At 46.3% G+C, this 72,089-nt stretch overlaps 1 protein-coding gene across 1 annotated transcript; it reads left to right on the top strand.

The window, feature by feature from the left end:
* Window positions 1–45,312: 45,312 nt before the first annotated feature.
* arhgef49 (Rho guanine nucleotide exchange factor 49) lies at window positions 45,313–70,538 on the top strand. The gene is made up of 6 exons (XM_080199282.1): window positions 45,313–47,033; window positions 55,187–55,355; window positions 60,692–60,899; window positions 65,266–65,897; window positions 68,291–68,436; window positions 69,722–70,538. The coding sequence occupies exons 1-6, from the start codon at window positions 45,313–45,315 to the stop codon at window positions 70,536–70,538; spliced, it is 3,693 nt and encodes a 1,230-aa protein (XP_080055408.1).
* Window positions 70,539–72,089: the final 1,551 nt, after the last annotated feature.

Raw genomic sequence — 72,089 nt, 5'->3', positions numbered from 1 at the left:
TGGAGTGAAAAGTATTGTTTCTGCATGCTGTACAGGCAAAGCACACCGTTCATAGAGAAAGAAAGGAGAGAGTGCAGAACGTAGTGTTACAGTCATGGCCAGGGTGTAGAGAAAGATCAACTTAATGCGAGGTAGGTCCATTCAAAAGTCCAATGGCAGCAGGGAAGAAGATGTTCTTGAGTCGGTTGGTACGTGACCTTAGACTTTTGTATTTTTTTCCTGATGGAAGAGAGAATGTCCGGGGTGCATGGGTTCCTTAATTATGCTGGTTGCTTTGCCGAGGCAGTGGGAAGTGTAGACAGAGTCAATGGATGGGAGGCTGGTTTGCGTGATGGATTGGGCTACATTCACGACCCTTTGTAGTTTCTTTGTAGTTTCAGGATTTTGACCCAGTGGCAGTGAAGGAATGACAATTTTTCCCAACTCAGGGTGGTATACTTGACTTGGAGGGGACTTTCAAGTTGTGGTGTTCCCATAGGCCTGCTGTCCTTATGGTCTGAGGTGGTAGAAGTCTTGGGTTTGGAAGATGCTGTTTAAGGAGCCTTGGTGAGTTGCCGCAGTGCATCTTGTAGACGGTGCACACTGCTGGAACATAAGGTGGTCATTACAACCCACCCATCTGAGGTTCCCTTAAGTTGTTGATCCGGGCGACTCTCCTCTATTTGTTACTGTCCAGGTGGAATGCTCCCAAGTTGTTACAACCCGGTTAAGATGGGCTGAACTGTCTCCCTGTATTTATTCAAGCCCCCCTGTTGGTCACAAAAAGACTTAATCTAAACATAAAGCCTTTTGGTCGATACCTTTTCCCCAGATCCAATAGTTATGTTTTCAAAGAAACCAACCAAGCCAGGCTTTATTGAGTTAAAGATAGAGTGAGTTTATTAATTGATAAATGCAAGAAAATAGTAAAACACGTGTATATACATGCAGACAGATTAAGAGGGTGAATTGAGGTAATGATAAGTATTAAAAAATGGTATTTGGAACAGTCCTTGACTGATGGAACATTGTGTCCAAATCAATTTGCGATTCCAGCAGAGTTGACTTCAGCAGGCGAATAGTCGGTTTTACAATTCCAGTGTTCTGTAGTCTCATGGAGACACTTCCTAAGTGCCTTTATAACTGCAATCTCTTACTGATTTCCAGTAACTGGAAACTCTCTGACTTCCACCAGTCACAAAGAGAGAGCAGGATATATCTGCAAAAAATGGCTGCTCACATGGTCCTGCGAGTGTGCTTGCTAGTTTTTACCTTTTGTGTAAATCTCCCAGCACTTTCCTTCCCTCACAGAGCACACATAGGCAGGGTAGCTGACTGGCAACCCATTGTTTGTCTATTCACAAAATCCACAAAGATCCACACGCACATTACACCAGAAATGTCTTGCTGAGAGATGGCAATTAGCCTCTGGATAATTTTTAGTTGTCTGGTAAGCTGGTTGGAGTTTCTATTTTCTCTCAGACAATCACCCAGCAGCAATCCAGCCGGTAACCTGTGCATCCATTAAAACAAAACTCAGGTTTTATTTAAAGTTCAATATTTCCTGATGTGATTCAGTGCTTTTTCCTTCAGTCTTGTGACATGATGGAGATATTACATGTTGAAGGTAGTGGATGGGGTGTTGATCAAGCGAGCTTGCCTTGCATGGGAAAGCGCAAAGTACTCTTTAGCATTTTAGCCTCCATTGCAGAACCCCTTTCTTGCCCCAAATTGACCCTAACTCTCTCCTCTTACTACCCCATTACTACTTACATTCCCTCTGTAAACTTTGAATTCTCTTTTAAGTTAGCTGCCAGGTTCTCCTCCTACTGTCTCTTTGACTCTTTTATTTCTTTTTCATTTCCCTTCTGAACTTTCTATATTCAGCCTCTCTTGTATGATCTACCTGGCAATCTGTCTTACACACACTATTTTGGCTTTATCTTATATTCTTTTCTTCATCGTAGAGAGCTCTGACTTTTTACCTTTCCCTTTCCTGAGAGTGCACCTCAACTCTTTAAAGGCATAAAAATGTTTCATTACAGCTTTGCTTGCCAATCTTTGACTCCAATTTGATTTGATTTGATTTGATATATAATTGTCACATGTATTAACATACAGTGAAAAGCATTCCTTATTGCATGCTATACAGACAGAGCATACTGTTCATGGAGAAGGAAAGGAGAGAGTGCAGAATGTAGTGTTACAGTCATAGCTAGGGTGTAGAGAAAGATCAACTTAATGCAGGGTAAGTCCATTCAAAAGTCTGACAGCAGCAGGGAAGAAGCTGTTCTTGAGTTAGTTGGTACATAACCTCAGACTTTTATCTCTTTTTCCCAACGAAAGAAGAGAGAATATTTGGGGTGCGTGGGGTCCTTAATTATGCTGGCTATTTTGCTGAGGCAGCGGGAAGTGTAGACCGAGTCAATGGATGGGAGGCTGGTTTGTGTGATGGATTGGGCTTCATTCATGACCTTTTGTAGTTTCTTGTGGTCTTGGGCAGAGCAAGAGCCATACCAAGCTGTGATACAACCAGAAAAAATGCTTTCAATGGTGCATTTATAAAAGTAAATTTGCCCAGACCTGATCCATTCTCATCTCATTGAAAAAATATTGCCATTGAATTTCTTTCCTGGGTTTCAATTTTCTGGGGTCACTTGGGTGAAGATCTGTCTTTAATCTCTGAACAGTCCAGGAAAGCCCTAGAGGGTTGGCAGTGCAAAGGAACATCAGTTATTGAATGATAACGAAAAAAGATGTCCCTCAACTTTAAGAATAGTAAAATGTCACTTGGTAGAACAGAACTTGAATACTGTTGAAAAGTAAGACATGTTGTTAAAACTTTTCATCTTGCACTCATCAGGACAAATGCAAAAATGCCAAATTTCAAAGGGAACAACAATTCATACTGCATGAGACAAAAAAAGGTGCTGTTTCAAAGGCAAGTAGATTGCTCGAGGCATTACATGGAGACTGCACTGGGGAACATTTATCCCCCCAAGCTTTCATTTAAATCTGAAAAAGGCAAATTGACTCTGTTTGGTTAAGGCTGGAGGAGGCACCAGGGAAGACTTGTCTCCCTAGCTTTTGTTTAATTGCTTGCTCATGTTTTTCCTGTTTGCAAGTAGGAAAAAAAAGAGAGAAATGTTGCCAAAAGCTATTCTTCCTGTGCTCAGGACAAATGCAAGAAATCCAAATTGATTTGATTTGATTTATTATTGTCACATGTATTAGTAGACACTGAAAGGTATTGTTTCTTTAGTATGATACAAACAAAGCATACCGTTCATAGAAAAGGAAAGGTGAGGGTGCAGAATGTGGTATTACCGTCATAGCTAAGGTATAGAGAAAGATCAACTTAACAGGGCAGATTTTCTTATTGCCCCTGCCACAGCGGGGGCGAGGGATGAACCATGGAAAGGCCTGTTGATCTTGGTCGGTTTTTTCCTGTTTTGGGGTGAACACAGCTGGAAAATCCCACTCAGTATTAGATAGGTCCTTTCAAAAATCAGCAGCAAGGAAGAAGCAGTTCTTGAGTTGGTTGGTACGTGACCTCAGACTTTTGTATCACAATGATTTATCTTGCACGACTACCAATCAGAATCCTTTTCACCTGCAGTATAAGTTGTTTTGATCATTTGAAATTATCACACTTATCTATCCTACAGGTTGAAAAGGATGCCGATTTGTATAATTGTCATCATTTGAAATTTGGTATTCTTGCATTTGTCCCAATGAGGGTAAGATGAAAATCTTTAGCAACATGTCTCTCTTTTTAGTAATATTGACCTGAAAATGGAGTGAACAGGGTGATGAAGAAGGCATGCTTGGTCTCATTTCTCAGAATGTTGAATACAGGAGCTGGGATGTCTTGAAGTTGTACAAGGCATTGGTAAGGTCATACTCAGAATACTATGTACAGTTCTGGTCACCCTCTTATAGGAAGGATATTATTAAATTAGAAAAAGTACAGAAAAGAATGCTACTGGGACTTGATGGTTAGAGTTACAAGGAAAGGCTAGATAGATTGCGACTTTTTCTCTGGAGCGTAGAAGGCTGAGAGGTGATCTTATAGAGGTCTATGAAACAATGAGGGGCACAGATCTGCGAGATAGCCAATAAATTATCCCAAAGGTAGGGGAATCTAAAACTAGAGGGCATAGGTTTAAGGTGAGAGGGGAGAGATACAAAAGGGTCCAGGGGGGCAATTTATTTTCACACAGAAGGTGGTGAGTGTCTGGAACAAGCTGTCAGAGGTAGTAGTAAAGATGGGTACAATTTTAACTTTTAAAAAGCAATTAGACAGTTACACGGATAAGATGGTTGTAGAGAGATGTGGGCCAGACGTGGGCAATTGAGACGAGCTTAGTGGTTAAAAAACAGGGCAGCATGGAAAAGTTGGGCCGAAGGGCCTGTTTCCATGTTGTAAACCTCTATGACTTGATGATATTCAAAATCATAAATCTTGCACTGAACTAAAACAAAATCTGAAATGAGGAGTCCTCATTAAGGACGCTGATTAAAGGTAGCCATGATCTTATTTCCTGTCAACAGCCTCAAAGGAAATAATTGATTGAAATGTTAATAGTTCCGCAACTCTCCGATATTGGAAGCCAGGTGTTGTGTTTGAAGGACTATTAGTCATTCCGTGCAGTACAATGGGGACAGAGAGAACCATGGAGAATGGGTCAGTCAATACTTTACTGAGCTTGCCTTCCTCTTGCTTAGCAATGTGCAGGTGACAGATTAATATGTAAAATAACTGAGACTGTACAGAGGAGATCAAAAAGGGGGAAAGGTGATGGGACGAAGAGAGAGAATGAGAATAGATTAGCCGTTAACATGAAAGGAAAACGAAACGTCTGTTATAAAAACATAAAAGGTAAAATCAAAGCAAGGGTCTTCGTGGAGGCAGTAGGTGGGGTTGGGGCATGTATATCATAGAAGAATCATAAAATCCTACAGCGCAAAAAGAGGCCATTCGGCCCATTGAGTCTGCACCGTCAACAATCCCACTGAAGTCCTGTAACCCAACATATTTACCCTGCTAGTCCCCCTGACACTAAGGAGCATTTGAACATGGCCAATCAACCTAACCCACACATCTTTGGAGTGTGGGACGAAATTGGAGCACCCAGAGGAAACCCACGCAGACATGGGGAGAATGTGCAGACTCTGCACAGACAGTGACCCAAGCCGGGAATCAAACCTGGGTCCCTGGTGCTAACCGCTGTGCACTGTGCAAATTCCACACAGACAGTTACCCAAGGCTGGAATCGAACCCGGGTTCCTGGCGCTGTGGGGCAGCAGTGGATGTGCTCTGTGTGCACCAGGAAAGAGCATGTTGCCAGTAACAGGAAAGGATAAAAATATATAAATAAAGAGGAGGTTGTTTAAAGGTCGGCAACCCTTAAGTAGAATGAACCCAGTTTCCATGGGATGCAGCCTAATTTACTGTGAGGGTGGAAATTGCTGAAACTTCACAATCCTCCAACCCTCATCAGAGGCAGGACTGGTGCCAGAGGACAGGGGCTTTGCAAATGTTACATTACGATTTAAAGAAAGTTTTTTTTTAAAATATTATTTATTAATGTCACAAGTAAGGCTGGAACTAACACTGCAATGAAGTTACTGTGAAAATCCCCTAGTCGCCACACTCCACCACCCAATCGGGTACACTGAGAGAGAATTCAGCATGGCCAACACACCCTAACCAACACGTCTTTCAGACTGTGGGAGGAAACCAGAGCATCCGGAGGAAACCCACGCAGACATGGGGAGAATATGCAATCTCCACACTGACAGTGACCCAAAGCCAGAATTGAAGAAGTTCAACATCATCCAGGACAAAGCACCCCATCCACCGGTTTAAATAACCACTCGGTCCACCACAGCCACACCATTACCTGCCGTGTGTGCTATTTATGGGATGTACTGCAGCATCTCATGAAGGCCTCCCAAACTCACAACCAAATATCTGGAACGCGCTGCCCTGGGAGGTGGTGGGGAGCAGGTACCATAGCGGCATTTAAGAAGCATCTAGACGAGTACATGACTAGGATGGGAATGGAAGGATACGGACTCCGTAAGTGCATAGGGTTTTAGTTTAGGCAGGCAACATGATCGACACAGTCTTGGCAGGTCGAAGGGTCTGTCCCTGTGCTGTACTGTGTTTTGTTCTTTGTTGTTTTTTTTTGCATAGAATGTAAGAGCAGGGTGGTTATGATGGAGCTGTATGAAACAGTGGCGAAGAGTAGGAGATTCACCAGGATGTCGCCTGGGCTGGAGTGTTTTAGCGATGAAGAGAGGTTAGGCTGGGGTTGGTTTCCTTCGAGCGGAGAAGGCTGAGGGGGTCCTGATTGAGGTGTACAAAATTATAAGGGACATAGATAGGGGGAGTAGAGAGAAACTTTTTCCCTGAGTAGAGGGGTCGCTAACCAGGGGGCAGAGATTTAAGGAAAGGGGCTAGAGATTTAGGGGTGATTTGAGGAGTAACGTTTTTACCCAGAGGATGGTGGGAATCTAGAACTCGCTGCCTGAAAGGGTGGTGGAGGCAGGAACCCTCACAATGGTTAAGAAATGATGAGCACTTGAAATGCCATAGCACACAAGGCTGCGGATCACGTGCTGGAAAATGGGATTACACTGGATAGATGCTTGATGGCCAGCACAGGCACGACGGGCTGAAGGGCCTCATTCTATGCTGCAAAACTCTATGACAGTGTGTGAGAGTGAAACACCATTAGCACATTTACCAAAGGAGATCTTTCCACTTGCAATTGAAGTCAATTTGTGATCTCCCAAGTCCTTGTGATTCTCATTCTCACTGTAAAATTTGTCAGCTTGGAAAATCCATCGTGCTGGCAGGTTCCAGAGCTTCTCCAGTTGGCTTTTAGCTCATTACAATGTTTATTAGCTTTAAGTAGCTGGAACGGAGTAAAGCTGGTGATCATCTCCATTTATAAGCAAATGCTAAACTTAATTAACATTGAGAAATTAAACAATGGATCACAATCTACACTAAGCCACTAATTGTTAACATAATAAAAATGTGTCTCCACTGTTTTCCTCTTCAGAGAGTGGTGTAAGGATTCCTGAGTGATGTAAGGGTTCCTGAGCTGATTATCTGCTCATTGAACTGTGGTATGAATGCGCCTTCCATGGCCAACAAACCCTGGCATTGACTTGAACCCAGAGATTCATGGTCTAGTGGTAGGGATGCTATCCCCGTGCCACCAGACTTCCTATTCTATATAGTCATAGAATCATAGAATTCTACAGTGCAGAAGGAGGCCATTTGGCCCGTCAACTCTGTACCGACTACAATCCCACCCAGACCCTACTATACCCTTAAACCTCATTTATCCTGCTAATCGTCCTGACACTAGGGTCAATTCAGCCTGGCCAATGCACCTAACCGACTCATCTTGTGGGAGGAAACTGGAGTATCTGGAGGAAACCCACTCAGACACAGGGAGAACATGCAAACTCCACACAGACAGTGACCTCAGGCCAGAATCGAACCTGGGTCCCTGTCGCTGTGAGGCAGCAGTGCTAACCGTTGTGCCACTGTGCCGCCCTATCTTCTCACTTGTAGCTCATTCCCTAAATGGAAGTACTGACTCATGAATGAGATGTGTCAACTCATTAACCCTTTGAGCTGCGTCCACTCATTAACCCTTTAGGCGAGCTCCAAACTGATGGGTAAACTTACATTTAGGTGGGGCCTCTCACCACTTCAGGACATCCTCAAGCACTTTGCATCAGATTAACTCAATTACAAACTATGTTCGGACCAGAGATGCAAATAGAAGACTGATGTCAGGAAGGTCTTTACATCAGGGATAATCCGTTCAGTGATAGGACTTCTAGTGGAAGCTAAACCAACCCAGAGGGTAGAAACTCATCCTGTGGGGTGGTGCAAAGTGAGCAGCATTAGATGAGCCACCTATTATACACAACACCTGAGGTACAATTCCATTGCTGTCAATGGGATCAAATAATAGGCACATCCCAGTACCATGGGGGTTTTGTGGGGTACTGCATTATCTTTAAACCAAAAGCTCCAGACTCATGTCCCTCTCCAGGACTCGATGGCCAAGGAGGGCTTGTTCATAACGTGCCCAAACAGACTGAAGGATCAACAAATCCTTCCAACATGTGCTAATGTCGGGCAATAAGAGGAGAGATTCCTAGTCAGCCGTGCAAAGGAAATTGGAGCCTCTACGATTACTATCCACACTACAACTTAAAGTAAAAGTGCATGTTGCCACAGACACTCAGACTCCTCAAATGAACTATAACATCACATTTTAAGGTTTAAAGCCATTTTAAAGTTTAAAGTTTGTTTACTTATTAGTGTCACAAGCAGGCTTACATTAACACTGCAGTGAAGTTTCTGTGAAAATGCCCTAGTTGCCACACTCCGGCACTTGTTTGGGTACAGTGAGGGAGAATTTAGCTTGCCCAATGCACCCAACCAGCTCGTCTTTCGGACTGTGGGAGGAAACCGGAGCACCCGGAGGAAACCCACACAGACACAGAGGGAGAATGCGCAGACTCCGCACAGATAGTAACCCAAGCCACGAATCGAACCCCGACCATCTTGCAACAGCGATTAAGAGGAATTTCTCACCGCTGGAGTCATTCTAGAATTACCTGGCTACGTTGTTGAGTGAGGAGCTGCGATGGAATCAGCTGACCCAAAGAACCATAAAAATATGCAACACACAAGAAGGCCATTCGGCCCATTGGGTCCTCATTGATCCACAGGCAGCCATCAAACCTAATTCCAGTTTTCAGCCCATAGCCTTGTAGGTTAAGACGCTGTGAGCGCATATCCAAGTATTTCATAAATGGAATGAGGGTTCCTGCTTCCACCACCCTTTCAGCCAATCCAGACTCCCTACTGGCCTCTGTGTGAAAGCATTTCCCCTTGAATCCTCTCTAAATCTCTGACCCCTCACCCTAAATCTATGGCCCGGTTATGAACCCTGCAACCGTGGGGAATAGAATCTTCTTATCCATTCTAACTTGACCCCTTAACTTGGATTTTGTCATCAAGATGACCAATTTCACAATCTGCCCAAACTCCAGGAAAATTCAAAAGTGGTCAAAATTTGTTGGGAGTAATTTAACGGGTATTATTTTGCATTTTGTTTCGAATTGTTTGGTGGCAGACGGCGTCAACCATTATCTTTTTAGCTGATGGAAGGGATTGAAGATTATCTTATGTTGTATGAGTTTTGAGACGGTAATACTTATTAGCCCATTCCTCTGGCAATCCTCGAAGGACAATATTGGTGGGTTTTCTTCCAAATCCGACTGTTGGCCATTGGAGAAGTAATGAGCAATGTGAATGATTGATGGGAGGGGAATATCCTACCAGCGAAGGGACTAATTAATTCATTAATAATTAATATCTTAACGAGAAGCTCTGCAACTGTCAGGGGGACTGAAAGGCTCCCGCAAGTAAAGACATTCTTGAGATTGCCCCATTTGCCAGTTAATTGTACAGCCCTTGTCAGTGCTCTCATTTCCATTTTTCACTCTATCATCTTATTCTCGCGGTGGAAAATATCCCAATTTACCGGAATGAGGCCTGGTACAAGCAAAGTTTACACAAATTAGGGCTTTATTCTCTGGAATTTAGATCATTCTAAATGATATGATTTATATTTTCAGGTTATTAAGGGGAAAACAATAGGCCAGATAGAAGCTATTTCCACTGGCTGGGGAATCCAGGGCATAGTTTAAGTATTGTTCATTTTACATTTCAGATTGGTTGAATATATAAGTAAAATGTTAAGAGGTGTGGACCAAAGGCGGGTATAGGGAGGTAGGCCACAAGGCTCAAGGGACTGAATTAAATTTTCCCTTCCGAACAGCACTGTTGGTGTTGCTACATGAACTGCAGTGATTCAGGAAGGTGGCTGCCCACCGGGTCTCAGGGGCAATTAAGGCTGAGTAATAAATGCTGGCCTAGTCAGTGACACCCATCCCACATATGTGCGGCCAAATTCCCTTCCGATTCGAATTTCAGGTTTGCTGATGACACCTCCGTAGTGGGTCGGATCTCAAACAATGACGAGACAGAGTACAGGAATGAAATAGAGAATCTGGTGAACTGGTGCGGCAACAATAATCTCTCCCTCAATGTCCACAAAACGAAGCCTTCGACTTCAGGAAGCGTAAAGGTGAACATGCCCCTGTCTACATCAATGGGGATGAAGTAGAAAGGGTCAAGAGCTTCTAGTTTTTAGGTGTCCAGATCACCAACAACCTGTCCTGGTTCCACCTTCCCCTCACCCCATGCTGACACTATTGTTAAGCCCACCTATTTTCTCAGAAGACGAAGGAAATTTGGCATGTCAGCTATGACTCTCACCAACTTTTACAGATGAAACATAGAAAGCATTCTTTCTGGTAGTATCACAGCTTGGTATGGGCTCCTGCTCTGCCCAAGACCGCAAGGAACTACAAAAGGTCATGAATGTAGTCCAGTCCATCACTCAAACCGGCTTCCCATCCATTGACTCTGTCTATACTTCCCACTGCCTTGGCAAAGCAGCCAGCATAATTAAGAAACCCTACGCACACTGGACATTCTCTCTTCCACCTTCTTCCGCCAGGAAAAAGGTACAAAAGTCTGAGGTCATGTACCAACCGACTCAAGAACAGCTTCTTTCCTGCTGCTGTCAGACTTTTGAATGGATTTAACTTGCATTAAGTTGATCTTTCTCTACACCCTGGCTATGACTGTAACAGTATATTCTGCACCCTCTCATTTCTTTCTTTATGAATGGTATGCTTTGTCTGTATAGCGTGCAAGAAACAATACTTTTCACAGTACTCTAATACATGTGACAGTAATAAATCAAATCAGATCAAATCAAATCAAATCAAATCACAACATATAAACAGACAATGGCCTCTGTCTCTTCCATTGCAATTGTCATGTCTCCGGTTGGTGTTGAGTTAGTTTATATCTGGAGATCTTCCTGTAATAAGAACCCATCCTGATTGCTATCCCATTAACCCCTATTGGTAAGAGTATGAGCAGAATTCTCCCAGCTGCAGAGGCCAGCAGGAAAACACAGTGAAAATCTTCCAGTGCTGACCTCATTTACCAGGAGGTTTTGCACCAATTCCCAGGGCAGAGCAGATCAGGAGAGGGGTCCAGCATCACTGACCCACTGCTGAGTAAAGCAGGTGGACCTTCTGCAAGTGAAGGTAGATCTCCAGAGGCACTCAGACTAAAAGATGGACTTCCTCAGGTTGAAGATGGATCTTCAGGAACATTCTGAGGCTGGAGGAAGGACCCTCCTCTTGGACACCGAATCTGGAAGTGATGCCATGATGTTCTAGAGTCTAGGGTTGTGGGAGGCTCCATCCGGAACTCTGGAGGCAGCGCACGGGTAACGTTCGAGTGAGTCCTGACATTGGTACCCATGAAATTCCAAACATGTTTTGCACCAGTGTGTTTTCCCACTGAATATGTGGGGAATCGGGTGTTGTGGACTTGGTGGGGGTGGCGAGGAGGGGGTGAGGGGACAGGAGATTGGGTCTTCATCAGCATCCCATTGGCAGGATGCGAATGAGCTTCATTCGGGCCTCTCCAATGGGTTTCCTGATCCGCCAAGGCGGACACAGCAGAAGATCCCATGGGAAATTCCCACTGACGTAAACCATTCCTTTCACCCACTGAATCCACTCCAACGCCCCCCACCGCCCAACCTCCTTTTGTCATCAAACCTGCCAGTGAGGGTTTGGGAAACTCCCCCACCAAGTAGATACAGCAAGCCAAAACTTTGTTATGAAGCACCCCACTGCCAAATAGCCCAGGACCACTGACCTGGGTTCGATCATGAAAAGTGCGATCAGGTAAAAGGGGCCTCTGTCCCGTCACAACAAGGTCACATTGTTCAGCTTTGGGAGGAGAAACAACAGGAAACAAATGGAATTCTTTAAACTGGATCAGACTCTGAGTGAGTTTAGTTGCTGTGCTCAGGAGGAAGTTGAACGAGCCGAGAATTCCTGTTTGCCTGGTTTATCAGCCTATCGAACCTCTGAGGAGGACGGATCAATAAAGCAAATAAAATGTTAAATGACGTAATTAAAACCAGTTACACGTTCACAGGATAAGGGTATTGCTAGCCGTTTACTCACCCATCCCTAATCGCACCCACAGAGGTGGTGGTGAACTGCTGCAGGCCACGGGGAGTAGGTACACCCACTGCACTGTTAGGGAATGAGTCTTGCGATATGACACTGAAGGAATATATTTCCGAGTCATAATGTGAGTAACTTGGAGGGGGACATGCAGGCGGTGGGGTTCCCACATGCCTGAATTGAATTGATTTATTATTGTCATGTGTATTGGGATACAGTGAAAGGTATTGTTTCTTGTGTGCTGTACAGACAAAGCATACGGTTCATAGAGTACATAGGGGAGAAGGAAAGGAGAAGGTGCAGAGTTATAGCTAGGGTGTACAGAAAGATCAGCTTAATATAAGGTTGGTCCCAGCTGCCGTCACACTTTTGAATGGATCTACCTCACAATAAGTTGATCCTTCTTTACACCCTAGCTATGACTGCAATACTACATCCTGCACTCTCTCCTTTCCTTCTGTGTCTGTCTAGCGCGCAAGAAACAATACTTTTCATTGTACACCAATACCTGTGACAATAATAAATCAAATCAAATCAAAATTCAAAAGTCTAAGGCAGTGGGGGAGAAGCTGTCCTTCAATCAGTTGGTATGTGACCTGACTTTTGTTTCTTTTTCCCGACAGAAAAAGATAGAAGAGAGAATGTCAAGGGTTGCGTGGGGTCCTTAATTATGCTGGTTGCTTTTCCAAGGCAGCGGGAAGTGTTGCCTTTGTCCTTCAGGAGTTTAGGAGGTTCAGCAGTGATATGATTGACACTTCCAAGATTTTCTGGGGAAGGAGTAGCTTGAGAGAGGGAAGGGGCTGTTGAAGGAGTCTTTGCGAGCCGTGGCAAAGAATCTTGTCGATGGTACTCAGTGCTGCTGCCCTGTGTCAGCGGTGGGGGGAGTGAATGTGTAAGATGGTGGATGGAGCACCAATCAAGCAGGTTGTCTTGTCCTTGTTGGTATCCAATAGAGTACAAAGTGAGGGAGAGCCGAGCTCAAACTGTGCTGTGCTCTGGGCAGACCGAACCACAAGCATTGCGTCTCGTCTGGTCACTGAGAAACAGGTCTATTGCCGGGAGGCATTGCAGAGAAGAGGCACCAGCCCAGTTCCAGTATCAGAAACAGCAATGCTGACCACTTCCTCCGTAATATGACGCCACAAAGAATGCTTTGTACATCTCTGGACAACATTACAGGAGCAAAGCTGTGCGCTAACAAATGTTGCCCATACACAGAGCTGTGTCTGCCTTCTTGCACAGCATTGTCTTTCAAGGCACCACTGCTGCTATCTCCTATTACTTCCTTGAACCCCCGCCTCCCGATCCTTCTCCCAGTTTCCCTTATCCAACAATATCTGTGTTAAAAGCAAAACAATACGGTTGCTGGAATCTGAGACAGAAGCAGAAAAATCTCAGCATCTGTGGAGAGAGAACAGAGCCAATGTTTCGAGTCTGGATGACCCTTCCATGTTAACATTTTCTAAAATCCTTTTTCTTGACTCTGTACCAGCCAGGGATCAGTTTTTGTCCTTTATTCTTTCAGGGGATGTGGGCGTCACTGACAAGGCCAACATTTGTGGCCTGTCCTAATTGCTCTTGAATTGAGTGGCTTGCTAAGTCACTGCAGGGGGCAGTTAAGAGTCAGCCACATTGCAGGCTTGCTTCTTAACCTGATAGACATAAATCCACAGTTCACTTTAGGCATTTGAGTGCATAATCCAGTCTGAAGATCACAGTGTGACACTGAGGGAGTGCTGCACTGTCAACAGGGCTAAATTTCAGACAAGAACTGAAGACCTGCTCACCCTCTCAGTGAGTGTTATCTCAAAGAAAAGTTGTGGCGTTCTCCCCAAGCACTGGGCCAATATTTATCCCTTAACCAACATCATGTCAAAAATCGACTGTCTGACCATTGCCTCGTTGACGTGTTTGCCGACTGGTGCTGCATTCCTTACATTACAACAGTGACTACAATTCAGAAGTATTTAATCGACTAAAGGTGAAGGATTCCTGTCAGGGACCAACGAATGTTCAAAGCCGCTGTAAACGCAGCAACCACAGGCCAGTCCATGGTGGGAAAGCTTTCAGAGTCGATAAACCCAAAGAGAAATGAGAATCATTTAGAGAAATGTGCTTTCGTTGTGAAAGCCAGCACTGATTTCTTCAGGGCGAGTCGTGTTTAATTAGTTTTACTGAGTATTAATTTGATGGGGGGCGGGGAGATGGGCAGCACAGTGACACAGTGATTAGCACTGCTGCCTCACAGTGCCAGGAACCTGGGTTTGATTTCCGGCTTGGGTCACTGTCTGTGCGGAGTTTGTACATTCTCCCCGTGTCTGCATGGGTTTCCTCCGGGTGCTCCAGCTTCCACCTACAGTCCAAAGATATTCAGGTTAGGTAGGTTGGCCGTGCTAAATTGCCCCTTAGTCTCAGGTGAACAAGCAGGGTAAATATTTGGGGCCTCAGGTATAGGGCCTGGGTGGGATTGTTGTCAGTGCAGACTCAATAGGCCAAATGGCCTCCTTCTGCACTGTAGGGATTCTATGATTCTATGGTGGTCAGAAGGTCACACCGTGGGAAACAGTCGCTCAAAAAGCAGCCTTGTGCTTGGTGGGTTTGGTGGGAGGAGGGCAGAAAGGAGGGTGGGGACTGAACCATCTCCCCACCTCCACCCTGATTAAGTCTGTGACAGGAAGATCCATGGGCGACCTTCATGCTGTGTCATCAACTGAGGCAGTAAAGTAGGCAACAAATAGCCACTTAAGGACCTCATTGTGTCATTTGTCTTTCTACCTCATTGTCTTTATTAGACCCTTGTCAGACCCCATTTGGAGTACTGTGTGCAGTTCTGGTCGCCTCACTACAGGAAGGATGTGGAAGCTATTGAGAGGGTGCAGAGGGGATTTACAAGGATGTGGCCTGGATTGGGAGGCATGCCTTATGAGGATAGCTTGAGGGAGCTAGGTCTCTTCTCCCTGGAGAGACGAAAATTGAGAGGTGACCTGATAGAGGTTTATAAGATGTTGAGAGGTATAGTTAGGGTGGATTCTCGGAGGCTATTTCCCAGGGCTGAAATGGTCGCTGCGAGAGGACACAGGTTTAAGGTGCTGGGGAGCAGGTACAGAGGAGATGTCAGGGGTAAGTTTTTCACTCAGAGGGTGGTGAGTGAGTGGAATCAGCTGCTGTTGGTGGTGGTAGAGGCAAACTCGCTGGGGTCTTCTAAAAGACTTCTGGGTGAGTACATGGGATTTAATGGGATTGAGAGTTATAGATAGTTCTATGGTCTGGTAGGTATGGATATGATTGGCACAACTTGTGGGCCGAAGGGCCTGTTTGTGCTGTAGTGTTCTATGTTCTATGTTCTGTTGTTCCCATGATTTTGCTGGGTGTGTTTGCTTCTGGGCTCCTGATTGAGGGACCTGACATTGGGAAGGAGGGTCCACTGTGAACCAACTACCCGCCCCACTGCCCTTACTGCCAACACCATCCCCCCCTCCCCTGCAACACCCCAATCCTGCCACGCGCTTCCCACCATCACTTGCCTGTACCTGTGTCCCCCCTCGATCCAAGGTCTCAGGTGGTTGTTGGACTGGAAGCCGCGATGACCTCCCTGGAGGTGATGCTGAGTGAAGAAGGGTTGACGGCTCTGAATGGTGACCTCCGCCCCCCCCAGGGTCCTTGATCCTAAGGGAAGGTCCACTGCTGGTTTACTGGTTCCTGACAGGCAGAAGATGTGGGATTCTAACTGGCAGTCAGCCAAGGTCCCTGGCACCTCCCCCCTCAGTGTGATTTTTTTACCCCAAGCTTCGCAATTATTGGCCAGAGGGCAGGCCCTTGTCCAATGAAGGAGGAAACCCGCAGGGTCCATAGGAATCCTTTCAACTTGAAAGTAACTGCAAGTAAGTAAGGAAAAGGGTGCTTCAAACTGAAGGCAGTTCTTCTCCAGCTTCTAAAAATTTATCATAAAAGGTGGCTTTTGCATTGAGCCAACCATGGAGTGAGGGAGTGGGGAGTGGGGGGGAACGGGGTGGGGGGAGTGTGAGTAGGAGTCTGGAGCCACTGCGCAAGCCAGCCTCTCACTGACATTGCAGCCAGACAGATAGATAGGATCTCCAGGTCCCAACAGAGCAATGGCCCCACTGCCATTTGGTCGCCGCACTTACGCAAGGATATTTTGGCCTTGGAGGGAGTGCAGAGGAGGTTTACTAGGCTGATTCTGGAGTTGAGGGGGTTGAACTATGAGGAGAGGCTGAATAAACTAGGCTTGTACTCGTTAGAGTTTAGAAGAATGAGGGGAGATCTCATTGAGACGTATAAGATGATGAATGGGATGGATAGGATAGAGGTGGAGAGGCTCTTCCTGCTCAGAAAGGACAGTAGGACTAGGGGGCACAGCCTCAAGATAAAGGGGGGGGCAGTTTAGAACGGAGTTGAGGAGGAACTTCTTCACTCAAAGGGTGGTGAATCTCTAGAATTCTCTGCCCGTTGAAGTGGTGGAGGCTGCCTCGCTAAATATATTTAAGACATGGGTTGATGGGTTTTTGATAGGCAAGGGGATTAAGGGTTATGGGGAGAGGGCGGGAATGTGGAACTGAGCCACGACAGATCAGCCATGATCTTATTGAATGGCGGGGCAGGCTCGAGTGGCTAGATGGCCTACTCCTGCTCCTATTTCTTATGTTCTTATGTTCTGCCGCTGCTGAGGCTCTTGTCAAGAAACAGATTCAGCGAGACCTGGAGGTCAACTGGAATATCCCAACCAGCCTCTGTTAACAGGCCTTAATAGGTAATTCATGTGTGGATAGGCCACCCACCTCGGGGGGGGCCCACAGCGCTGCTGCTGCACCCTAACCTGAACGGAGGATGGAGTCAGAGATGCATGCCAGAGGGGCAATTTTTTGATTTGATTTGATTTATTATTGTCACAAGTGTTAACATACAGTGAAAAGTATTGTTTCTTGTGCGCTATATGGAGCATATCGTTCATAGAGAAGGAAAGGAGAGAGTGCAGAATGTGGTGTTACAGTCATAGCTAGGGTGTAGAGAAAGATCAACTTAATGCGAAGTAAGTCCATTCAGAAGTCTGACAGCAGCAGGGAAGAAGCTGTTCTTGAGTCGGTTGGTCCGTGTCCTCAGACTTCTGTATCTTTTTCCCGACAGGAGGTATAAGAGACAGTGCCCAGAGTGCGTGGGGTCCTTAATTATGCTGGCTACTTTTCTGAGGCAGTGGGAAGTGTAGACAGAGTCAATGGATGAGAGGCTGGTTTGAGTGATGGACTGGGCTTCATTCATGACCCTGTATAGTTTCTTGCGGCCTTGGACAGAGCAGGAGCCCATACCAAGCTGTGATACAACCAGAAAGAATGCTTTCTATGGTGCATCTGTAAAAGTTGGTGAGAGTCGTAGTAGACATGCCAAATTTCCTTAGTCTTGTGAGAAAATAGGGGTGTTGGTGGGTTTTCTTAACTATAGTGTTGGCATGGGGGGGACCAGGACAGCCTGTTGGCGATCTGGACACCTAAAAATTTTTAGTGCCCAACCTAACCCACCACTAATCTCGGTCCTGGTGAATGCTGAAAATCAGATCCTCTGTTTCTCTTTCTTGCCTGACTCCCTTCATTGCTATTTCTCCCTTCACGTGCTCATCTGTGTGTTTTGATCTACCTCTCCATATATCTTAGTCTTCCTGTCCCTCATTGCCTCCTTCATCTCTCTCTATCTCTTTCTGCGTCAATAATCTCACACAATATTAAGGACTGCGAGCCTAGGGGGAGAGAGAGAGAAAGAAGAAACAGCTGCTTGTACGTTGGGTTTAATTGCCTATTCACCAAGTATGAAGGAGTGAATAATTTATGGTGCGCATCAACTTCTATTGCCTCCTGTCCTCTGTGACCATTTGTAATAACAAGTGGTGCCTTTCTGCATTAATCTGAGGCACATTCTGCGCTGTTGAACAACACATCTGCCAGGTACCAGCCCATGACTTTGAGTTGCACGCAAGCCTCCACACTCCCATTGAATGGAGGAGGCATTTTGTCATCAATTAACAAGATCCTAATATTAAATCTTCACCAAAATCATTGGCGCAAACATTGTGGGCAGGGTTTTGCGGCCCATCCCGCCGGGATTGGGGGGGGTGGAATTTGGGGGGGGGCAGCAGTGGTGGGGGGGTCCTCAGGTTCCACCCAAGGCAGGTTCCCCAACAGCGGGATGGGCGAGTGGTTAGCACTGCTGCCTCACAGTGCCAGGAACTCAGGTTGGAATTCCGGCCTCGGGTCACTGCCTGCGTAGAGTTTGTACGTTCTCCCAGTGCCTGCGTGGGGCGGCACGGTAGCACAGTGGTTAGCACTGCTGCTTCACAGCTCCAGTCACCTGGGTTTGATTCCTGGCTTGGGTCACTGTCTGTGTGGAGTTTGCACATTCTCCCCGTGTCATAAGAACATAAGAAATAGGAGCAGGAGTAGGCCATCTAGCCCCTCGAGCCTTCCCCGCCATTCAATAAGATCATGGCTGATCTGTCGTGTCTCAGTTGCACATTCCCGCCCTCTCCCCATAACCCTTAATCCCCTCTCTTATCAAAAACCCATCAACCCATGTCTTAAAAATATTTAGCGAGGCAGCCTCCACCACTTCAACGGGCAGAGGATTCCAAAGATTCACCACCCTTTGAGTGAAGAAGTTCCTCCTCAACTCCGTTCTAAACTGCCCCCCCCTTTATCTTGAGGCTGTGCCCTCTAGTCCTACTGTCCTTTCTGAGCGGGAAGAGCCTCTCCACCTCTATCCTATCCATCCCATTCATCATCTTATATGTCTCAATGAGATCTCCCCTCATTCTTCTAAACTCTAACGAGTACAAGCCTAATTTATTCAGCCTCTCCTCATAGTTCAACCCCCTCAACTCCGGAATCAGCCTAGTAAACCTCTTGCGTGGGTTTCCTCCGGGTGCTCCGGTTTCCTCCCACAGTCCAAAGATGTGCGGGTTAGGTTGATTGGCCATGCTAGAAATTGCCCCTTAGTGTCGTGAAATCTGTAGGTTAGAGGGATTAGTGGGTAAAATATCTAGGGATATGGGGGTAGGGTCTGGGTGGGATTATGGTTGGTGCAGACTTGATGGGCCGAATGGCCTCTCTCTGCACTGTAGGATTTCTATGATTTTCCCCTGGGTGCTCTGGTTTCCTCCCACACTCCAAAGACGTGTGGGTTAGGTTGATTGGCTGTGTTAAATTGACCCTAGTGTCAGTGGAATTAGCCGGATAAATGTGTGGGATTACAGGGACAGGAGCTGGTTGAGATTGTGGTGGGTGCAGGCTCACTGGGCCAAATGCCCTCCTTCTGCACTGTGGGGATTCTATGATTCTGTGTGGCACAGCGCGATCTCTCAAACAACACTGTGATAAAGGCCAGGTGATGTACTTTCTCTGTGATGTTAACTGAGGGATAAATATTGGCCAGGGATACCCTGCTGCTCTTCACAATTTTGCTATGGGATCTTTTACATCCACCTGAGTGAGCCTCGGGCCTTGTCACTATCTTACCCAAAAGATGCCTCCTCCCAGAGTTCAGCTCTCTCTCGGTACTGCACTTAAAGTGTCCGCATAGATTTTTGTGCTCGGGTCTGGGGCTGGGAGTTGAATCCAGAGCCTTGTGATTTGGAAGCAAGAGTGCTACTAACTGAGCCACTGGGTGGGATTTTCCAGCTGCGCTTTGCCCCGAAACTGGAAAATCCCTCCCCCCCGACCCGCCACCCAGCTGTCAATGGACCTTTGCATGGTCCACCCCCCCCCCGCCTGCTCCGATGCTCATAGCAGCTAAAACAGGAAAATTCGCCCCACGTGGTTTAAAAGCATGTCAAGGTCATAGGAGAACAGAAGCTAGGAGCAAGAGTTAGGCCATTCGGCCCTTCAAAGGAGCGGAGGTGGAGGGATCCTGTCAAAGAATGAACCGGAGTGGGTTAACATAATGAAGTGGGTTATTTTTAACTATACGACACAGTACAGACTGGTCTAATGACAAATTATACCCTTAAACTAATGAAATGTCCCAACAAGCTTCCTGGGAGCACTACAGAGCAAGATTTGACATTCAGTCACATTAGACAATATTGGGAGAAGGTGGTCAGAAGTATGGTCAAAGAAGTAGGTTTTAAACATGGAGAGGGAGGTCGAGAAATTGAGGGAATTCCAGAGCTTAGGCTCCAGCTAGCTCCAGCCACTGGCACCAATGGCAGTGTGATTCTGGCTCAAGAGGCTAGAATTGGAGGAATGCAGATATCTCAGAGGGTTACAGAGCAGGAGAAGGCGACAGAGGCAGAGAGAGGGGGCGAGGCCAAGGAAGGATTTGAAAACAGGGGTGAGAATTTTAAAATCTAGTTTTGGTTTAACCTGCAGACAATGTAGGTTAATGAGCACAGACAGGGATGATAGATGAACAGGATTAGCTGCGAGTTAGGGTCAGTGGGATTTTTAAAATAAATGTGGTGCCCAGACCTTGCAGAGGGTTCAAAGGGCTTATAATAACTCTGTGTACATCTTATCCTCGGAGCATGTTAGAATAACCAAGTCCAGAGCAAACAAAGGTAACAGCACAAATTAGGTGTTACACCTTAGTGAGTAGGTAAAAGAGTGGGGTGTGGGTTCGCTCAGTTAGTTAGCTGGCTGGCATGTGGAGCAAGGTGACATTGACAGCGTGGGTTCAATTCCCATAGTGGCCAGAGGTCTGTCTCCTTGCGTTGCCCCATGTGGAGTGGTGACCTCAAGCTACACACCCACTTCCCTCTATAACACCGAGAGATGCTGATTCTCCCTTGTGGAGTGTGCCGTTAGTGAAGAATAGCTTGGTGTAGAATGATATTCATAGTTTCTGATGTCTAGACACTGTTAACTCTCTAGGAGCTGAACCCTACATGGTTGCAACCTCTGGGACATATTTTACCTCAGGCAGGTTGGGGGTTCTGTGTTTCTAATGCGCCCTGTTTCTGGAGCTCCACCTTTGGGCGACAGCGAGTAATGACTACGTGCGGGAGCAGTAATGGTGATCGATCAACTCTGGGAAGTTTGGTACTGAGGGAAAGCGGTGCTTATAGGAAAGACTAATGTTACACGGCTCAGAGGCAGCTGACGGTGATAGATTTACTCTAGAAAGCAAAGTAAAAACAGCTTCGTTCAGCAAAATAAAAATCTGGAAAGCACAGTAGTGGGAAACCAAAATAAAAATGTCAAGGGCCACTGTTAAAACAAGAGCCAAGACAAGAGGAAAGTGAAGTGTAGAAAGAGCTGTTCATTGATTGAAAAACAAAAGCAATAGTTTGTTGCTCTTTATGTCGTTCAGCTTATCTATTTATACAAGAGGAGGCCATTCAGCCCCCCCCTCTCAAGACTGTTCTGCCAATCAGTTAGATCCTGGTTGATCTGTATTGCAACTTCATTAACCTACCTCCATATTCCTCAATATCGTAACACAAATCTAACATTGCTGTTACGTAAGCTCCACCTGTCCCATCAGCATCCACACCCTGGTAGGGGAAGTGGTGGCATAGTGGTAATGTCACTGGGCTAGTAATCCCACAGACCTGGAATAATACTCTGAGGACCTGGGTTCAAATCCCATCATGGCAAATGTTGGGATTGAAACTCAGTTTCTCAAATGGTGACCATGAAGCCATTGTCAATTGTTAGAAAAACCCATCTAGTTCATTAATGAGCTTTTGGGAAGGAAATCTACCATCCTTACCTGGTCTGGCTGACATATGACTCCAGAGCCACGGCGATGTGATTGTATCTTAATTAGCCTAGTGAGTCACTCAGTTCAAGGATAATTAGGGCAGGACAATAAATGCTGACCTAGCCAGTGACACCCACATCCCAAGAAAGAACTGTTTAAAATTCCAGATTTTCATATTAGGGGCAGGATTAGGACACTCATCCCCTCTTGAGCCTGTCCTGCTATTCAATAAGATTATGGCTGATCTGATTGTGGCCTCACACTTCTCTGTCTGCCCTCATTTGTCAATCAAAAATCTGTCTGACTAGCTCGTAATAGGACCATAAGATTTAGGAGCAGAAATAGGCCCTTCGGCCCATCGAGTCAGCTCCATCATTCAATCTTAGCTGATATGACTCTCATCCCCATTCTCCTGCCTTCCCCCTGAAACCCTTGATCCCCTTATTAATCAAGAACCTATCTATCTCCGTCTTAAAAACACTCAATGACCTGGCCTCCACAGCCCTCAGTGGCAATCCACAGATTCACCACTCCCTGGCTGAAGAAATGCCTCCTCATCTCAGTTTTAAAGGAGCGTCCCTTCACTCTGAGTTTGTGCCCTCGAGTTTTTAAAGTTTATTTATTAGTCTCAAGTAGACTTACATTAACACTGCAATGAAGGTACTGTGAAATTCCCCTAGTTACCACACTCCAGCACCTGTTCAAGTCAATGCACCTAACCAGCACGTCTTTCAGACTGTGGGAGGAAACTGGAGCACCCAGAGAAAATCCATGCAGACACAGGGGGAACGTGCAGACAGTGACCCAAACAGGGAATTGAACCCAGCTCCCTGGTGGTGTGAGGCAGCAGTGCTAACCACTGTACCACCGTGCCACCTAGTTCTAGTCTCTTCCATGAGTGAAAATGTCCTCTCACATCCATTCTACCAAGGCCTTTCAGTATTTTGTAAGTTTCAATAAGATTCCCCCCCTCATCCTTCTAAACTTCATCGAGTATTGACCCAGGGTCCTCAACCACTCCTCATATGACAAGCTCTTAATTCCTGGGATCATTCTTGTGAACCTCCTCTCGACCCTTCCAAGACCAGCACATCCTTCCTTAGGTATGGGGTCCAAAACTGCTCAGAATATTCCAAATGGCGTCTGACCATAGCCTTATGCAGCCTCAGCCTCAGCATCCCTGCTCTTGTATTCTAGCCCTCTACAAATGAATGTTAACATTGAATTTGCCTTCCTGACTAAATATATTCAAGGACTCAGACTCCACCGTTTCCTGGGGAAGAGAATTCCAAAGCTAAGAAATACTTCCTTATCAGCATTTTAAATGGTGGGCCTCTTATTGCCATACTTGTGAGAAATTGATTCAGCCCCTGAATAGCCTAGCTCTAAATTAATCTAATGTAAGATTATGACCCTTCCTTCCTGAGTCCCTGACCAAAAGCAAGAGTCACAGTGCAATGTTCTAAGGAGCATTTTCGAGAAAAGAGAAGAGAAACGGAACAGGTTTAGGGATGGAATTCCAGACCTTACAGCCTAGGAAGCTGAAGACACAGCCATTGATGGTGCAGTGATTAAAATTGAGACTAGAATTAGACGCACACAGAGATCGGAGAGATATATACCCTTTGAATGTTCTGCAAGGCCTGGATGCCAATCCAACAGATGTCGAAAATAGAGAAGAGATTTTGATGTGACTTGATTTATTATTGTCACATCTATTAGTATACACTGAAGAGTATTGTTTCTTGCGTGCTATACAGACAAAGCATACCATTCATAGAGAAGGAAAGGAGAGAGTGCAGAATGTCGTGTTAAAGTTATAGCTAGGGTGCGGAGAAAGATCAGTTTAGTGTGAGGTAGGTCCATTCAAAAGTCAGCAGGGAAGAAGCTGTCCTTGAGTCAGTTGATACATGTCCTCAGATTTTTGTATCTTTTTCCCAATGGAAACAGATGGAAGAGAGAATGTCCGGGGTGTGTGGGGTCCTCAGTTATGCTGGCTGCTTTTCCTAGGCAGAGGGAAATATAGACAGAATCAATGGATGGGAGGCTGGTTTGCGTGTTGGGTTGGGCTTTGGTCACAACCCTTTGTAATTTCTTGGGTCTTGGTCAGAGCAGGAGCTATACCAAGCTGTGATACAATCGGAAAGAATACTTTCTATGGTGCATCTGTGAAGGTTGGTGAGAGTCGTATGGATATGCTGAATTTTCTTAGCCTCCTGAGAAAATAGAGGTGTTGGTGGGCTTTCTTAAGTACAGCGTCGAAGTGGAGGGACCAGGACAGGTGATCTGGACACTAGAAACTTGAAGCTCTCGACCCTTTCCACTTCTTCCCCATTGATGTAGACAGGGGCATGTTCTCCACTACGCTTTCTGAAGTTGATGCCTATCAACTTGGGCCCTGGAGGGAGTGCAGAGGAGGTTTACTAGGCTGATACTGGAGTTGAGGGGATTGAGCTATGAGGAGAGGCTGAATAAACTAGGCTTGTACTCGTTAGAGTTTAGAAGAATGAGGGGAGATCTCATTGAGACGTATAAGATGATGAATGGGATGGATAGGATAGAGGTGGAGAGACTCTTCCCGCTCAAAAAAGACAGTAAGACTAGGGGGCACAGCCTCAAGATAAAGGGGAGGCGGTTTAGAACGGAGTTGAGGAGGAACTTCTTCACTCAAAGGGTGGTGAATCTCTGGAATTCTCTGCCCGTTGAAGTGGTGGAGGCTGCCTCGCTAAATATTTTTAAGAAGCGGGTTGATGGGTTCTTGATAAGAGAGGGGATTAAGGGTTATGGGGAGAGGGCGGGAAAGTGGAACTGAGCCACGACAGATCAGCCATGATCTGGTTGAATGGCGGGGCAGGCTCGAGGGGCTAGATGGCCTACTCCTGCTCCTGTTTCTTATGTCCTGTTTGTTTCTTATCTCCCTCGTTTTACTGACATTGAGGGAGAGATTATTGTCACTGCACCAGTTCACCAGATTCTCCATCTCCTGTACAATGAGTTCCACCTCTTTCAGCTCAAAAACACAATGTCTTTCTGCTTTTCCAAGCATTGCCCACTGTCTGTCCTGGCGCACTGGCACCTGGCACTGTGTATACCTTCACTTGGCATCAAAACGTACTTAAACAAACACAGTGCACACTGAGACCCAAAGCTAGCTGGTGTTGGCTTGGAATAACTAATGAGTCTGTTCTGAAGGGACTGGGGAAGCAGAAATCACTTTATGAAGGACAGAAAGTTCTGGACTGGCAGGTTAGTCTTTCTCTGACACCTCTGCAGTAAACTTTATTCAGGATCCTCCACACAGATCATTCAACCCGCTCAGAAAGGATAGTAGGACTAGGGGGCATAGCCTCAAGATGAAGGGGGGGCAGTTTAGAACGGAGTTGAGGAGGAACTTCTTCACTCAAAGGGTGGTGAATCTCTGGAATTCTCTGCCCGTTGAAGTGGTGGAGGCTACCTCGCTAAATATTTTTAAGAAGCGGGTTGATGGGTTTTTGATAAGAGAGGGGATTAAGGGTTATGGGGAGAGGGTGGGAATGTGGAACTGAGCCACGACAGATCAGCCATGATCTTATTGAATGGCGGGGCAGGCTCGAAGGGCTAGATGGCCTACTCCTGCTCCTATTTCTTATGTTCTTATGTTCTTAAATATAGTGGTTGTGCCACAAAAATAAATTCAAAAGGATGATCAAATGCTAGAACAAACAAAGAACAGTACATCACAGGAAACAGGCCCTTCAGCCCTCCAAGCCTGCACCACTCATGCTTCCAGCTAGACTATTCGTTTGTATCCCTCCATTCCCAGTCTGTTCATGTGGCTATCCAGGTAAGTCTTAAACGATGACAGCGTGTCCACCTCTACCTCTATTGCTTGGCAGTGCATTCCAGGCCCCCACCACCCTCTGTGTAAAATACATCCCTCTGGCATCTGTGTTAAACCTTGCCCCCCTCACCTTGAACCTGTGACCCCTTGCGTTCGTCCAAGCCTTGCTAGCCTTGATATCCGGAGGGCAGAGAGGAAGTTTCCTAATCAGTCGCTGAAAGTAAGTGCCCAGGGAGTAAAGAAGGCAAATGGTATGTTGGCCTTTATAGCAAAAGGATTTGAGTATAGCAGTAGGGATGTTTTACTGCAATAGTATAGGGTGTTACTGTGGAGTATTGTGTGCAGTTTTAGTGTCTGTATCTGAGGAAGGATGTCCTTGAAATAATGTCCTACATTACAATACTGAAGGCGCTTCAGAAGTACTTCACCGGCAGTGCAGCACTTTGAGATGTTGAGTGGTTACGTGCAGTGATGTATCAGTACAATTTCTCCTTTCTCCTTAACTCTGCCGCGGTAACCTTGCCTACCCATCAGGCCCAGCCATACAAACAGCAGACAAAACCTTGTCTCCATTTGATCCTTTTCCTCTGGAGCAGAATGGAGCTCAGATTACTCTGTGAGTCAAAGCCAGGAAACGGAAAGGCGATGGCTTTTGGTCATTGCTCATTTTTAATGAGGCTACCTGGGACTCGATCTGAACCGTCAGGAGCCGCTGGCGTCAGTGACAATGTGAAGTAAAACGCCCCATCATTTCTTGGATTTCAAGACAGCGAGGTGAGCTGCAAATATTAACGGTGGACTTGCGAGAGACCTCACCGTGTCACTGCCTGCACTATTCAGCAATGACAGGTGAGTGGCTGCTGCAGTTTAAGGTCTTTGAGAATTGGGCCTACAGGCCTCATCCTCTCCCAATCCCGCTGAAAGTCCACCTCTCTTTGGGCAAGCTTTCAGTCGCTCCCTCTTAATGGACAGAATGTTCCGGCTGTCCATGCCTCTCCGCCGCTCGACCAAATCTCCACTCACTGCAGTGGGACCAGGAAATCCAGCCGGCATGGACAATTGGAAAATTCTATCCGATATCTCTGTTTCTGGGATCATGAACCAACTGGGACCTTTTGGCCCTGTTACGAACAATTTATAACCCTGAGTTGCTACTGGCGTTCCGGTGAGGAATTCAGAATGAGGACACCCGATCAAAGAACATTTTCCCCCCAGGCTCCTTTCATCATCTGCCCCCTTGTAAATTATTAAAGATACATTGTCAGCCTTACACTTCCCCCCGAAGTGAACCTCCCATCCGACCAACATAGGAGAACATGGTGATGTAATCCAGAAGGCTCTGGGAACCTGCGTTCAAATCCCACCGAGGTAGCTGGTGGAATTTAAATTTAATTAATAAAATCAGGAATATAAAGCTAGTCTCGGTGATGGTGGCTATGAAATTGTTGTTCCCGATCTATCTGATTCACTAATGTCCTTTAGAGAAGCCCTCTGCTGTCTGGCCTATGTGTGACTCCAGACTCTTAACTGCCCTCTCAAATAGCTGAGCAAGCTACTCAGTACAAGCGCAATGAGGGATGGGTAACAAATGCTGGCCTTGCCAGCGACTCCCAGATCCCATGGAAATATCAATTTAAAAATAGTTGGGGATGTTTGACGATAGCATGGTCGGGCCACTTCAGAGCAGATTTCCCCAAACCTTTTGTGCGAGGGGCCACATTTCAATTTTTTTCTCACTCAAAGGTGGCACAGTGATTAGCACTGCTGCTTCACAATGCCAGGGACCCAGCTTCAATTCCTGACTTGGGTGACTGTCTGTGTGGAGTTTGCACATTCTCCCCATGTCTGCTCGGGTTTCTTCCAGGTGCTCCAGTTTCCTCATATCATCGCGTTGTTTCCCAATCGCAGTCAGTAAGATTGTGCCCTAAGTGTCAGAACAGTATGAAAATGGGAGTCCCCTGTGGAGCTTAGCACTACAATCTTTCAACACTCTGTCAGTTTTTCTAACAACTGGGAGATTTTGCTATCCCCCAACACAAGATGCTGGTAAGACCCCCAATACGCACTCCCCCGTCACGACCCCCTCTGCGTTCCACCCCTGCACAATCCCCTACCTGGGATTACTAACAGCTCCAGGTCACTCACCATCCTGACTTGGAAACATATCGGCCATTTCTTCACTGTTGTTAAGTCAGAATCCTGTAACTCCCTCCCTAACGGCGCTGTGGCTGTACCTATGACTCAAGGACTGCAGCGATTCAAGGAGGCAGCTCACCACCACCTTCTGAAGGGAACTAGGGATGGGCAATAAATGCTGGCCTAGTCAGTGACATCCGCATCCTTAAATGAACAAAGGACAAAGAAAATTACAGCACAGGAACAGGCCCTTCGGCCCTCCAAGCCTGCACTGACCATGTTCCCCGACTGAACTAAAACCCCCTCCCTTCCGGGGACCATATCCCTCCATTCCCATCCTCTTCACGTATGAATTTTTAAAAAATCACTGTAACAGGTTCATTGTGTCTCCTGCCAACAAGCCACCGATAACCGTCCACACATATCCAGAAAAACAATGAAGTTTCTCTGCTGCAGCCAGCCCCAAACTGCTGGTACCTCTTGGCACAATGACATCAGGGTGTGCTCGCATGGTCCTCCTCAGGCGCACAGTGAACCTATATTATCCTCTAAGTAAAAGTTTATGTGCAGGAAAAGTAACACAGCTAATGAAACAGGTTACAACCTGGGACTTTTGATTTGATTTATTATTGTCAACTGTATTGGGACACAGTGAAGAGGATTGTTTTTTGTGCACTATACAGACAAAAACAGAGAAGGAAAGGAGAAGGTGCAGAATATAGTGTTACAGTCATAGTTAGAGTGTAGAGAAAAGTCAACTTAATATGAGGTGGCCCATTCAAAAGTCTGATGGCAGCAGGGAAGAAGCTGTCCTTGAGTCGGTTGGTACATTGGGTGGTACAGAGGCACAGTGGTTAGCGCTGCTGCCTCACAGCACCAGGGACCCGGGTTTGATTCCTGGCTTGGGTCACTGTCTGTGCAGAGTTTGTAGGTTCTCCCTGGGTCTGCGTGGGTTTTCTCTGGTTTCCTACCACAGTCCGAAAGGTGAGCTGGTTAGGGGCATTGGCCATGCTAAATTCTCCCTCAGTGTACCCAAACAAGTGACGGAGTGTGACAACTGAGGGATTTTCACAGCAACTTCATTGCAGTGTTAATGTAAGCCTACTTGTAACATTAATAAATACACTTTAAACGTGACCTCAGACTTTTGTATCTTTTTCCCGATGGAGGAATGTGGAAGAGATTATGTCCGGGATATGTGAGGTCCTTGATTATGCTGGCTGCTTTGCCGGGGCAGCGGGAAGTGTAGACAGAGTCAGTGGATGAGATTTTATTCCAAATATTCGACTTCACGCACTTTGATCGCACTGGGGATTAAAATTGTGAAGCCGTGATCTTAAATAATTGGTTAAATTAGTATTCATTTCGTAAAGTTCGGGTGTTTTCTCTGTTTGAATCATAGAATCCCTACAGTGCAGAAGGAGGCCATTCGACCCATCAAGTCTGCACTGACCACAATCCCACTCAGGCCCCCATTCCCGTAACCCCATATACCTACCCAGACAATCTCCCTGACACCAGGGTCACTTTTAGGGTGGCCTGTCAGCCTAATGCACACATCTTTGAAGTGTGGGAGGTAACAGGAGCACCCGGAGGAAACCCACAGAGACACGGGGAGAACGTGCAAACTCCACACAGGCAGTGACCCAAGCCAGGAATCGAACCCGAGTCCCTGGTGCTGTGAGGTAGCAGTGCTAACCACTGTGCCACCGTGCCATTGTCTGGTGGATTAGGAACTGTTGTGTTCACTTTATGGAGCCATTAATGTGATGCCTTTGAGACTGGTAAAGGGCCTAAAGAATGGCTGTGATGATTTGAACCACGCCATCTTTGGTCCTGGCATCTGCCTATTCTGTCGCTTGCAAGGACATCATGCTTGAACTGCGTATCCATGGTGATAGCAGCAAGCAAATAAGTTATCTGACCATTATCATGTTTGTGTGTAAATTGCCTGCTGTGTTTGCTAAATATCACGACAGTGGCTATGCTCCAAAAAGGCTTCATTGACTGCAAAGTATCCTGAGGTCACAGTAGACGCTGTATGAATGCAAGTTTTTTAAAAATGATTTCAGTACTCTCCAATATTCGGTCAATTCACAAATTTCTGGGGCAATGTATCTCCGGATTCACACAGTTCTTTATGTAACTCATCGCCCGAGGCTATAGTAACTGAAGCCTCCTAAGTAACCCACACTTGACAATCACCTATCTTTGGGCTAGTGTTCCTGCCCAGTGTATAAGCTTCCTTTGTGTGATACAGCCAGCAAGAAGAAGCTCCTTGCTGTGTATACACCCAGCTCACATTCATCTCCAACCTCCAGCAATGCATAAGATTTAAGTTTATTTATTAGTCACAAGTAGGCTTACGTTAACGCTGCTATGAAGTTACTGTGAAAATCCCCTAGTCATCATACTCCGGGGCTTGTTTGGGTACAATAAAACACCAAAGTCCTGCAATCGAATGTAAATCCATCTCCATAGCTATATAAGTACCTGTTTTTGTGGGTTACTGTGAGAATCTACCTCTAGCTCTCCTGCTTTGTTCAGTTCCTGTTGTCCCTCTTTGCTCTCCCCTGCGCCTCCCCAAGTGACATTAATGTGACTGGCAGCTTTATCAACGTCTCCATGACAACCTTTATACCCTTTTGCGTGGACATGCCCAGCCCTGGCTTCTGTTCCCGAGGCAATGAAAGAGTCTAACGGACATACGGAGAGGAGGGAGTGACTGTGTGTAAACATGTGTCAGAGCAACGGATGGTGCCGAGTTCCAGGTGGGTCTCAGGCCTAAGGGGAAGGAGAAAACAGATCTGAAATCCACTGGGGACGGTGAGGGCATTTTCTCACAGTTTGCGTTTTCTCACAGCATCTCCTAGCAGCTCCTCATTGTTCAGTGACAGAATGGATACCTGAGGGAAAAGTTTCCATTACTCAAAGCGCTCCACTGTTTTTAAAAATCTGTTCGCGGGATGTGGACGCTGTCGGCTAGGCTCAGCAATGTATTGCCCACCCCTAATTGCCCTTAAGGAGGTGGTGGCGAGCTACCGTCTTGAACCTGCCGCAGTCCACGTGGTGTAGGTACACCCAGAGTGTTGTGAGGGAGGGCGTTCCAGGGTTTTGACCCAGCGGAGGAATAGCTGATTTATTTCCAAGTCAGGATGGCGAGTGACTTGGAGGGGAACCTCTAGATGGGGATGTTCGCAGGTTATCTGCTGCTCTTCTCCTTTTCGATGGTAAATGTGACAGATTTGGAAGGCGCTGCCTAGACAGTCTCAATGAGCTGCAGTAGTACATCTTGTGGATGGTACATACGGCTGCCGTTGTTCGTCAGTGGTGGAGGGAGTGCCAATCAAATGAAATGCTTTGCCCTGGACGGTGTTGAGCTTCCTCAGCGTTGTTGGAGCCACACTCATTCACACTGCTGACTTGTAGATGGTGGACAGGCTTTGGGGAGTCAGGAGGTGAGTTACTTGTTGCAGGATTCTTAGCCTCTGACCTGTTCTTGTAGTCACAATATTTATATGACAGTTGCAATTAGTTTTCTAGTCAATGGTAACTCTCGGGATATTGATAGTAGGGATTCAGCAAGGTAATGTTATTGAATATGGAGGCCATAAATCATAGAAATCATAGAAATCCTACAGTGCTGAAGGAGGCCATCTGGGCCATCAAGTCTGCACCAACGACAATCCCATCCAGGCCCTATCTCCATAACCCCACATATTTACCCCACTAATCCCTCTAACCTATCCATCCCAGGACACTAAGGGGCAATTTAACATGGTTAATGCACCTAACATGCACATCTTTGGACTGTGGGAGGAAACCAGAGCATGCAGATCAAATCCATGCAGACACGGGGAGAATGTGCAAACTCCACACAGACAATGACCCAAGCTGGGAATCGAACCCAGGTCCCTGAAGCTGTGAGACAGCATTGCTAACCACTATGCCACTATGCTGCCCAAATCCCACCCATAGAGTCATACAGGTTTTCAGCATGGAAACAGGCCCTTCAGCCCAACTTGTCCATGCTGTCCCTTTTTTTTACAACTAAGCTAGTTCCAATTGCCCTTGTTTGGCCCATGTCCCTCGATACCCATTTTTACCCATGTAACTGTCTAAACGCTTTTTAAAAGACAAAATTGAACCCACCTTTACGATTACCTCTGGCAGTCTGTTCCACACACTCACCATCATCTGTGTGAAGAAATTGCCCCTCTGGACCTTTTGTATCTCTCCCCTCTCACCTTAAACCTATGCCGTCTAGTTTTAGACTCCCTTATCTTTGGGAAAAAATATTGACTATCTCGCTGATCAGTGCTCCTCATTATTTTATTGACCTCTATAAGATAACCCCAAGCCTCTTACGCTCCAGAGAAAAAAGTCCCAGTCTAAGAACATAAGAAATAGGAGCAGGAGTAGGCCATCTAGCCCTTCGAATGCCCCGTCATTCAATAAGACCATGGCTGATCTGAAGTGGATCAGTTCCACTTTCCCACTTTCTCCCCATAACCCTTAATTCCCCTGTCTATAAAAAACGATCTACCCGTGACTTAAATATATTTAGCGAGGTAGCCTCCACCACTTCAACGGGCAGAGAATTCCAGAGATTCACCACCCTTTGAGTGAAGAAGTTCCTCCTCAACTCCGTTCTAAACTGCACCCCCCTTATCTTGAGGCTGTGCCCTCTAGTCCTGCTATCCTTTCTGAGCGGGAAGAATCTCTCTACCTCTACCCTATCCATCCCTTTCATTATCTTATACGTCTCTATAAGATCCCCCCTCATCCTTCTAAACTCCAACGAGTACAGACCCAGTCTATTTAGTCTCTCTTCATAGTCTAATCCCCTCATCTCCGGTATCAGCCTAGTGAACCTCCTCTGCACTCCGCCCAAGGCCAAAATATTCTTGCGCAAGTGTGGCAACCAAAACTGCACACAGTACTCCAGCTGCGGCCTCACCAGTGCCCTATACAGTTGCAGCAAGACCTCCCTACTTTTATATTCTATCTCCCTCACTATAAAGGCCAGCATTCCATTCGCCTTCTTGATCACCTGCTGCACCTGCAGACTGGGTTTTTGCGACTCATGCACAAGGACCCCCAGGTCCCTCTGCACCGTGCTACTGTCCCTAGCACCGTAGCAGTCTATCCAGCCTCTCCTTATAACTCAAATCATCAAGTCCCGGTAGCGTCCTAGCAAGTCATTTCTGCACACTTTCTAATTTAATAATATCCTTTCTATAATAGGGTGACCAGTCCAGCCAATGAAGAGTCTGACGCTTACCTGACTTGTACGGTTTGATACCACACAAGCGTTTATTTTCTTCAGGAGCAAGTTCCCTCTTGAAGATAAAAGCAACAATCATTTTTGCAAAGGTTTTGTGAAAAATAACTAATTGGGGAGAAGCTGCTCTGGGCTGTGAGATTTTGTCAATAATGCAATATCTCACCTCGCCTGCTTCTGACTGAACTTCATTCACACTCCTGACACTTGATTCCCAGGATTGTAACACCATTCTCAATCTGTGCATTGCAGATTAATACAAATCACTGCACTGACCACCTGCGACTGAATTGAACCAGCTGGACTGCTCCAAAATTACAGCTTTGTAGAGGGAACTTACAGGCATCGTTAACAATCCTGTCACACGTTGGAAATTGGCCGTAACTGCAGCCGAGAAAACAAGAGATTACCGAGCAAGGCTTTTCATTTGTACAGTAGTTTATCACACCCCAAATCAACACAGCAGTGGAAGTTACAAAGCAGGATCCCAGTGCTTGGATAGTACAGATTGGTATAAGTAAGGATTCTGTTCAGAGTGGGTGTGATAAAGAGGTTTGTAAGATTGAACATTGCTTATTGGGAACGTATAACTATATATATTATGTATGTACAAAGTACAGACCAAACTGTGAGCTAACTCCATTCTTCCTTCTACACAAGTCTCTAGACCATATCTGCTCCACCATTCTGCTCTCATCTTAGGTCTCCTGCTATCCAATAAACTAAAACTGGACCCTTTGCCCTTGCATTGCCTGGCCTAAAATAACTTTCTCTCCATTTCAACCACACTGTGGACAGTGCAGTCCTCCAGTCCCACATTAACCCTTACTGCCGTGCCAAGCACAGAATTGTTACGGTGCTGAAGGAGACTCTTTGGCCCACTGTATCTGCACCAGCTCTCCAGACAAGCATCATGACTTAATGCCATTTCCCTTGTCTTTTCCCCGTGCCCCTGCATGTCAAGTAATCATCTAATGCCCTTTTGAATGCGCCAATTGAACCTGCCACCACTACACTTCCAGACAGAGCATCCCACACCCCAATCACTCACTGTGTGGTTTTCTCACATCATATTTGCTTCTTTTACAAATCACTTTAAATCTGTGTGCCCTCTCATTCTTGAGCCATTTACCAGTGGGAACATTTCTCCCTATCTGCTCAGTTCAGTATTCTCGTAATTTTGAACATCTCTATCTAATCTCCCCTGACTCTTCTTCTCTCCAAAGAGAACAATTCCAACCTCTCCAACTTATCCTCATTACTGAAGTTTCTCATCCCTGGAACCATTCTTGTAAACCTCTTCCGCACTCTCTCCAATGGGTTCACATTCTTCCAATAGTGCAGCACCCATAACTGTATACAATACTCCAGTTGAGGTTTAACTAGTGTCTTGTATAATTTCTTGCTCTTATATTCTATGCTCCTGTTAATAAATTCCCAGAATATGATGTGCTTTACCAACTGCTCTCCACCTGTCCTGCCACCCTCATTGATCTATGCACAGGTACACCAAGCTCCGTCTAAAGATTTTACCACCACACTGGTTAGGAAAAGAATGTGAATCAGGGCATCCACTCTTGCTTAGCTGTAGTTCAGTGGGTGGTATGCTCATCGCCTCTGTCAAAACCTTGTGAGAGCTTAAGCCCCAGCCCAGAGACTTGAGTGTATAATCCAGGCTGGGGTTCCAGGGCAGTACCAAGGGAGCTCAAGGGAATGAGATGTTAAACTGAAACACCTTCTGTCCTTTTATAAAATCATAGAATCCCTACAGTGCGGGAGACAATTTGGCCCATTGAATCTGCACCGATTCTCAAACAGAGCATCTCACCCAAGCTCAACCCCCACCCCATCCCTGTAATCTCACATATTTACCCCACTAATCCCCCTAACCTACACATCTTGGGACACTAAATTGTATGGGACATGCAATTTAGCATGGCCATTCCACCTAATCTGCACAGCTTTGGACTGTGGGAGGAAACCGGAGCACCTGGAGGAAACCCACGCAGATATGGGGAGAATGTGCAAACTCCACACACACAGTGACCCAAAGCCAAAATTGAACCCGTGTCCCTGGCGCTGTGAGGCAGCAGTGCTAACCACTGTGCCACCCCAAACAGGATGGAGCAAACTTAAATGACCTTACACTTACTTCTAATTCATATATCCCTGGCACTGTGAGGCAGCACAGCTAACTGGGTGCAGAAAAGTGGGATTAGAAGGGGCACCTGGGTGTCATTGGGCTGGCATGGACACGATGGGCCAAATGGCCAAATGATGCTGTAACCTTTGTATGGTTTTCTGTGATTCTAAAGGAGGAAACATGGCAGATAAATTAACAAAGAAATATGTGACCAGATCACTTGTCGGGACACATCTGTTCCATTTCAAATAGTGCGATGGGATCTTTTATATCCATTGAGGTGTCTTTCAAAAGACAATGCCTCTGACAGTGCAGCATTCCTTCAGTACTGCACTGGGAGCAAAAGCAGAAAATACTGGGAAGAACCCAGCAGTCCGGCAGCATCTGTGCAGAGAGAAACAGGGTTAATATTTCAAGACCAATATGACAAGTTAAAGAAAGGCAGAAATGTCAAGTAAAGTTTATTTATTGGTCACAAGCAACACTGCAATGAAGTTACAGTGAAAACCCCCTAGTCACCACACACTGGCACCTGTTCGGATACACTGAGGGAGAATTTAGCACAGCCAATGCATTAACCTGCACATCTTTGGACTATGGGAGGAAACCAGAGCACCCAGAGGAAACCCACACAAACATGGGGAGAATGTGCAGACTCCGCACGGACAGTGATCCAAGCCAGGAATTGAACCTAAGTTCCTGGTGCTGTGAAGCAGCAGCACTAACCACTGTGCCACCATGCCACCCTCAATGTGCCAAGTTTTACACTGGAGGGGATGGAACAGGTGGAGCAAAGTGGAAGGTCGGGGATAGGTGGAAGCTCAGTAGAGATTTGACAAAGATGTCCTGGGCACAAGACAAGTGGAGTGTTAATGACAATGTCAAAGACTAAGGCAGATGTTGAATACAGGGGTTGGGACATCTTGTTGAAATTGTACAAGACATTGGTAAGGCCAGACTTGGAATACTGTGTGCAGTTCTGGTCACCCTATTATAGAAAGGATATTATCAAACTAGAAAGACTGCAGAAAACATTTACTAGGATGCTACCGGGACTTGATGGATTGAATTATAAGGAGAGGCTGGATAGACTGGGACTCTGTTCTCTGGAGCGTAGGAGGCTGAGGGGTGTTCTTATAGAGGTCTATAAAATAATAAAGGGCACAAGATCAGAGTCAGTGTATTTTCCCAAAAATAGAGGAGTCTTAAACTAGAGGGCATAGGTTTAAGGTAAGGGGGGAGAGATACAAAAGTGTCCAGAGGGGCAATTTTTTCACACAGAGGACAGTGAGTGTCTGGAACAAGCTGCCAGAGGTAATAGTAGAGGCGGGTACAATTTTGTCTTTTATAAAGCATTTAGATGGGTACAATGGGTATAGAGGGATATGGGCCAAATGCGGGCAATTGGGATCAGTTTAGGGGTTTAAAAAAAGGGCAGCATGGACAAGTTGGGCCGAAGGGCCCATCTCCATGCTGTAAACCTCGATGACTCTATGAGGTGTTAATAGTGGCATCAAGGTCAGGGAGTTTCAGCCCAGATTTTGTGCTCAAGTCTCGGGAATGGGACTGAACCAAGAACTTTCTGACATTGAGGTATGAATGTTGCCCATTGAGCCATGGCTAAAACCATATGACAGGTGGTCTTAGAAATAGACTGACTCCCTTAGCCTGCTCAGAGCTGTCTTGTGAGCCAGAACTATCTTAGCCAAGCTGCAGCCAGGAAAGCTACAATACTGATGCTTATCCGACTATGGAAAATTGTCCAGCTAAATCCTGTTGTCTATTTGAAACCCCACCCCACATCCTTCGTGCAATCCTTTGTCCACCGTCAAGTTGTACTTGTCATCCTGAGGCTCCGGGTTATGAGACCAGGGGATTTGTGTCACTATTCAATAGGGCGGCACAGTGGCAGAGTGGTTAGCGCTGCTGCCTCACAGCGCCAGGGACCCGGGTTCGATTCTTGGCTTGGATTACTATCTGTGTGGAGTCTGCGTGGGTTTTCTCCGGGTGCTCCGATTTCCTCCCAGAGTCTGAAAGATGTGCTGTTTAGGTGCATAGGCCATGCTAAATTCTATCTCAGTGTACCCGAACAGGCACCGGAGTGTAGTGACGAGGGGATTTTCGCAGTAACTTCATCGCTGTGTTAACGTAAGCCTTCTTGTGACTAATAAATAAACCAATAGATTAACAGGGAAAAGGATAGAGTGAGGGGTTGGTGCTGAAGTTCCAAAACCAATAATAGAGGACACCGGCGAGGAGGAAAGTAGAGTGGGAGAGAGAAGAACGGATACCAAGTTGTGTACTGATCTGTCACCTGTTTTAAAAAGCCTGCAGTCTGTGGGGGGAATCGGGAAACGGGGGCCTTGACTTCCGTGGCTTTGAGGATTTGGGGTCAAATAAATGTAGGGACACAGGGCTTCGGAGCAGAAGTAGAGCATTTGGCCCTTCCAGCCTGCTTCACCATTCAATAAGTGAAGTAAAGTTTATTTATTAGTCACAAGTAGGCTGACATTAACATTGTAATGAAGTTACTGTGAAAGCCCCCTCTGACAATAAGATCATGGTTGATTTGGCCATGGACTTAATTCCACTTTGCTGTTCCCCTCCCCCCTCCCCGATAACCTTTGACTGCTTGGCGTATCAAATATCTATCGAACTCAGCATCAAATAAATGCAATGAGTCAGCTGCCTCTGATCTCTGGGAAAGAGAATTTCACAGACAAACAGCCCGCTGAGAGAATGCGTTTCCCCTCTCTCTCTGGGCTTTCTCTGCCACATTTTTAGGAATGTTGTGCAAAAAGCCTCATCAGGCAGGTCACAAAATCACTCAATACTATAATGCAGAAGAGGCCTTTCGGCCCATCGAGTCTGCACCGACGCCTGAAAGCCCTGACCTGTCCACCTAATCCCACTTACCAGCACTTGGCCCGCAGCCTTAACATAGAACATAGACCACTACAGCACAAACAGGCCCTTCGGCCCACAAGTTGCGCCGATCACATCAATACCTACCAATCCATAGACCTATCTATAACCCCCAATCCCATTAAATCCCATATACTCATCCAGAAGTCTTTTAAAAGACCCCAGCGAGTTTGCCTCCACCACCACTGACGGCAGCCGATTCCATTCACTCACCACCCTCTGAGTGAAAAACTTACCCCTAACATCACCTCTGTACTTGCTTCCCTGCACCTTAAATCTGTGTCCTCTCGTAGCGACCATTTCAACCCGGGGAAATAGCCTCTGAGAATCCACCCTATCTATTCCTCTCAGCATCTTATAAAGCTCTATCAGGTCGCCTCTCAACCTGCGCCTCTCCAGGGAGAAGAGTCCCAGCTCCCTCAACCTATCTTCATAAGGCATGCCTCCCAATCCAGGCAACATCCTTGTAAATCTCCTCTGTACCCTTTCAATAGCTTCTACGTCCTTCCTATAGTGAGGCGACCAGAACTGCGCACAGTACTCCAAGTGGGGCCTGAGAAGGGACTTATAAAGTTGCAGCATTACCTCCCGACTCCTGAACTCAATCCCTCGATTAATGAAGGCCAGTACACCATACGCCTTCTTGACCACATCCTCCACCTGCGAGGCCGATTTAAGAGTCCTGTGGACCCGGACCCCAAGATCCTTGAATGTTACGATGTGCCAAGTACTCGTCCAGGTACTTCTTAAAAGGTGTGAGGCATCCCACCTCCACCACTCTCCCAGGCAGCGCATTCCAGACTGTCAACACCCTCTGGGCAAAAAAAGCTTTTCCTCAAATCTCCCCCAAACCTCTCACCCGTCACTTTTAACTTGTGCCCCCTCGTAACTGTCTTCTCTTCATCTGTGTCCTAAATGGACTGCCCCTTATTATGAGACTGTGTCCCCCTGATTCCAGACTCACCACTCAGGAGAAACTACCTATCTGCATCTACCCTTTTGCATCCTGCAAGAACTTTTTAAGTTTCAATGAGATCAGCTTCTCATTCTTTGAAACACTATAGAGTATCAATAAGGAGAACAGCTGCTGTCTATCCACCCTGTCCATGCCCCTCATAATCTCGAACACCTCAGGTCACCCTTCAGCCTTCTCTGCTCCGGAGAAAACAAGATGTGGAGATGCCGGCGTTGGACTGGGGTAAACACAGTAAGAAGTCTCACGACACCAGGTTAAAGTCCAACAGGTTTATTTGGTAGCAAACGCCACTAGCTTTTGGAACTGGCTGTACCTTCATCAGATGGGTAACACACTTGACGAAGGAACAGCCAGTTCCGAAAGCTAGTGGTGTTTGTTACAAATAAACCTGTTGCACTTTAACGTGGTGTTGCCAGAGAAAACAACCCAAGCCTATCCAACCTCTCTTCATACCTTCAATATTCCATCCCAGGCAGCATCCTGGTGAACCTCCTGGTGAATCGTGGCAGGTTCCACAATGTCACGCTGATTGAACCCACCCCTGCCAGCTTATCACATTTTTAAAGATCAGAGACGTCATTTCTAAAGACTGTCCTGGTGCACAAAAGTTAAAATGGAACCCCTCGCCCCCAGTAAGCCCCCCCCCACCCCAACACTGCCCCCTGGGACTACCCCAGCCCCACCGCATGACACCACCCCCGGGTTCAAATCTTACTAGAGCAACTGGTGGTATTTAAATTCAATTTGTCAAATTTTTTTTGAAGTCTAGAGCGACAGTTGTAATGGTGACCATGAAATTATCATCAATCTTATAAAGTAGCTGGACCACTAATATCCCTTTTAGGGAAAGAAATCTGTCGCCCCCACCTAGGCTGGTCTCCATGTGACTCCAGATCCACCACAACACGTTTGACTCTTACCTGCCCTCAAGGGCGATTTGGAGTGGTTAGTACTGCTGCCTCACAGCGCCAGGGGGCCCAGGTTCGATTCCCAGCTTGGGTCATTGTCAGCAAGGAGTTTGCACGTTCTCCCCATGTCTGCATGGGTTTTTTCCAGGTGCTCTGGTTTCCTCCCACAGTCTGAAAGACGTGCTGGTTAGGTGCATTGACCTGAACAGGCGCCAGAGTGTGATGATGACTAGGGGAATTTCACAGTAACTTCATTGCAGTGTTAACGTACGCCTTACTTGTGACTAATAGATAAACTTTACTTTGAAAGGGCAACAAATGTTGACCATGCCGGTGATATCCATGTCCCATGAAAGAGGAAAAAAAGGGGAAGGGGTTAAGTAGATTGCCCTTTCGATGGGCCAGTGTGGTACTGATGGACTGAATGGCCTGTTATGTGCTGTGTCATAGCCTGGTGTGCTTTTGCTCTTCAAAAATTGCTTCAGATTATGTGAAAATGCTTTACGGTATTTTTGAGAGATGTGCCAGGATAATTTGTGAATGGAAGTCATTCCTCACGGAAGTGGTTATGGGGTTATAATAGTTTAAAAAACAGTGAGTTGAAATTATGTATATTCCTAATGGAGCAGTGATATCTCAGAGAGTGGGAATTGATATAAAAAGTAAACTGGGCCCTGAGTGGGTTGTAAACATTTCATGAGAGCTGTGGGGATCCAGTAACAAATCCCTGTGACAGAACGAAATGATCTCTGGGATTTCGGAGACATCCTCCCATTGGGAGAGGCAGCATAGATTTTCTACGGAAATCAGTTCCCTGGGAAAGGTGCCAAAAGCTAGCACAGTGCGACCTCCTCTCCCCACCCAACAACTCGCTGTCTGCACTGCCAGGGTTTTGTCCATTTCTATCTTCAGTCAGCTAATGTCAAACTAAATAAAAGATAAAAGCAAATTACTGCGGATGCTGGAATCTGAAACCCAAAGAAAAGACGCTGGAAAATCTCAGTGGGTCTGGCAGCATCTGTAAGGAATCAAAGGCATTTAAAAGTCAACCACATTGCTGTGGATCTAGAGTTACACATCAGCCAAACCAGGTATGTATGGCCGATTTCTTTCCCTCAAGGACATCAGTGAACCAGATAGGTTTTTCCAACAATTGACAATGGTTTGAAGGTCATCATTCAACTTTTAATTCCAGATTTTTTTATTGAATTCAAATTTGCCATGGTGGGATTCGAACCCAGGTCCACAAAACATTACCCTGGACCTCTAGATACCAGCCACGGTACCACTACACCACCACCTCCCCTTGTTTCACAATGACAATAATCTGCGTCTTCCAAAGTCCCAGAAAGGTGTTGTAAGTATCTGTTTGTAAACAGTTGTGCTTTAAATTGTCCGTCTACTTCCGGGATGAGAAACTGCTTGGACCAAAGATAGCTCATTTGCATTTCAACCTAGATGCAAGGTTAGTGTTTCACATTGTCATGGGCAAGAGGAGAGGAAGCCATTTTTAAGATCAGGTTACAGGCTTCCTTACGAAGCAATGAAAATTACAGACACGGTCAACAGAGAGAGAAGGCTGTTTGACTTTGTGAACACAGCCAGTTACAGGAAGGAAACGGCTTCTAACCAGGGAGCTGCATCCTGCAGCCATGTAACGATTCTGAGAGATTTGTTCTGGCATGGTCAGGAGCAGAAGAATTATTGGAACAAACATCACTGCTGCTGGTGGACTGAAGAAACACTGACAACTGGGAAAAGCACCAGGAGAAGGTCACTACCCAGGGATACAGGAACCCATTGGAAGCTGAGAGCAACTGTGAACTATTTGCAAAAAAGACTCATTATTATGGGGAATGCATTGGCGATAAGCATAAAAGGGGAATATTCCTCTCTGCAGTTTAGAGCATAATTTACCTACAAAAAGAAAATATTGTTTGATTAATAGTGCTTTTAATGTAATTTGTTACAGTAAAAGTTTTAAATCATGAAATCTCAATAGGTCATTCTTTCAGCTATTAACTGAAAGCTCACATTTCTTTTTAAACATTATCAATCTCTATGCCGATTGTAAAAACCCTTGTAAATAATCTTGCACCTTCCACAGTGCCTCTGTACACTTTTGTAACATGGAGATCAGAATTCCGCCAGGGACCCGGGTTTACTGGGGTCACTGTCTGTGTGGCGTTTGCGCATTCTCCCCGTGTCTGTGTGGGTTTCCTCCAGGTGCTCTGGTTTCCTCCCACAGTCCAAAGATGTACAGGTTAGGTTGATTGGCCATGTTAAATTGGTCCAGTGTGTCAAGGGTTACAGGAATAGGGCCTAAGTGGTATTGTTCTCAGTACAGACTCGATGGGCCAAATGGCCTCCTTCTGCAGTGCAGGGATTCTATGATACTATGATTGTGTGCAGGTACTGGAAGTGTGGCCTAGCGGAGAGAAGTATTACAAAACTTCTCTGCCTTTCACTGCCCCTCCTTTTAATCAGTTAATAAGGGCCCTGTGAACACAAGCATTTTGGTGTTTACAAGGGCAGCTTAATATGATCATAGAATAGACATAGAATCCCCACATCGCAGAAGGAGGCTATTCGGGCAATTGAGTCTGCACAATCCCACCCAGGCCTTACTCCGGCAACCCCTCATATTTACCCCGCTAATCCCCATGACACTAGGGTTGTTTAGCATGGCCAATCAACCTAACCTACAGATCTTTGGACTGTGGGAGGAAACTGGAGCAGCCGGAAGAAACCCATGCAGACATGGGGAGAATGTACAAACGTCACACAGACAGTGACCCGAGGCCAGAATTGAACCCTGGTGCTGTGAGGCAGCAGTGCTAACCACTTTGCCACCATGCCGTCCCAAATACTACCACTTCCCCTGAATAAGATGCAGTCTCAAAGCTTAAAAGAGTTAAGTGTTCTGCTTCAATTTGCATGTGAAACCAGTTGTCTCAGTTTTGTCCTTTAACCCCCCTCTGCCTTTTCCAGGTTGCCTGAAGCTCTAACCTTACACTGCCCCTGCCTTGGATCAAGTGTTTTGATTTCTGCTGAAACGTAACCGTTCTGATGTCTACCTGCCCAGATCAGCAGCTTCCTCAGACGCGAGCAAAGCTTTAGCAAGAGCCACCTTCAAGGTGCACCCAATGACCTGAGAACGCCACATCCACAAGAGAGGAGCTGACGGACAGACTCAAAGAAAATGGGGTGAGCTGCTCTGGGGAGATGGTGGGATAGTGGTAGTGACACAGGACAGAGGGTCAAGTTAATGTTCTGGGGGCATGAGTTCAAATCCCACCACAGATTGTGGTGGAATTTAAAATTCAGTTCCCAAATCCGAATGTAAAACAAGATTCAGTGACAATGATCATGAAGCTGTCCTCTGTTACCAAATTGTCATAAAAACCCACTGGTTCACTAATGCCCTTTAGGGAGGGAACACTTACCTGGTCTGGCCTAGATGTGACTCCAGACCCACAGCAATGTGCCCTCTGAAACAGCCTAGCAAGCCATTCATTTCAATTAGGGACAGGCAACAAATGTTGACCTGGCCAGTGATGCCGACTTCCCATCGAAAACAAAATGTTATCAGGTAAAATCCAAATAATGTATCCTCGTGACAACAGAGTTCCTAATTCACCATTTTCCTGTACCAACAAGGAGTGAGAGAAAATCCTGTGATATCGGGAGGCTGCATTCTATGCTTCATCCTACTGGTAATATTGATCAGGAGAATTGTATCACTGAGAATCTATTAACTAGTAGAGTGGAGAATAACAGATTCCCGGGAGTGAGTTACAGACTGGAATCTAATCGAGGGGTTCGGGGTGGTTTATATATAGAATAATAGATTCCCGGGAGTGAGTTACAAACTGGAATCTAATCGAGGGGTTCAGGGTGGTTTATATATAGAATAATAGATACCCGGGAGTGAGTTACAAACTGGAATCTAATCGAGGGGTTCAGGGTGGTTTATATATAGAATAATAGATTCCCGGGAGTGAGTTACAAACTGGAATCTAATCGAGGGGTTCGGGGTGGTTTATATATAGAATAATAGATACCCGGGAGTGAGTTACAGACTGGAATCTAATCGAGGGGTTCGGGGTGGTTTATATATAGAATAATAGATTCCCGGGAGTGAGTTACAAACTGGAATCTAATCGAGGGGTTTGGAGTCGTTTATGTATAGAATAACAGATACCCGGGAGTGAGCTATAGATTGGAATCTAATCAAGAGGTTCAGGGTAGTTTATATATAGAATAATAGATTCCCGGGAGTGAGTTACAAACTGGAATCTAATCGAGGGGTTCGGGGTGGTTTATATATAGAATAATAGATTCCCGGGAGTGAGTTACAGACTGGAATCTAATCGAGGGGTTCGGGGCAGTTTAAATATAGAATAACAGATACCCGGGAGTGAGTTACAGACTGGAATCTAATCGAGAGGTTCGGGGTGGTTTATATATAGAATAACAGATATCCGGGAGTGAGTTACAGACTGGAATCTAATCGAGAGGTTCGGGGTGGTTTATACATAGAATAACAGATACCCGGGAGTGAGTTACAGACTGGAATCTAATCGAGAGGTTCGGGGTGGTTTATATATAGAATAACAGATACCCGGGAGTGAGTTACAGACTGGAATCTAATCGAGAGGTTCGGGGTGGTTTATACATAGAATAACAGATACCCGGGAGTGAGTTACAGACTGGAATCTAATCGAGAGGTTCGGGGTGGTTTATATATAGAATAACAGATACCCGGGAGTGAGTTACAGACTGGAATCTGATCGAGAGGTTCGGGGTGGTTTATATATAGAATAACAGATACCCGGGAGTGAGTTACAGACTAGAATCTAATCGAGGGGTTCGGGGTGGTTTATATATAGAATAACAGATACCCGGGAGTGAGTTACAGACTGGAATCTAATCGAGGGGTTCGGGGTGGTTTATATATAGAATGACAGATACCCGGGAGTGAGTTACAGACTAGAATCTAAAGAAGGGACTCAATTGGTTCATGTACGTCCATTTATAAATCTGTTACTATATGGGACATCATGATCCAGAAAGAGACAATAATTGTACAGAACATTCTTCCAGAAAATAGTGTTTCAGTTTATATCTGTGCTGCCATTCTGCTTTGTGCTGCGTGAAGTCACTGGGGACAATAGTAATAGCTTTTCTGTGTGTGTCTCTCTCCAACAGGATACTCAGTCTCCTCTCCACAATAGGTAATTGGAGGTTTCAGTATGCACAGTCTCGATGCCAGATGTGAGCACCAAGCCATGTGACTTCTCCAGCGCAGCAGCTGCTCTCCGTGGCATGGACATTAGTTACTGCTCTGATGGCGTGCCAGCACCTTTCCCCGTTCCTGAGGCAGACCCCGCCTTCCCCAGCGGCTCCGCGATGACGTACACCGCCGGCGTGCGCGAGAGTCGGGCCGTCCCCTGTTGCCAGGATGGCGGTTCCCTGAGCGACGTGGGCCTGGTGGGCAGCTCGGGCTCCGCGGCGCGGCTGGCGTGTTGCCACCCGCCGGCGGAGCGGCTGTGCCCGCCCAGGCCCGGAGGCTCCCCGGCCTTGGGGTGCGCGGCGGAGAGCCCGGGAGGCAGGTTGTACAGGAGCCTGGAGAACCTGCACTGGGTCGCGGTCACCGAGGGGAAAGGCCGGCTGTTCAGCCCGCCTTGCCAGGCCGTGGAGAGGGAGTTTGTTTTCCACTGCCGGACCACGAGCGATTGGTACGAGGTGGCGACGGGGCACCCAGACATTGGCAACCTGCTGCGCGCTTGCGGGCAGGTACCCATCAGCCCCCAGTCCGGGCCAGGGCGGCCAAGGCACCTGCCGCCATTTGCCAAAGTGCCGCAGTGGCTTCTCCCGACGATGAACGAGAAGATCCTGAACGGCGATGCCAAGCGGGGGCTGAAGGAGAAGCTCAGGCTTCAGAGCAGCAAGGCGACGGAGGTCAGTAAACCTCTCCGCCCTCGGGCCTTACTCGGGGAGCTTGACTGGAAGGACTGGGCAGGAAGGGAGAACTGTGGGCACTGCGCTTCCAGGTGCGCGACGCGCTGCGGCGGGGCGGCGACCGAGCACGACGGCTGCACAGCTGCCCCGCAAAGGCCGCAGAGATTGACTAGCCCGGCGGAGATCAAGGAAGAAGCCATGAGGAGGTTGAAGCTGCGACGCCAGAACAGCACGCCCAATCTGGTGGCCCTGCCTTCCAAGGGCGAGGGCAGCGAGGTGGTCAAGTCTCAGACCACGGAGCCACTGGGCGAACACCTGTTTCAGGGACCGTCACCAACAGCGGCTGAGAGGAGGAGGAATTTCAAGGCGAGGGTCCACATCCCCTCGTTTGAAGAGTTCAAAAAGATGCGGAGGAGGGAGAGGTGCCAGACTCCGAACACTGAAAGAGAGGTGCAGGGAAGCACGGGGACGAGCTTCTCCGCTTTGGGTAACCTGGGGAGGAGGACAGCCAGTGGCAGTTGTCCCTCGCTGACTAGGATGGAACATCAGACTCCACAGAGGAGGCAGTCGGTCAAATGCCAAGAGCTTGCCTGCTGTGACCACGGGCCCTGCTGCTGCTACTTGGAGGCCCAGCAGCCTTGTCAGCACGTTGACCTCATGCCCAGTGGGAATGGAAACCCCTGCAAGACCTCTCCAGCCCCGCAAATCCTGGCAGTCTCCAAGCTGGAAGAGCACCGTGCATCTCCGGACCCTATCTGCACTAGCCCGGCACCCGGCTTACCTCTGCAGACAATAGCCCTTCCCCATGGGAGTGAGGAGCTGGTGAGCCGGCAAGAGATCGCAAACTGGAGAGGATTTGGCCCAGAGCTCGGTTACACAGAGAAGAACGTGGCGGGCGAGGCCCAGTTGTCTTGTTGTCCTTCACTCCTACTGGAAGCAGCTGCGGATCTTTCTGGCTACGGTGTTAAGTTTCAGCAGATGAAAGATGGTCTGATAGGCTCAGCCATTGACCTCATCAAAAAAAGGTAGGCCAAGCTATTAGCTCAACCTCTGACCCTTCACCAATTGGCCCAGCAGTAAATTAGCCACTTCCATTTGACCCTTAGCAGCTGCTCACTTTGCTTTTCTTCACTGCTCCTGGCCATCTGTAGATTTATGGGGCATTCTTGACAGACACAATAATATGAACGGTCTGATGGGATTTCCAAACCATTAAATTAAACTGTCAAACCACCATTGAGGTTTTCCATTGACAGCAAGATGTAAGAATGTGTCCTTCATGTTTCACACAAATATAAACACAGGTATGTTTGTGTTTGCATGTGTGTGTCAGTGTGTGCATGTGAGTGCGTTTGTGTATATCTTCATTTGTGAGAGCACTTATGTGAGAATTTGTGTGTGATTTCTGTACGTTTCTGTGTATGTGTGTGTATTTTTGTGTGTGGGTTTGTATGTGTTTGTTGTGTGTGTGTGTTTTTGTGTGTGCATTTTTATGTCTGTGTGAGAGAGTATGTGTTTTTGTGTGTGTGTGTGTGTGTGTGCTTGTGAGAGTATCTGTGTCTTTGTATGTGTGTTTATTTGTGGGAGTTTGTGTGTGTGCGTGTGTGTGTTTGATTATGAGTGTGTGTGTGTGTGTGTGTGTGTGTGTGTGTGTGTGTGTGTGTGTGTGTGTGTGTGTGTGTGTGTGTGTGTGTGTATACCTGAGAGTATCTGTGTCTTTGTATGTGTGTGTTTATTTGTGAGAGTTTGTGTGTGTTTGTGCGTGTTTGTGTTTGATTATGAGAGTGTGTGTGTGTGTTTGTGTGTGTGTGTGTGTGTATACCTGAGAGTATCTGTGTCTTTGTATGTGTGTGTTTATTTGTGAGAGTTTGTGTGTGTTTGTGCGTGTGTGTGTTTGATTATGAGAGTGTGTGCGTGTGTGTGTGTGTGTGTTTGTGTGAGTGTGTGCGCAACAAGATTGATAAATTGGTAGCACAGATTGTGACAGCAGAGTATGGGGTATTAGCTATTACAGAAACGTGGTGCAGGTGACCAGGACTGGGTGTTCAACATTCCAGGGTTTACAATAATTCTAAAGATCAGGCCAAACTGGAAGGGAGGTGGGGTAATGTTGTTAGTTAAGGAAGGTTTCAGAGCAGTGCTGAGTCTGATGTAAATGCCGTGCGTGGATAGTGATGTAGAATCAGTTTGGGTTAAAATCATAAATAGCAGGGGAATGAAGACAAGAGTGGGAGGAATCCATAGACCTCCAAAATGTGACCTCTCAAGAAATCAGGGCATAAATGGGGAAATATCAAGCACATGTTGGAAGAGAACTGCCATTATAGAATATAAAAGCAGGAGGTCTTGCTGCAACTGTACAGGGCACTGGTGAGGCCGCAGCTGGAGTACTGTGTGCAGTTTTGGTCGCCGCACTTGTGCAAGGATATTTTGGCCTTGGAGGGAGTGCAGAGGAGGTTCACTAGGCTGATACCGGAGATGAGGGGGTTGGACTATGAAGAGAGACTAAACAGACTGGGTCTATACTCGTTGGAGTTTAGAAGGATGAGGGGGGATCTTATAGAGATGTATAAGATAATGAAAGGGATGGATAGGGTAGAAGTAGAGAGATTCTTCCCGCTTAGAAAGGATAGAGGGCACAGCCTCAAGATAAGGAGGGGGGGGGGGGCGCAGTTTAGATTGGAGTTGAGGAGGAACTTCTTCACTCAAAGGGTGGTGAACCTCTGGAATTCTCTGCCCATTGAAGTGGTGGAGGCTACCTCGCTGAATATATTTAAGTCACGGGTAGATAGGTTTTTGACAGACAAGGGAATTAAGGGTTATGGGGAGAAAGCGGGAAAGTGAAACTGATCCACTTCAGATCAGCCATGATCTTATTGAATGGCGGGGCAGGCTCGAAGGGCTAGATGGCCTACTCCTGCTCCTATTTATGTTCTTATGTATGTTCTTATTATCATGGGAGATTTGAATCTGTATATTGATGGGACAAACCAAACCAGCAAGGGTAGCGAAAAAGAAGAATTTGTGGAGTGCTTCAGTGGTTGCTTTTTAGTGCAATAAGTTGTGGAACCTACCTGGGAAGGAGGTATTTTAGATTTGGTTTAGTGTAATGAAGAAGGGATTTTGTGGTTAAGAATCCCCAAAGGGACAGTGACCATAATAAAAGAATTTGCAGATACAATTTGAGGGTCCATAGGTCCATAACCAGTGTCTTCAACTTAAATAAAAACAATTATAATTGGTGTGAAGGAGGAGTTGTCTAAGGTGAACTGGGTAAACAAGCTAATTTACAGGTCACTGTGTCAAATATTCAAACAGCTGGTCCAAAATGTTCAGCAGCAGTTTATCCCAATCAAAAAGAGGGATTCCACAAGAGGCAAAATCCATGGTTAACACAGGAAGTCAGGGATAATGTTACGTTGAAACGCAAGATCTACAAAGTGGCAAGGGAGAGTGATGGACCAGAGGGAAGTGTTTAGGATCCTGCAGCGAAAAACTAAAACTGTCATTAGGGAGAATATAAACTTTGACAGAAAGCTTGCATGCAGCATAAAAACAAATATTGTTTCAATGGATATATAAATAGGAAGTGGGCCGCTAAGGTAAGTCTGGGATCTCTACTGAGTGAGGCTTGATATAGCAAAGAAATGGCGGATATGCTAAATAAACCTTTTGCACCAGTCTTCATCGTGGAAGACATTACAAATATCCCTAAGATATAAGTTGGGCTAATTTCAAATAACATGGTAAAACTTCAAAAATTCCTGTGTGTTTGCCTGTATGTTTGTGCGTGCGTGTATGCTTGCGTACATGTTGTTTTTGATTTGGTTTGATATCTTATTGTCACATGCATTGGGATATGGTGAAAAGTATTGTTTTTTGCACAGTATACAGATAAAGCATACCGTTCATAGAGAAGGAAATGAAAGAGTGCAGAATGTAGTGTTGCAGTCACAGCTAGGGTGTAGAGAAAGATCAGTTTAATATGTGGTAGGACCATTCAAAAGTCTGACAACAGAAAAGCTGTTCTTGAATCTATTGATACGTGACCTCAGGCTTTTGTATCTTTTGTGCAGAAGTGTGTGTGTGTGGTTATTCATATATTTGTGTCTATGTGTGTATGTGTGTGCCTTTATGCGTGTGTGTGTGTCCGAGTGTTTGCTCTTGAGTACGCGTCTCGTATTTACGTTCAGTTACCTGATGGGTGCAGGAATGAGGAAAGGACTTGGGGTTGTCAATTTTGCAACCTTGAGTTCAGGGAAGAGAGAACGTAATGAGGGTTCTTGCTGGCAGTTCAAGGTCGATTACGTTCACAGTGTCTAAGCAAACTGAGTGCAGTCTGCCACCAGGTTCAATCAGTGAATACAGTCAGCAACCCACACTGCCTGCAGCTTCAGGAACACAAAGGTTACAACATCAAAAACTGAACAGGATGTTCAGCGATGCTGGAAAAACATTTCTTTATTCACACGTGACAAAGTCTGTTTATTTCATTATTGATGATTTTACCAGAAAAGATTGCAGCATCAAACAGCCAAGAGAGAGGGTGAGCAAGTGAGGAAAAGGGGTAGAGAACAGAGAAGGGGACAAAGATTGGGGTAAGCAGGTGGGAATGGAGGAGAGAGAGAGACAGAGGAGAGATGGAGGGGAGAGGACTGCAGTGATGGAAGAAAAGTGGAAAGAAATGGAGGGTCAGAGGGCAGGAGAGAAGGAAGAGCAGTGGAGGAAGGGGACTGGAGGTGAAGGGAATGAGCCCATTTGTGGAAGAGACAAAGACAGCAGTGGTCGGAAGGGAATAGATAAGATAGAAGCAGGGAGGTTGTTTGCACCGGCAGGTAAAACTAGAACTTGGGGTCATGGACTCAAAATAAGGGAGAGCAGATTTAGGGCTGAGTTAAGGAGGAACTTCTTTACCCAAAGAGCTGTGGAATGTGTGGAATTCCCTGCCCAGTGAAGCAGTTGAGGTTACCTCATTGAATGTTTCTAAGGCAAGGATAGATAAATTTTTGATCAGTAAAGGAATTAAGGGTTATGGTGAGCGGGTGGGTAAGTGGAGCTGAGTCCATGAAAAGATCAGCCGTGATCTTATTGAATGGCGGAGCAGGCTCGAGGGGGTCGATGGCCGACTCCTGCTCCTAGTTCTTATGTTAGAACATAGAACATAGAAAAACCACTGCCCACGAGTTGCACCGATCGTATCTCTACCTACTAGGCCTACCTATAACCCTCAATCCTATTAAGTCCCACGTACTCATCCAGAAGTCTCTTAAAAGACCCTATCGAATTTGCCTCCACCACAACCGATGGCAGCCGATTCCACTCACTCACCACCCTCTGAGTGAAAAACATACCCTGACAGTTCCTCTGTACCTACTCCCCAGCACCTTAAACCTGTGTCCTCTTGTGACAACCATTTCAGCCCTGGGAAAAGCACCTGACTATCCACTCGATCAATACCTCTCGACATCTTATACACCTCTATAAGGTCACCTCTCATCCTTCGTCTCTCCAAGGAGAAAAGACCGAGCTCCCTCAACCTATCCTCATAAGGCATGCCACCCAATCCGGGCAACATCCTTGCAAATCTCCTCTGCACCCTTTCGATAGCTTTTACATCCTTTCTGTAATGAGGCGACCAGAACTGAGCGCAGTACTCCAACTGGGGTCGGACTAGGGTCTTATAAAGCTGCAACATCATCTCCCGACCCCTAAACTTAGGAGTGTTCTTTTAAAATGACAGAGATGGAGAGCAAGAAGAAATAGGAAAAGGAGCAGATTGTTCGGACCTGTTTTGACATTCAGTTGGATCATGGCTGAAAAACAATAGGGAACAGGAGCATCTGATCTGGAGATCAAATGGAATCAAGAAGGCAGGATTAATAAAATATGTGCCTAGCCATATAAGATATCAGGTAGAATGTCAGTACTTTATCTTGGTGCTTCTGTTGCGTAGGAGAGCGACAGTTGAGTTCATTATATTGAGTGCAGCAAAAGGCAGCAGCAAAACATAAATGTCTTATGAAATGAAAGTTGTCTTTGTTGCTCCAGCATCAGTTTTGGGGGACACAGTTTTTCTGCTCAATTGTCAGGGATCATTTTCATTACCAATGCTGAGCTTCCCAAAGACACCAGAAATACGCTGATGGGCTGGGCCTCAGCTGAGCAGGTGGGGTTTATAGGCCAGACGGCCGCTCCCATTCTCAGTGGCTCGTGCAATACTGACAGGCTTCCACCAAGGAAAGAACACCAGAGAGGGAGAAGACCAGTCAAAGATAAAACAACTAGAATAGAGTGCTGCACCAACAGAGTTTGCTCAAGCTCAGTGAAAAGCCTCGCTAATGTGTGATTGTAGAAGATTGCAATCATGTAAATAGCACCTTCCAGAATTAATGATTCCTAATTCATGAATTCCACTGTGTATCGAGACAAGTATTAAATATTTATGAAGCAAAATCTTTTCTTGGTGACTAATGGTGTCATCAATTGTCAAGTGTGACCCCTGGATCACTTACTGCCGACCCAGAGCTGAACGATACAAGCTAATGTACCAGAGGGGCTAACACTTAACAAAGATCCCAGCTGCTCTACGTCAAACCAAACACACCAACAGAGTGTTAGCCAGGTTGGCTCTGGCCATTTTCTTCCAGTTGTTAGAACTTCTTTCCCTTCCCCACCCCCACCCCACTTTTCACTCACAGACTCGCGATTCCATAGGTGCTATCGGCTTTCCAGCAACTTGCCTAAGAGGCTGCTCGACTGCAGGGGCATCATATCACAGTCAGGCTGAGTTTAGTGTTATCCTAACATGATGGCCCAGACACACACACACACACACACACACACACACACGGTGGCACAGTAGCACTGCTGCCTCACAGCGTCAGGGGCCTCAGTTCGATTCCGGTTTGGGTCATTGTCTGTGTAGAGTTTGCACGTTCTACCTGTGTCTGCATGGGTTTCCTCTGGGTGCTCCGGTTTCTTCCCATAGTCTGAAAGGCGTGCTGGTTAGGTGAACTGGCCATGCTAAATTCTCCCTCAGTGTACCCAACAGGTGCTGGAGTGTGGCGACTTGGGGATTTTCACAGTAACTTCTTTGCAGTGTTAATGTAAGCCGTCTTGTGACACTTATAAATAAACTTTAAACTATACGCTTTATTAGCTGCCCTCTCTACATGCCTTGCATTTTCAGTGACTTATGTACAAATACACTGAGGTCCCTTTGTTCCTTCTTGCACCTCCTTTAGTTTTGCTGCCTTTATTTTCTTCTGTCTCTCCACATCTTTCCTGGCAAAATGAATCATCTCACACTTTGCTGTGTTGAACAGAATCTGCCCAATCCGCCAGCATATCTGTGTTCAAGATGATCTCATCGCAGTCAATAGTACTCCCAATGTCCATATCATCCTCAAATTCTGAAATCGCCCCGATAGAAGATTATAAAATTACGAGGGGTATGGATTGGGTGAACAGTTGGAAGCTTTTTCCCAGGACAGAAATGACAATTACAGGGGGGCAGAAGTTCAAGAAAATTGGGGAAATGTTCGGTGGAGATGTGCGGAGGATGTTTTTACACAGAGGGTGGTGGAGGTCTGGAATGCACTGCCAAGCGAGAGGGTCGAGGCAGATACGTTAGCGACATTTAAGACTTATCTGGATAGACACATGAATAGACGGGGAATAGAGGGATACAGGTGGTTGGTCTAGATAGGACAACGTGATCGGCGCAGGCTTGGAGGGCCGAAGGGCCTGTTCCTGTGCTGTACTGTTCTTTGTTCTTTCTGCCCTGCATTTTGATAAGTTTCTTTTTTTTATTTTGCCTGCCAAAATGGACAACTTTTCATTTGCCCACATTATACAGATCTCTGACATTCACTGTAACAGCCTATGTCTCTTTGTAACCTTCTTATTTCCGCTTCACCGTTTGCTTTCCTCCCTATCTTTGTGTCATCAGCAGACTTGGCAATCATCCATTCAGCCTCTTCATCCAAGTCATTTGTGTAAATCATTATAATTTGAGGTCCCGTGCTGGGAGTAAGTGCTTTATCCCTGTGGCACGCCACTTGTCACACCCTGCCAGGCAGAAAAGATTCATTTATGCCAGCTCTCTGTTTCTTCTTAGCTCGCCAATCTTCAATCCATCCCAAATGTTACTCCCCTACATCCGGAGCTTTTATTTGATGCAATAATCTTTGATGTGGCGCTTTATCAGATGCCTTCTGGCAATCTAAATACAGTACATCCACTGGGTCCCCTTTATCCACAGCGCATATGAATCATTCAAAGGCCCTTCATTTTCCTTTCACAAAACCATGTTGACTCTGCCTGATTGCCTTGAATGTTTCCAAGTGTCCTGTTACAACGTCTTTAACGACAGTTGCTAATGTGTTCCTTATGACAGATGGGAAACTAACTGGTCTGTAGTTCCCTGCTTTCTGTCTCCCTGCCATTTTGAATCATAAAATCATAGGAACCCTACAGCGCAGAAGGAGACCATTCGGCCCATTGAGTCTGCACTGGCCACAGTCCCACCCAAGCCTTATTCGCACAACCCCTCATATTTACCCTGCTAATCCCCCTGACACTAGGGTTAATTAAGCATGGCCAATGTACCTAACCCGCACTTCTTTGTACGTGTGGGAAGAAACCAGAGGAATCCCACGCAGACATGAGGAGAACATGCAGACTCCACACAGACAATGACCCAAGGCCAGAATTGAACCCGGGTCTCTGGCGCTGTGAGGCAGCAGCGCTAACCATTGTGCCAAAGTGGATAAAGGAGTTACATTTGACATTTTCCAATCTAATAGCACCTTCCCCGAATGTGGGCAATTTTGAAAATTTAAAAGCGTTAATCAATTAAAAATTGTCCTGTGCGGGAGCTTGCTGTGTACAGGTTGGCTGACATGTTCCTCTACAGTGACGACACTGCAAAGCCACTTAATTGGCTGTGAAGCACGAAGGTCAGGAAGGATGCTAGACAAAGGCAAATCTTTGCCTTTCGTTTCAAATCACGCAACAAGTAAAAATCCTGGAATCAGAAATATGGCAGGAGGCTTTTAACAGGCAGTGCGCAAGTTTGAAATAGAAGTAATTGTGCGACAAGTGCTCTAAGAGGTTGCAATTAAAGAATTTGGCGATGGTCCTTGTTTTGATCAATCCGTTCTGCTTCCTTTAACAGCTGCACTGCAGAGTCTGCAGCCGTACAATCATCCCATCACCAGGAGCTGCTGGGTGACATCACCGTCAATGAACAGGACAATCAATCAGGCCCCGTTTCCACGGCAACCCTGGATTGCGGCGCAGAAGGCAATCGGAAGGCTGCTGGGGCTCATCGGCAGACAGACTGTGTAAATAAGCCGGCTCTTTATTGCTCTCAGCTGTTGAGGCCAGAACTACTTCAGGCAGGCCGAGGATTTACCCTAAGTGGGGCCAGCGAGTAAGACGAGGAGGCTTTGATGGTGACTAATTGCAGCTTGTACCGACACGCAAGCTGCTTTAGGTGTCAGTCGCGTGGCAACTTCATGACGCAATTGTGTTGTTGATGCATTCTGGACAGAGGCAATGGCGGGAACGTGGCAACATGGGGGAGGCTGCTAGACGAGGGAAGATCACCAATCTGCCTTCTACCAGCTTGGTAGTGGCGTCAAACTGTGATAATGGAGTTGTTGGCTGATTATAGCGATCAATCTCCACCAATTAGTCTACCACAGACCCCAATGCGTGGCAAAGAAAACCAAATCGAGGGATTCAGATGGTTTATATATTTAATAATGAATACCCAAGAGTGGGTTACAGACTGGAATCTAATGGATGGTTTATATGTAGAATAACAGATACCCGGGAGTGTGTTACAGACTGGAATCTAATTGAGGGGTTTGGGGTGGTTTATATATAGAATAACAGATACCCTGGAGTGAGTTACAGACTGGAATCTAATCGAGGGGTTCGGGGTGGTTTATATATAGAATAACAGATACCCGGGAGTGAGTTACAGACTGGAATCTAATCGAGGGGTTCGGGGTGGTTTATATATAGAATAACAGATACCCGGGAGTGAGTTACACACTGGAATCTGATCGAGGGGTTCAGGGTGGTTTATATATAGAATAACAGATACCCTGGAGTGAGTTCCAGACTAGAATCTAATCGAGGGGTTCGGGATGGTTTATATATAGAATAACAGATACCCGGGAGTGAGTTACAGACTGGAATCTAATCGAGGGGTTCGGGGTGGTTTATATATAGAATAACAGATACCCGGGAGTGAGTTACAGACTGGAATCTAATCGAGGGGTTCGGGGTGGTTTATATATAGAATAACAGATACCCGGGAGTGAGTTACAGACTGGAATCTAATCGAGGGGTTCGGGGTGGTTTATATATAGAATAACAGATACCCGGGAGTGAGTTACAGACTGGAATCTAATCGAGGGGTTCGGGATGGTTTATATATAGAATAACAGATACCCGGGAATGCGTTACAGACTGGAATCTAATCGAGGGGTTCGGGATGGTTTATATATAGAATAACAGATACCCGGGAGTGAGTTACAGACTGGAATCTAATCGAGGGGTTCGGGGTGGTTTATATATAGAATAACAGATACCCGGGAGTGAGTTACAGACTGGAATCTAATCGAGGGGTTCAGGGTGGTTTATATATAGAACAACAGATACCCGGGAGTGAGTTACAGACTGGAATCTAATCGAGAGGTTCAGGGTGGTTTATATATAGAATAACAAGATACCCGGGAGTGAGTTACAGACTGGAATCTAATCGAGGGGTTTGGGGTGGTTTATATATAGAATAACAGATACCCGGGAGTGAGTTACAGACTGGAATCTAATCGAGAGGTTCAGGGTGGTTTATATATAGAATAACAGATACCCGGGAGTGAGTTACACACTGGAATCTAATCGAGGGGTTCAGGGTAGTTTATAACTAGAATAACAGATACCCGGGAGTGAGTTACAGACTGGAATTTAATCGAGAGGTTCAGGGTGGTTTATATATAGAATAACAGATACCCGGGAGTGAGTTACACACCGGAATCTAATCGAGAGGTTCAGGGTGGTTTATATATAGAACAACAGATACCCGGGAGTGAGTTACAGACTGGAATCTAATCGAGAGGTTCGGGGTGGTTTATATATAGAATAACAGATACCCGGGAGTGAGTTACACACTGGAATCTAATCGAGGGGTTCGGGATGGTTTATATATAGAATAACAGATACCCGGGAGTGAGTTACAGTCTGGAATCTAATCGAGAGGTTCAGTGTGGTTTATATGTAAAATAACAGATACCCGGGAGTTAGTCACAGACTGGAATCTAATTGAGGGGTGGATTCTATACAGAATAACATACTCTGGAGCTAGTCACAGACAGGAATCTAATCAAGGGGCTTGTAGCGGATTATATACAGAATTACAGATAGAAGTGCGTTACAGAATGGAATCTAATTGTGGGGTTTGGTGGTTTATATTAAAAGAATAATGGATAACAGTGGAATCTAATCAGGACATTAGATGGTTTATACCTGGAACAAAAGTCTATGAATGTTGGAAATCCTTATCAAAAACACAACATTCTGGAAATACTCAGCAGGTCAGGCAGCATCGGTGGTGAGAGAAACAGAGGTGATTGTTTCACGTTGTTGGCTTTCAACAGAACTGGAAAAAGTTGGAGATGTGACAGGCTTTGAGCAACTGCAGAGGCAGGAAAGAGAGTGGGTGGGTTTGGGGAGGAGGGAAACAGAGCAAAGGAAGGATTGATTGACACAAGAGACGTGGTACAAGGCAAACAGGGGCAAAGGGAGATGATGGGTTGAGGGTAGCTTTGAAAGATCGTGATCAACAACTGCTGTCAGGGAAATTGAGGATGTTCATTACGATCTGAAATTGTTCAACGCAGTGTTGAGTCAGGAAGCTGTAAAGTGCCGAATTGTAGGATGAGGTATTGTCCCTCGAGCTTCCGTTGAGCTTCATTGGAACAGTGTGGCAGACCGAGGACAGAGAGGTCAGTGTGGGGGAAAGAACAGACAACCAGAAGCTCAGCAGCACACCTGCAGACAGAATGGGCAGGTTCAGCAATGGTCAATATACGTTGGGGGAGGCTATGGGGTATGTCACTGGACTAGTAACCAAGAGACCCAGGAGAATGGTCTGGAGATCTGGGCTCGAAACCCATCACGGCAGACGGTGAAATTTTAATTCACTAAAAATATCTGGATTTGAGTCTAATAATGACTATGAAACCATTATTGATTGCCGAAAAAAGCCATCTGCTTCACTTGATGTCCTTTAGGGAAGGAAATCCGCCATCCTTACCTGGTCTTCAAAGGAGATGAAGCGATGGGCAATAATGGCCCTGATGTGGAGATGCCGGCGTTGGACTGGGGTAAACACAATAAGAAGCCTCACAACACCAGGTTAAAGCCCAACAGGTTTATTTGGCAGCAACAGCCACTAGCTTTCAGAGTGCTTTTCCTTCGTCAGGTGAGTGGGGACTTCTGATCACAAACAGGGCACATAAAGGCACACACTCAGTTTACAGAATACTGATTGGAATGCGAGTCTTTACAGCTAATCAAGTGTTAAAGAACTCGCATTCTAATCAGTATACTGTAAACTGAGTGTGTGCCTTTCTATGCCCTGTTTGTGATCAGAACTCCCCACTCACCTGACGAAGGAGCAGCCCTCCGAAAGCTAGTGGTGTTTGCTACCGAATAAACCTGTTGGACTTTAACCTGGTGTTGGGAGACTTCTTACAATAAGGGCCCAGCCAGCACTCTCACAGCTCCCGAACAAAGGCAAAACAAGTGTCTTCCGAGTGTATAGGAGGCCAAATTGTGAACATGCTAAACTGAAAGGAGCACCAGCAAATTAAATTGCTGCTTCTCCCAGCTGGAATATTTGGAGCGCTGCAGAATGGGAAGGTGGAGTTGTAAGGGCAGGTGGTGCATCTGTGTGAGAAGGTGCAGTGAGAAGAAGAGGGTGTGTTGGGGAGGTGGGGGGAGCGGGGGGGGTGGTGTGGAATGAGCCAGAGTCTTGCAGAGGGAACAGTCTCTTTGGAACGGAGAATGGCCAGGGCAAAATCCGATTGGAGGTGGCACCAAGCTGGAGATGGTAGAAACGGTGGAGGACGATTTGTTGAATACCGAGGGCGTGGAGTGGAAGGTGGAAACTGGTTCCTGGAGGAATGGGGAAGGGGTGAGGGCAGGACTACGAGAATAGGATAGAAGCATCCCATTGATAGATTCTATATATGGAATAATGGAATTACAAGGCACGGATAAAAATTATTATAGCGATCTAGAAGGTCAGGCAACATCGCAAAAAGTTGGTTTGCAGGTGCAGCAAGTAATTAAGAAGTAAATGGGATTTCGTCTTTCATCGTTAGATATATGGAGTTTAAAAACAGCAAGGTTATGTTGCAGTTGTATAAGGTGCTGGTGAGGCCACACCTGGAGTACTGTGTACAGTTTTGGTCTCCTTACTTAAGAAAGGATATACTGGCAGTGGAGGGGGTGGAGAGGAGATTCACTAGGTTGATTCCAGAGTTGAGAGGGTTGGCTTATGAGGAGAGACTGAGTAGACTGGGGCTATCCTCATTGGAATTCCAAAGAATGAGGGGAGATCGTATGGAAACATATCAGATTATGAAGAGAATTCATAAAATAGGAGGTTGTTTCCACTGGCAGGTGAAGCCAGAACTAGAGGGCATGGCATCAAAATAAGAGGAAGCAGATTTAGAACTGAGTTGAGGAGGAACCTCTCCACCCAAAGGGTTGTGAATCTTTGGAATTCCCTGCAGTTGAGGCTACCTCATTGAATGTTTTTAAGGCAAGGATAGATTAGTTTTTGAGCAGTAAAGGAATTAAGGGTTATGGTGAGCGGGCGGGTAAGTGGAGCTGAGTCCACGAAAAGATCAGCCATGATCTTATTGAATGGCGGAGCAGGCTCGAGGAGCCAGATGGCCGACTCCTGCTCCTAGTTCTTATCTTTTTATGCTCTTATAACATCTGTGGTGGAAGATCAGCTCTGTTCTAGTTGACTGAGCAGGCTCGAGGGGCTGAATAGCCTACTCCAGCTCCATTCCTCATATCCTCAGGCAGAGTCAATATTCCAGGTCGATGACCTTTCATTGGTATTGGAATACGTTAGAAACTCAACAGTTTGAGCAAGCCCAGAAGCAGGAACAGAGAGAGGGTGAAGGAAAAACCAAGTGAAGGCTGGAAATAGAATCGAGGGCAGGAAAGTTAAATTCGTGGATAGGATGCTGGCGCAAGTCTAAAAGGGATGGTAATGAGACAAGTAAAGGAGTAAGAGGCAGGTCCACAGGTGGTGGAAGATGCTGGAGTGGATTCGTAGTTGGCGGGGGGAGGTTAACGGAACAAACCTGGCAACGAGGAGAAACCTCCTGTCACCTGGGAGTGTGACGGAGAAGGAAGGGTAGATATGGAACCACTCTGGCTTCTCCTAACCCCAAACCTCCTCGTCCCCCAGTGACTCTGCTGCAGCCACCCTTCTTCCGCAGAAGGGAAAAGAACAGTAAAACGGAGAATTAAGAATACTGGTGCGAACAGTCTTTCCCGTCCCGTTCTACCTTAATCAATTTAATTGGTTGTTTTCTTGATCTCCCGCCACCATCTTGACCTTTCCCCGATTTCTCTTCCTCAGCATTCGCTCCCCGGGTGTCGGAGGTCGAGCTCTGACGCGGCGTATGGGACCACGGACACCGCCAAAGCCCAGCGGGAGTGCCGCCTGCGACCCCACTTCAGCGACCCCATGCCAGCCGACGCGGTCAAGCGAAAGCAGCTGGAGATGAGGATAGCGGCTGCTGCCTGGGGCCTTGGCCAGAAGAGGCGCCAAGACAAGGACGGCAGTGGTGGGGGATAAGTAAAATGGCTGGAATGCACGGTGTGGGGTGGCTCCATCGGGTAGAGCGGCCTTGCCTCTGAGTGAGAAGGTGACGATGGGGTCAAGTTCAGCTTCAGAATGGACAGGGGAGAAATTTGTTCTCGTGGTGATGCTATACTGAAGTACACCATTCCCCAGACAGACAATGAAACAGGGAGGCCTTCTCTGTGGAGCCCACCCAGCACCTGTGTTCATATCATTAAATATCATTTCTTCCCTTTAATCTAGATTGACACTCTGGTACCATGGTTGAGGGGTGCTGCACTGTCAGAGGTGCTGGCTTTCGGGTGACATGTTAAACTGGCACCCCACTTGCCCTCTCAGGCAGAGGGGATAGGGCCGGGGTAGTCCTGCTGTCGGTGCAGGCTCGATGGGCCAAATGGCCTCCTTCTGCACTGTAGGGATTCGATGATTCTATGTCACAGCACATGTAACAGCAGCACCGTGGTTAACATTGCTGCCTCATAGTTCCAGGGACATGGGTTTGATTCCTGGCTTGGGTCACTGTCTTGCAGAGTCTGCATGTTCTCCCCGTGTCTGCTTGGGTTTCCTCCGAATGCTCCGGTTTCCTCCCACAGTCCGAAACTCATGCTGGTTAGGTGCGTTGGCCATGCTAGATTCTCCCTCAGTGTATCCGAACAGGCACTGAATTGTGGCAACTAGGGGATTTTCACAGTAACTTCATTGCAGTGTTAAGGTAAGCCTACTCGTGACTAATAAATAAACTTTACTTAGAAAATATTCCCTGACTACATTTGGAAGACATGCATAGGTGAGACTGTAACTGACTCAAAACCAACTTACTTGCACAGAGTTAAAATCAAGCCCATTGGCACCTCTGATAGTTCAATACTCCCTCTGCACTGGGAACGTCAGCTGAGATTCAGTGCATACGTTTCTGGAGTGGGATTTGAATATACAACCTCCTTGACTCAGAGGAAGGAGCCGCACCCACTGTGCCAAAGCTGACCACAAATTATATATTTCAAAATTGTTGAAGAGAGCGACATGAAGAAAGATAACTGTGTCAGTTGTTTGCAATAAGCCGATACATGTCGTAGTCAACCAGGCTGCAAAAGCCAAGACAAAACATCTGCTGCAGATATGATTCCACAACTGAGCAGTACTTGTTGAACAATCCTAAGTGTGCTAACAGCTACACTATCAACCAGGTTAAGATAATCAGTTAAACTGCTAATGTGGCTTATTTATGTTTGTTAGAGGTGACTTAAATTTATACACAGGGGCCCAGTCAGTGTTAAAAAGAACCTGTTAAAATAGCCTTTCTTTGAATACCAGGAACTCAAGGAACGGATAGTTAGTTCCTACTGACTTCTCCATGGCAATGCCTCGGTCAATCAGTAAGAAGTCTCACAATGCCAGATTAAAGTCCAACAAGTTAAAGTTTTTTTAAACTTTATTTATTAGTCACAAGTAGGCCTTACATTAACGCCACAATTAAGTTACTGTGAAAATCTCCCACCACACTCCAGCGCCTGTTCGGGTATATTGAGGGAGAATTTAGCACCAATGCACCTAACTAGCATGTTTTTCAGCCTGTGGGAGGAAATCAGAGCACCTGGAGGAGACCCACGTAGACACAGGGAGAACGTGCAAACTCCACACAGACAGTGACCCAAGCCAGGAATCAAACCTGGGTCCTTGGTGCTGTAAGGCAGTAGTGCTAATCATTGTGCTACCGTATTTGTCATCACGAGCTTTCAGGTGAGTATCAGGTGAGTCAGACACTCACCTAATGAAGGAGCAGCACTCTGAAAGCTTGCGATAACCTGGTGTTGTGAGACTTCTTACTGTGCCCCCCCCCAGTCCAACACCAGCATCTCCACATCTTGGTCAATCAGAGTCAACCTGCTAACCAATCTGCACCCTTCTATTCTGCAATATAAATTGTTGTGATGGATTGAAATTTGGCATTCTTGTGTTAGTCCTGATGAGTGCAAGGCAAAAAGCTTCAGCGACATTCAAATTCTGCACTACCAAGGAACTGTTTCAGAGTTCTACGATCATGCAATTTCTGCATCACTGAGCCTGTGGAGAGAGATGAGGGACCAGGTGGGGGCAGGAGAAAACTAGGAATCTCTTGGTTCCTCAAGCCCTGATTGCCAGTGTTTCCAGTGAGGCAGACAATAGTGAATGTACATCAGAAGCAGGGCCTCAGTGACACAGAACAGTCCAAAGTACAATCCCTGCTTTGTGTTGAGTTTGCCAATGTCAGGCAGAAAGGGTACTGCATCTGCGTGGGATTGTTGTCAGATGGGCCCAATGGCCTCCTTCTGCATTGCAGGGATTCTAAGATAAGATAGGGCAGGGAAGTGGGGTTGATTAGAAGGTCAGCGATGATCTTATTGATTGATGGAGAAGGCACACGCGGCTGTGTGGCCAACTCCAGTTCATAGTTCTTCATTTTTGAGGTACCAGAGATTGCCTGGTACAGGAGGGATTCTTCTGTGTGGACTGTAGATGTGATCTTGTGTCTAACTTCAATGTCTGTCCTTTTTTCCCTTCTGAAGTTTACAGAAGTGAAAGATTGAAAGGATGTTGAACTGGTATTTAGAGACCATGAGAGTCAGAGTAATTACCGTGAAGAATGAGTACTTACCAGTAGATTCATCCCCTGGGTATTTAGTTATCATTTAACTGGCACTCACCTTCTCATTTCCAATTTAATGCTATCGTGTACAGGGATCCAATCAACAGTCTGTTTTAATATTCAGTAATACCATGTAACCGTGCACATCCCTGGAATGTGGGAGGAAACCGGAGCACCCAGAAGAAACCCATGCTGACACGGGGAGAACATGCAAACTCCACACGCTATTCCATGTTGATGTATGTTACTATCATATGATGGTGTATGTTAGTATGTCATGAAGGTGGCACAGTGGTTAGCACTGCTGTCTCAGATCGTCAGGCTCCCCGGTTCGATTCTATCCTTGGGTGACTGTATGAGTGGTGTCTGCATGTTCTCCCTGTGTCTGCATGGGTTTCCTCCAGGTGCTCCAGTTTCCTCCCACAGTCCAAAGGTGTGCAGGTTAGATGGATTAGCTGTGATAAATGCATGAGGGTATGGGATAGGGGGAGAGGTGGTCCTGGTGAGACACTCTTTTGGAAAGTCAGTGCAGACTTGATGGGCTGCATGGCGTCTTTTTGCATTAAAGGGATTCCATGGAGTGTGTTAATTTCCCAAAATGTTACGTGTTAATATCTACCGACAAAGTGTATTAATATCCCTTGATGATGTTACTATTCTCCAACAGTGCGTGTCATTATCCCCCAATGGTGTGTATTAGATTCTCCTGACAAAATGTGTTAATATTTCCTGAAGTTGTGAGTTACTATCACCTGATGGTGTTCCGTTATTACCCCCTAACAGTGCGTGTTACCATCTGCAAGCAGTGTGTGTTCCTATCTCCTAACAGTGTGTGCTGTAAGTGGCACAGAAGTTAGCACTGCTGCCTCACAGTGTCAGGGAACGGGGTTTGATTCCTGGCTGGGCTCACTGTCCGTGCGGAGTCTGCACATTCTCCCCGTGTCTGTGAGGGTTTCCTCCGGGTGCTCTGGTTTCCTCCCACAGTCCAAAGATGTGCTGGTTAGGTGCATTGGCCACGCTAAATTCTTACCCTCAGTGAACCCGAACAGGCACTGGAGTGTGGCGACTTGGGGATTTTCACAGTGACTTCATTGCAGTGTTAATGTAAGATCCTTGTGACTAATAAATAAACTTAATATTCTCAAACAGTGTGTGTTACTATCCCCTGTCAGTGTATATTGCTATCCCCTAACACTGTGTGTTAATATTCTCTAACAGTGTGTGTTACTATCCCCGTCAGTGTATATTACTATCCCCTAACAATGTGTGTTAATATTCTCTAACAGTGTCTGTTACTATCCCCTAACACTGTGTGTTAATATTGTCTAACAGTGTCTGTTACTATCCCCTAACACTGTGTGTTAATATTGTCTAACAGTGTGTGTTACTATCCCCTAACACTGTGTGTTAATATTGTCTAACAGTGTGTGTTACTATCCCCTGACACTGTGTGTTAATATTCTCTAACAGTGTCTGTTACTATCCCCTAACACTGTGTGTTAATATTGTCTAACAGTGTGTGTTACTATACCCTGACACCGTGTGTTAATATTCTCTAACAGTGTGCATTACTATCCCCTCAGTATGTGTGATGTTGCTCTGTTGGTTTCTCCAGCTGTGGTACCACAGTGTCAATGATCAGAAATTGCTTCACTGCTTCATTCTGTTCCAGTACATAGAGAAATCTAATAAAGGTTATGATTTTCTGACCTCTGACACACAGATCCACTTTGCAACCCTTCCGGTCGGACAGCTGAGACCTCTCTGAGCTCAAAGCCAGGAGACGGCCACCTAGGACTGGGCTTCAGCCACAGATCGAAGCATCGCTGGAGCAACCTGAGTACGGACAGTGGGGTGGTGGGACTAAACGACAGGAATGAAGAGAAGGAGGAAGAGGAGGTTGAGCAGGGGAGGAAGAGCAAAGCGGCTGAAGTGGAGAGAGCGGACAGTGGCATTGGGCCAGCCATGGCCAAGAAATGGAGAAGCCGGGTGGGGGAGTCGGCGCGCTCAGTGCAGGCGTGGGTGGCTCACCGACCCTGCGTCGACTGCGGGGAGAGAGACCTCTCGGAGGCAGAGCCGAGGGGTGCGGCGAAGAGACTGGAAAACCTTTGTGGCCAGTGCGCCAAGCGTAGGACAGAGCGCAAAGAAGCCATTCTGGAGTTTGTCAACACTGAGTCCAGCTACGGTGAGGACCTTCGCATCATCAAAGAAGAGTTTTACCTCCCCATGCAGGCGGCTGGACTCCTGACTCCAGAACAGCTCACCGTGATCTTCAGTAACATACAGGAACTCATCGAGGTCAACGAGAAATTTCTGGAACGGCTCCATGACTCTACTGAGCAAGCGTTTGATCAGGTGAGTCAGGGAGCTATGTCAAAACATTCAAATAATAACTCTCTCAAACAGCTCAAGGGGGACTTGGAAAGATTGTACATTTAAATAGCACCTTTCACAACATCTCAAAGCACTTTACAACCAGTGAAGAACTTTTGCAGTGTAGTTATTGTTGGAATTTAGGAAGCTTGACTCTCAATTTGTGCAAAACAAGATCCCAGAAACAGGTCTGTCTTCCTGATGTTGACTGAGGACGAAAGATTAGCCAAGGCTCCGCGGAGAATTCCCCCCACTGTTCCACAAAATAGTGCCAAGGGATCTTTTATAATCATCAGGGAGGACAGTCCTGACCCCCACGGGAATTGTAGCAGGCGGAGGGTGGACCGTGGAAAGCTCTGATGACCTTGGGCGAGATTTTTTGATTCTGGGGTGAACACAGTAGGAAAATCCCTTCCAACATCTCATCTGAAAGAAGGTACATCCGACAGTGCTGCACTCCTTCAGTACGGCACTGCACTGGGAGAATCATCCTAGATTTCTGTGCTCTGGCTTCTGGAGTGGGGCTTCAACCCACAAACTTCTGTCCTGGGAGTGTTTGATGGGGACAGTGTAGAGGGAGCTTTACTCTGTATCTAACCCCGTGCTATACCTATCCTGGGAGTATTTGATAGTGACGGTGTAGAATGATCTTTACTCTGAATCTAACCCCGTGCTGTACCTGTCCTGGGAGTGTTTGATGGGGACAGTGGAGAGGGAGCTTCACTCTGTATCTAACACCGTGCTGTACCTGTCCTGGGAGTGTTTGATGGGGACGTTGTAGAGGGAGCTTTACTCTATATCTCATGCCGTGCTGTACCTGTCCTGGGAGTGTTTGATGGGGGACAGTGTAGAGGGAGCTTTATTCTGTATCTAACCCCGTGCTGTACCTGTCCTGGGAATGTTTGATGGGGACAGTGTAGAGGGAGCTTTACTCTGTATTTAACCCCGTGCTGTACCTGTCCTGGGAATGTTTGATGGGGGACAGTGTAGAGGGAGCTTTACTCTGTATTTAACCCCGTGCTGTACCTGTCCTGGGAATGTTTGATGGGGACAGTGTAGAGGGAGCTTTACTCTGTATTTAATCCCGTGCTGTACCTGTCCTGGGAATGTTTGATGGGGTACAGTGCAGAGGGAGCTTTACTCTGTATTTAACCCCGTGCTGTACCTGTCCTGGGAATGTTTGATGGGGACAGTGTAGAGGGAGCTTTACTCTGTATCTAACACCGTGCTGTACCTGTCCTCAGTGTTTGATGGGGGCAGTGGAGAGGGAGCGTTATGCTGTATCTAACACCATGCTGTATCTGTCTTCTGAGTGTTTGATGGGGACAGTGTAGAGGGAGCTTTATTCTGTATTTAACCCTGTGCTATACCTGTCCTGGGAATGTTTGATGGGGACAGTGTAGAGGGAGCTTTACTCTGTATCTAACACCATGCTGTACCTGTCCTCTGAGTGTTTGATGGGGACAGTGTAGAGGAAGCTTTATTCTATATCTCCAGTCTGAAGTAAAAAACCTTTTGTTTTGATTTGATTTGATTTATTATTGTCACATATATTACTATACAGTGAAAAGTATTGTTTCTTGCTCACTATATAGACAAAGCATAGAGAAGGAAAGGAGAGGGTAGAGAATATAGTGTTACAGTCAGAGCTAAGGTGGAGAGAAAGATCAATTTAATGCGAGATACGTCCATTCAAAACTCTGATGGCAACAAGGAAAAAGCTGTTCTTGAGTCGGTTGGTATGTATTCTTAGACTTTTGTATCTTTTTCCCACGGAAGAAGGTGGAAGAGAGAATGTACAGGGTGTGTGGCATCCTTAATTATGCTGGCTGCTTTGCCGAGACAGCAGAAAGTGCAGACAGAGTCAGTGGATGGAAGGCTGGTTTGCGTGATGGACTGGGCTACATTCACGACCCTTTGTAGTTCCTTGCGGTCTTGGGCAGACCGGGAGCCATACCAAGCTGTGATTCAACCAGAAAGAATGCTTTCTAATTAAAATAGCAGCCAGCAATCGAAACTGAAAGCGAAAGTGCTCCTGTCAGCTGACCTGTCAATCATTCTTCCTCCAACAATTCAAAAGGTCATAAAATCCCTGAGAATGCATTAGACCCAGAGTAAAAATAAACAAAACCCCGTTTAAACCATTTAAGCAGCAATAAAAAGACTTCAAAGCAGGCAGTCAGGGCCACAGCAAAAACAGAAGGTGGCTTACAAACTGCATTTAAAAAAACATTTTGTAAAGGTACAGTATCATCACAGGTGCAAAGTTTGGATAGAAAATATTCCTGTGAAATCCTTTGGGACATTTGACTATGTAAAAAGCACCATTGACAATGACATCTTCTAATCTTCCTTTCTTTTTAATGTGCTGCCAGGATGATGAGGACTTTCTAACGGTGTGCATTGGCGAGATGTTCCTCGAGTTTGTTAATATGCTGCCTGCGTTTCAGACTTACTGCATCCACCAGTCTACCTCCATCAACATGCTCAACACACTGGAGAAAGAGAAGGAACTCCTCAGGTAGAAATCCCATCACCACCTCACACCACTCTGTAAAACCCACTTCCATTTTCATAGAAACAGTGGAACTCAGGAGTAAGCCCTCAGCTCCTTGAGCCGGTTCCATCATTCAGTGGATCAACTTCCTCAACTTAATTTACTTACCTTTGTTCTGATTTACCTCACACCCGCATCTAACAAGGATTTATCAAACTCAGCCTTGAATTTTCCAATTTCAATGCCTTGGGCAAGTGTTTGATGAAGACTAATTTACCGGGATATGGGCGGAAAACTGGGATCCGGGATGTACGTAACTGGACGGTTTTTGAAAGACATCAAATCGTTTCTTCCTGAATGAGTTGGTGCCTCGACTGCTCCCTGCACTCTCTGGGTCAAGGGGTTTCTTGTAAATTCCTCATAAGGGTGATTAGTGAACTCATTGGCTCCAGTTTTGGTTTCATCCATATGTGGAAACACCTTCTTTGTGACGATCCTATTAAATCCCAGCATAATCCCATCAGCCTCTACCAGGTCCCCCCTCAGTCTCCACTTCTTCAGAGTGACCTTTCTTGATAGATATAACCCCTCACCACACTTATAAATCTTTGTGATCTTGTCTCAGTTTTGTCCTTGCCTCTCTCTCTCTCTTCCAGACTATTGAACCAGTCAGTGAGTCAGTTATACTAGTCAGTGAGTCAATTATACCAGTGAGTCAGTTATACTAGTCAGTGAGTCAATTATACCAGTGAGTCAGTTATACTAGTCAGTGAGTCGATTATACCAGTCAGTGAGTCAGTTATACTTGTCAGTGAGTTGATTATACTAGTCAGTGAATCAGTTATACTAGTCAATGAGTTGATTATACTAGTCAGTGAATCAGTTATACTAGTCAGTGAGTTGATTATACTAGTCCGTGAGTCGATTATACCAGTCAGTGTGTCAGTTATACTAGACAGTGAGTTGATTATACTAATCAGTAAGTTGTTTATACTAATCAATAAGTCAGTTATACTGGTCAGTGAGTCAGTTATACTAGTCAGTGAGACAGTTATACTCGTCAGTGAGTTGATTATACTAATCAATGAGTGGATTATACTAGTCAGTGAGTCAGTTATATTAGTCAGTGAGTTGATTATACCAGTCAATGAGTGGATTATACTAGTCAGTGAGTCAGTTATCCTAGTCAGTAAGTTGATTATACTGGTCAATGAGTCAGTTATACTGGTCAATGAGTCGATTATACTAGTCAGTGCTGTTTAAGAAGCTTGGCTCTGGATTAACCACGTGTTCTCTTGCTTTCTTCCAGGATCTTCCTGGACGTGTCGCAGAATGATAACACTGCGCTCCGTCGCATGAATCTGCGGTCCTTCTTGATGGCTCCACTGCAACGGGTCACTAAGTACCCGCTTCTCCTCAGCCGGATCAGCAACTCCACGCCGGAGTACCACCCGGACCACTGCAGCCTGCGGGAGGCCAAGAGCAGGGTGGAGTCCCACCTGGAGCACATCAACATGAAAACCAAGCAAGAGGGTGCCCCGCCCTGGTCACTGCGCTCCTTCCGGCGGGACAGCCGGCGCAACCGGGAGGTTGTCAACATCGAGATGAGGGAGATCGCCATCAAGGCGGTGGGCTGGCCTCGGGAGGACACGCGGTTCCCTATGGAGGGGGCGCTGCAGTCTGCGCAGCCCAGTGACGGGCAGTGGACCAAGAAGGGAAGCAGGTCGCTCAAATTCCAAACCCTCCAGGTGCTCCTGATGGTCAACGTGGGGCGGGAGGCTGAGCCGGGCCAGGAAGGGACGGCCAGCGAGCGCGGGTGGGATCTGCCGCCGGTGCGGGACGCCGCGTTGGTACTGATCCGGGACAAGAGCGGCGGCAAATTCGCCTTGTTCCGGCGCCCCATCCACCTCAGCAACTGCGTGGTGTCCTCGGACCCGGACTGCGATGACACCTTCGAGTTGTTGGACATCCGCAAGGAGGCGTTCGTCTTCCGAGACGCTGACAAGCACCGGACCCGCCACTGGTTCAGGCTGATCAAACGCTACTCGCGGGACCTGGGCTCATGGCGGAAGAGGCGCAACGCGCTTCCGAATATCATGATCAACGCAACTTACAGCAGGGCCTGAACCCAGTGAGAAATCGGGTCCACCTCACCACCCGCACCCCCCCCCCGCCCAAGTAAAGCCACAGGAAGGGGGTGACTGAAAGGGGTGGAGTGTTGGGAGCAAAAAGGTTGGGAAGGCACAGATCCTCATTCTTCCAAATAAGGTTTGCCAACATCCAGAATTCCCTGGAGTTTCCAGGAGTTGAAGCTTAATCTCACCACTACTTTTGGGGGGTGGCGGACAGGAGGGGGCAAAATCGACAGGGCTTTAAGCAATAACAATGATTATTCGGGACAAAATTAACAGTTGCATGGATAAATGTGGGTTAATTAGGGAAAGGCGCATGGATTTGTTACGGTCAAGTCATGTCTGCTGGAGTTTGTTGATGAGGTAACAGAAAAGGTCGATGAGGGTAATGCTATTAACATGGACTCCCAAAAGGCAGAGGATGAAGTGCCACAGATTTGTGAGTAAAGTTACAGCTCATGGTATGAAAAGAACAGTTTCAACTTGGGGTGGGATTTTACAGCCCCATTGCAACCAGGGGCTGGCCTGTACAATGTGCTGAGCCAGTCCATTGACCTTGGCGGGACTGGAAAATCCAGCTGACTGGAGGGGCAGTAAAATTACCCCCATTCCCCCTTCTCCATGGATATGTGATTAGCTGAGCGATAGGAAACAGAGAGATGTGATCAACGTGTTTCTCAGACCGGGGGAATGTTTCCAATAGAGTTCCCCAGGGGTGGGAGTTAGGACATCTGCTCCCCTTGATACATATTGATGAGCAGGACCTTGGCGTTCGGGGTGAGATTTCCAAATTTGCATTAGATACAAAACTTGGAAGCATTGTGAACCATGAGCGGGTTAGTACAGAACTTCAAACAAACATAGACAGATTGGTGGGATGGGCAGAGAGGTAGCAGATGAGGTTTAATGCAGAGAAATGTGAAATGATTCAATTTGGTGGGAAGAACGTGGAGATGTAAAGGATACAACTCTAAAAGGGTTGCAAGAGATTTAGGGTCTGCTCGGGGTGTGTATGTGCATAAGTCATTGGAGGTGATAGGACAGATTGAGAGCAAAATTAATAAAGCAAATGGCATCCTAGGCTATATCTATTGGGGCATAGAGTACAAAAGCAAAGAAGTTATGTTTAACCCATAACTGGTTCAGACTCAATTGAAATGTTGTGTCCAGTTGCGGGCACTACATTTTAGGTAGAATGTGAAGACCTTAGAAAGGATGCAGAAAAGATTCACAAGAATGGCTCCCAGGATGAGGGACTTCAGGTATGTAGATAAGTAGGAGAATTTAGGGCTATTCTTCTTCGAGGAGAGAAGATTGAGAGGACAATTAAATGAGGTTTTGGAATCATGAGGGATATCAGCCGGGCAGATGGAGAAAATCTGTTCCCATTGGTGGAAGGATTGAGAAAGAAAGAACAATACTCTGTACTTGGCACAGCTCAGTGAGATAATTGGAAAACAAAGCAATGGAGACACTATTGTCACACAGCAAGTGGTTAGGATCTGGAATGTACTGTCTGAGAGTGTGGTGGAGACAGACTCACAT

This window comes from Carcharhinus amblyrhynchos, chromosome 11 (assembly GCF_965287045.1).
Source record: "Carcharhinus amblyrhynchos chromosome 11, sCarAmb.v2.hapA, whole genome shotgun sequence".
Taxonomy (NCBI): domain Eukaryota; kingdom Metazoa; phylum Chordata; class Chondrichthyes; order Carcharhiniformes; family Carcharhinidae; genus Carcharhinus; species Carcharhinus amblyrhynchos.
Note: the sequence above shows the minus strand (reverse complement) of the source record. Positions and strands in the feature narration are given on the sequence as shown.

Excerpts from the sequence above, each read along its gene's own strand:
- arhgef49 (XM_080199282.1), top strand. The coding sequence starts at position 45,313 with ATGCCAGATGTGAGCACCAAGCCATGTGACTTCTCCAGCGCAGCAGCT. Across the intron at positions 47,034-55,186 it reads ATTGACCTCATCAAAAAAAG|CTGCACTGCAGAGTCTGCAG; the intron begins GTAGGCCAAGCT and ends TTCCTTTAACAG. Across the intron at positions 60,900-65,265 it reads CCAAGACAAGGACGGCAGTG|ATCCACTTTGCAACCCTTCC; the intron begins GTGGGGGATAAG and ends TCTGACACACAG.